General features: G+C 41.4%; 2 protein-coding genes across 4 annotated transcripts in view; one reads left to right on the forward strand and one right to left on the reverse strand.

Annotated features, from left to right (window-relative positions):
* Window positions 1–23,422: 23,422 nt before the first annotated feature.
* Window positions 23,423–44,570, reverse strand: BPNT2 (3'(2'), 5'-bisphosphate nucleotidase 2). The gene is made up of 5 exons (XM_080580598.1): window positions 44,059–44,570; window positions 31,351–31,510; window positions 30,311–30,406; window positions 28,499–28,660; window positions 23,423–27,160 (listed from the first exon to the last, which is right to left on the reverse strand). Exons 1-5 carry the CDS (start codon window positions 44,437–44,439, stop codon window positions 26,883–26,885), a joined length of 1,077 nt encoding a protein of 358 aa, XP_080436724.1. The 5' UTR covers window positions 44,440–44,570; the 3' UTR covers window positions 23,423–26,882.
* Window positions 44,571–60,906: 16,336 nt separating this feature from the next.
* Window positions 60,907–72,089, forward strand: part of LOC308188687 (uncharacterized protein) — a 16,484-nt gene continuing 5,301 nt past the window's right edge. The window contains exons 1-3 of one of the 3 annotated variants that reach the window (XM_080578032.1): window positions 60,907–60,962; window positions 70,064–70,246; window positions 70,522–70,596. In XM_080578032.1, the coding sequence (XP_080434158.1) occupies window positions 70,145–70,246; window positions 70,522–70,596 (177 nt within the window). In that variant the 5' untranslated portion in view covers window positions 60,907–60,962; window positions 70,064–70,144. The other 2 variants (XR_013945696.1, XR_013945697.1) reach the window with 2 other exon arrangements.

Below are 72,089 nucleotides of genomic sequence, written 5' to 3' on the forward strand. Positions count from 1 at the left end.
AGAACTCATTTTGAACTCTGCTATGAGAGTACCCTTTTCAAACTACTGACTATAATACAATATTGTAATGGTTTAGAAGTAATATAATGGAATCAATACTGTGTTCTGCTTCTCTTAAGATACACCATCCGCTTGACTCAAATGAAAACACAGACCAAGAACAGCCAAAGACATTTCTCTTTTACTCTCATCCCTAGACTGGTACTTTTAAAATTAAAACAACTTAACATCTTACCATATTTTGTATTACATTTTTGTTTCATATTTCTGCAACAGAACAATGAAGAGGAGTAAAATCTGCAAGTGGCTTTGAATGTCAAGGTTGAGCTCAAAAGCTTTATTCACTGCCATCCCTCAGGTCATCTCCTGCTCATTTCTAGAAAATGTACCCCCATGTTAGCCCAGAAATAAGTGCAATTTGCAGTGTAATACAGAGTATTTGTATCACTTGGATTCATTTAAGAGCTGCAAACATGGAAGACAAAAACTGTCAACCTCCATACACAGAACACAGGTAAATCTACTCTGAACCGAAACAATATAATAAGTCTACTTAAACTTTAAAATAATGATCGTAAACACTGCGTTGTATCTTGACAGCTCTTTCTAAAAAAAGAAGGCATAAAGCTTGTATCTAAAATTCTCCCACAATTTTAAGAAAAATTGACAGTTCCTGCCAGGTATCCCACTGCACAGACAGGAATTAAAGTGGTCATTTTTCCAGTTTTCAGTGCACAAAGTCCACTCCTAAGAAGAGCAGGTTTATTGTTAAATTCATGGGTGGAGAGAGGAGGAAAGCAGGGAAAGGAAAACTATTATCTTGGTGTTGGTACTGGTCAGGGTGACCTTCAGCATAATTTGGGGAAACCTAGTGCAACGTCTGAATCTTCCCTTATGCTTGATCACCAACAGTCTTGCAAGTATTTCCTTCCAACAGGACTTATATTGGAGATCAAAATGGGCCTAAAATCCATCCAATTTAACCAGTTTCAGTGGAACTCCATCTCAGCATTATCTCACTACAGAACCACTGTATCAGTAACAGGCCTGATATAAAACGGTTTGTGTTGTCGTCCCCAAGCCTCCCAGATTTTTCCAATTGCTATGCTTTTTCACATTATAAAGGTGCTTTAAATGCAGGACAGCATGTGAACCACTTTCCCAGGCTGTTTTAGTCAGAGGGCTTGCTACTGCTAATGCATCTCCACAAAGACTTAATAAAATCAGTGACAAGAAATGGAAACACATAATGTCATTAAAAGAGACTAACAAGCCTGTTGTTCTTAACTAATCATATTTTAGGATTGTTTATGCAAGGATACATACACAGAGGGCTAAATAAGACAAGCCATTAAAACATGACAGGATTATTAATTGTTAGAGCAGGCTGAAATCTCTTTAATTTTCCAAGTGACTTTTAGAGCATAGGAGAAGCGAAATGAAAGAGAACAAAAGCAGTTTACAGGAACTGTGTAACATGTGAATGAGTGTGGAAACTTTCCAAGAGTTTGAGAAGTTAGTCCTAGCAAAATCACTATTCGGTAGGTATCATAATTATTATTGCTCTTGGACAAAATTTTGCCTCCGCTTTATTCTTTGTTCATAAAAGGAGCTACTGTTGCGTTGGTGTTTATTTGCTCCTGCTCATGATTTTCTCTACTGGAGGCTTTTATATGAAATATAATCTTCAGTATTCCAAGAAAATTAATCCATTCTGGTCTCTAAATGATATTCATTCACTTAGTGCAAAATAAGACGAGAGAAGGAGCAAAATTTTATATTCTAGTTTTGCTTCTTTATAATTGCAGACATTCGAAATCTTCTGTATTCAATAATCGCAGAGAGCCATGTTTTGTTTTGCTGTTCCCAAATAATGAGGACAATGTTTCTTCTTCTAATAAACTTATGGAAGATGTGTGTCCATTTGAACAACCCCAGCCTCCAAGGGCCCTATAGACTACACCGGAGCAGTTACTTTGGAAGTAACTTCCAGGAAGCTTAGTGCAGCAAAAGATATGACATCCAAAGTAGTAGGATGCAAAATAGCTCTAGCCATGCCCAACATGGGTGTTGCGAATCCACTGGAGGACATCCTGACATGCCAGAAATGTGTCAGGTGGTCTGGAGAGACCTTTCTGTGCCATGCTGCACGATGATGGTAGCAAAAAGTGCCCTAGTAGTAGGGTCACCGTGTGAGTGATCTTTCCTTGGGTAAGGTCCCCATTTTTGATCTGGAAATTTGGTCTGGATAGAATCAGAACTTTAACCATTTGTTTGGTTACATCCTGCACATCCTGCAGTTTCACTGGAGCAGAGTGCCTGACTAAGCTGATGGATATGAAGAAGTCCCAGGACAATGTCCCAGTGTATGCCCTCTAGGTCCAGCACATTTTGGGTATGTCAGCTGTGTTTATTTAAATAAGTTGTTTTGCACATGCATGGTTAGTCAAATACATCTACATGACCTGAACTCACTGCATACAAGTCACAAACCATATACTCTGCATATCTGCCACAAGGCGTATACTCATGTATTTCTGTCAGATGGACTCTGGACAGAAATAGGAGAGTCCTACATTTAAGTTTCTAATTTGTGCATCTTCATCTTCAGCATTATATATATATATATGTATACATATGCATACAGTTATGTGCACATATATGCAAATATATACATCTATTCATACATATGGGCCTTTTTGATACCAATTCTTATGTTTTGCTAGAACTTGAGATTCTTTACACATGACCATTATTCTTTAGCAAGTGCCAATGCCCCCAGGCACTTCGATCCTCTAAAAATCTCAAAGATTTCACCCAGGAAAAGCAAGGCAGGCTCCTGAAGAAGAATTGTAATAAAGCTAAATGTAAAATGGGAAAAGTACTATTGGTACTATCTTAACCTTCACTTCCAAGCAATTCTTTGGATTATGCATCTGTGCAAGCTAGCTGGGAATAATTGGATTCAGAACAGACTCAATTCCATAGAATAGTCTGTGCAAAGGAATAAATGAGCAGGAAGACTAGATAGTTGCTGTAATATTTAAATTATAAAAAACACAGACCTAAGACATTACTAGAGAAATAGAATGTGTACTCCTTTTTTTTTTTTTTTTTTTTTTCCTTCACTGTTTTGAGTTTTACAACCTTTTACACTTCTGAGCTGTTCTTTCATCTGGGACTGACTAAACTGATGATTAGTTCCTTCTAGCCCAAAGGCTATGTATTCAGCACCCATTCAGAGTGAAGAAAATTTTAATCAACCAGGACTTTCCAAAATCAACCAAAGAGCATAAAAGATAATTTGTAAGTGGTACTGAGACTGAATCAGTGAGATCTCTGAATGCTCATTTTGACATTGCAATTTGCACTTGTTAAAATTAATATTATATAGTGACCATTTTTTTTTTTTTTTCTTAAACAGTGTTTTTTAAAGACAATGCAATGACTTTCTTTCTCCTAGTGAAGTTTTCACTTTGCCAGAACAGTTTAAAATAAGCTGCACACATTTCACAGTAAGGACATTTACAAATTAAGGATGAAATTCTGCCCTTCCCCTTTTTTCACCATGTTTTCTTTCGAAATTTCTATAGAAAATAGGAGAGATGATTCAATGACTAAGGTTAAATAATTCATTAAACCTCCTTCTAGCTATTAAATATATATATATATTATGCATCTTGCATCAGGCATGTTTTGTCTTCAGACTGAGTTTTTTCTGCTTTCTGTTTTAACGTATTCTTGCTAAATTAGGCCACAAGCATTTAATGCATTAAACGTTATCCATATAACACATATTTAAAGTACTGTAGACTTAAACAGAAACTTTCTTTAAAGCTCAAAATACCAAAAAAAAAAAAACAAACCAAAACGAACAAACAAAAAAAACAGAAGAAATGAAAAGATTCAGAATGCTCTCTCAACATTAGCTGTGAGTAGCAATAATTAATCAAGGTGAAGAATGATTGCAGTGGATCAGTTAGGGAACAAAAGCAGGTTTGTTCTAGGGGATTTGTATTTTTTTCTTCAAATGGCTCCTTAATCAGAGTCATGTGGCTACATGATTATTTTTAGCAGAAGAGGGTGGTGCTCTTAGTGACACTTGAAGGTAAAGCTTACTAATATCACTCAACCATACTTTTTCCCCCAGTGTGTATTCCCCCCGCCCACCATGTCTTGTCCCATCCCTCCCCACACCCCCTGAGTTGAAAGCCATTAGTAAAAGCATAATTGCCAGAGTTCAGGACTCTGGTTCAATCTTCCACCCCTGGGATTACAGAGGTTGAAGGCATGACAGAACCACAAACTGTTCCCATGGTAACTTTTTTGGCATTGAGGCTTCAGGCAAATGACAATACTGGTGAATGTTTAAAGAGCAGGACTTGAAATATCTGTTTGAAATAGTTCTTAATTCCTAGTGTTGCTTGAAGGAGAAAGAGAACAATAATAAAATATTGATATTAATAATAATAATGTTCTGACTCATACATGTTGTTAACTCAATTTTTAAGTGACTCGACATTGGTGTAATTGCATGTCAGGATTCATTTTGGACTGGCCACTGTAATTGAGTCTGATTTGGTAAAGCTAGAGGGGTTCTTTTTCAGGGGTAGTTTTGTTTTGTCTTGTTTTCCTTTTGTTACTTATTTTACAGTCACTGAGCTGATGCTTTATATCTGGGGACTGAAGTTTCCATAGGATATTTTGCCAGCCTTCATCAGCCTGATACAGAGGAAGAGGGTGTTATTTTGCCCATAGGTGCGCGTCCCAAAACGTGGTGCTAGACATTGTCACTTGTGTCCAACCTCCAGTCCAGTCCTGCTGGCTACAGTTTATGCAGCAGAGGCTCCCCAGCAAGGCTGGGATCTGATTCTGGGCACCAAGGCTGGAGGAGTGAGCAGGACTTTCTCCAGCCTCTGTTCTCCAGGTGACAGGGGAAGTCCCGTTAAAGAGTATCCTCAGCTAAACCACAGCAATAGGTCTTTGAGGGAGAGGTGGGCAGAAGGGTTTCTTCCCTATTTTCTTAGAAGTCCTCCACAGTTGGACACGGGCCCTATGCCTTTAGAGGTCAGAAAGAAAAACTTGCCCCATCCTGCTGCTCTCGGGCAGTCCTGCTGGGCAGCCTGGGGCGAGCACCCAGCGCAGAGCCCTTTCCGCTGGTCACAGGCACAAGGGCAGTACGTGGGCAGCTTTTTCCTTGGCTTGTTCTTTACAAAATTAATCCGTTTGAACTTTGCGCTACTTATTGCTTAGCCTTATTAGAGAAACTTCACTGGCATGTTACCTGTCCTCTGTGAGTACTGATAATTACTTCTTGGTTCATAAAGTACCTTACTCCAGACGTATAAAAGAACACTTTTCCCCAATAATGCTAAGTGCTGTTCATAAAAAAAGTAAAATAATAAAAGTAAAAACTGGCTTTCCCTCTCTTAATAATGCCCCAAATACAGAAAGATGAGCAAATTAAAACTAGCAATACTTCAGAAATGAAAATGTTCATTAAAAAAAAAGAGCACAGAATGGAGAAAAGGTAAGCTAAATTGCCGGGAACAGGGAGTTGCACGACTCCCGTGCTCCTAACAAAAGTTTCATCACAACTGAGCAAAAGGTGACCAAGTCTGAAATCTAAACAGCACCAGTCCTCTCTGAAAATTTAGTACAGCAGAGAAAATAATGATAATTCTGTACAGTTCTTCGAAAAAAGGAAAATACTTAGTATTTTATTGAACATACATTTTTCTTTCTCCCAACACTGGTCTCCACTGGTGGCAGAGAAGCGATCATGACCAGCTGAAATGCTATTTGTGAGACAGGCTCTCTGGCACAGTGGGCAGATACGAGTGTGTGTTGTCAGACACTGGGGCTGCTGGTAGCACTGCTTAAGGAAGGGCTGTGGGGAGCTGACAGTCTGTTAAAACAGTGCTTTCAGGAGTGCCCTCAGGTACGTGTCCTAAACAGTTCTCTTATCCTAACCTGTTCTGTCCTTCTGAGTTTGAGAGCTTTCCTCAGTAAATGTGGAAAAAAAGGTGATTCTTACAGAGAAACAGCATGCTGGCCTCTCTGGGAAATAGTGCTATTACTAGACTGGTTTTGCTTAACATTAAACAAAACCTGTACTAACAAAGGAGCAGAAACTTAATTACTGCTTAACCTCCTGAAATTGTTTCATAAATAAAAAGTGAGTGCTGAAATGCTGAAGGTTTGCAGTGCTGCGAGGTGCAACACAAGCAGGTACAGCGGTGCAACACTGCTGGAACGTAAGAGCAGGCTTCCAAACACATTGACATCTTGACCAGCATATACACAGATCTGTCCATCTAAAATCACTGCATTCACCCAGCCAATGGGTAGAGATCACAAATAATGGATCAAACAACTATACTAATTAGTAATACTTTTATGCAGTAAACAAATTTATACAAAACATTTTTATTCTAGCACTAGAGCCATATATTTATTTATTTATTTGTTTGCTTGTTTATTTATTTATTTATTTTCCTCATAATAGTGGTGAAGTCACCATTCTGATGTGTCTAACCTGAAGAGGCCTGACAACATTATTTATGGCAGGTACATGAGATGTCAAGGATTTTGTTTTCCAGCTCACAACCCACAATTTCACATGGCATGGGATATCTGCATTGCTATGTTGTAAGGCACAATTGTCACCCTTAACTAGGAACAAACCCACCTGAGATCTGGATGCTCTGTCACTGACTGTTAGAAATGGATGATGAGAAAGAGAAACAGTAACTCAATAACTATGACACACAGAAATAAAGTTTTCCCCACCTTGAATTAGAATCATAAGAAATCCAAGCAGAGTCAAAACAAATATTATCATCTGTACTGAACATTTTCAGGAAATCCTTAATGCACACCGATTTATGCTATTTGTTGGGATCACAGTTATTTAAAACTCCTGTCTTTGTAGCAATTGCACTTTAGGAAGTGCACAGGATTTCCAGTATTGTACAATGAGCTGATTTTATGTTCTGTTTTGACACAGATATTCTACATACAGCTTGCCTAAGCAAAAGTAGTTAAGAAAAATTAAAGCAATCTAAATAAAGTAGCGAAGTTAAAGTGTTTGGAAACTTTTATAACAAAAGCTCTCCTTTTATAACAAAATATAACAAACAAACAAAACACCCAAAAAAAAACCCATGAAGCAAAATCTTTACCACACTCTTACTTAATTCTTCTCTTAAAACAATCTTCACTATAATTGTTTTCTGGGTACAAATCAAAACTAAGTTTGTCTTTCTGAAGGTCTGTGGGACTTTGTAATCACTTTTCAAATTCTTGTACAATGTTCTGCATTAGAGCTTGGGAAGGAAGCAATCAAGGAGAGCCGAAGTGATGTGAGATTGCCTTCACTCCAGCTGAGTGGACAATTGCATCAGCAGAGCAATCTTGGCTAATTGAAGAAAAAGATGAGAGGTTGGTCAAGCAGCAAGAAAGAAGACATCGCAAACCCAAAATGTTAATCCCCAAAGCACTGCCCTATGCCTGACTCCACAGAAAGTGGGAAGATGGAAAAAACATGCAGGGGAGCATTCATGGCACCTTGAAAATTATGACAGAAAGGGAGCAAAAGTAAAAAGGAGGCTACTTTTCCTGCTTATGCCATGAAACCCCCCACCCTCACACACACAGAAGTGGGTAGCTGTTGGTATAAAGCTGAATGAAAGCATGATGAAAGAGGAGATTGCCAGGATTGTGGATACCTGTAGCTCTGTTTTGCCCCAGGTGAGCACTTTCTGCACCTTGCAGGACATCAATGCTACAATGCAGCCTGCCAGAGAAATACACATCATCTGGGAAATGCCCTGGAAAAAGGTGTGAACGTGGGCTAAATGTACTCATTACAGCTGTTGAAAGAGAGACAGTTAATGGTAACAAAAAGGCTAACTTTTGCTGAATGATGATGCAGTGAGGAATCACTCTTAAACTACTGTGGGGATTACAGGAACAGATCCTGTTTCTTGTGTTTAGGATGGAAGTCCTCAGTCCTTCTCAGATCTCCTGCTCAGGTCTACCCCCTGACCCTGCCCCGCGCCATGGCTAGGAGGAGAATCCAGCTCCAAAGCAATACATGGGCAGGGGGCTCCAGGGCTGGAGTATAGTCCATCTGCTGGCTCATTATTGCAGATGATATGTTCTAAGTCTTCTCTTTCTTTAAAGATGAAATTCTTGCTCCTAAAGGCTCTCCTCAATTTGGTGTGAGCCAGGGAGAAGCAAAAAATTAACGCCCTACCCAGACCAACAATCCTGATTTCCACGTTAGCCTTCACCGGGAAGCAAATTATTAAACAAAAGTCTCAAGGGAGGCTTTTGCTGCCTATTGGCAAACCCCTAAGTAGTGTGCCTGAATCACAGGACAGCGTGCATCAGAGGACACGTTAGCATCCGTGCAAAAAAAAATCGCTCCCACTCCCTTCAGTGGGGACAGTTTTCCACATGAGATTTTCCTTGGGCTGCAACACTGACTGTGTTGTGTTTATCAGAGAGCACATTATGGTCCCCACAGAGGCAGCAGGGCTATTCTTAGCTTTCTGTGTTGGTACACTTGTAACTCTAAAAGAATAAGAATGTTAATCTGATGGCGTCAGTAAATCTGATGGCGTTAGTAGGACCTAGTTTCCAAATTAAGCTTTTTCGTAGCAGAGACTGCTTGAAATAACTTCTGCACTTTTTATTTCTACTATTCTCCCGTCTTGATTTATATGTGTTTCTATTCACTTTTCCTTTGCTTAAGGCAAAACAGCTCCTTGCAAACACTTTGCAGCCCTTCAGACTGTTAACATCTCAGGTGGTTCTCAGTATCTCTGAAGCATGCACTCAGAGTCACTAGAAAGCAAAAGAAAGAAGCCTGTGCATATTTTCTACACAACACTGTTACATCCTCCTTTGCACATGACCTAAACCACAATAACTTGCAGGCTCTCCTAATAACTGAAAGGTTTTTTTAATAAGATGTTCTGTACGGAGAGAGCTCGTGCTCGGTCACGCTCACCTCTGTAGATGTCTGTTCCAGAAGATATAAGTCTGATTATAGAAAACATCATGCAATGTGTAAGTCTGTTCATACAAATACTTACATGAAGAAATGCTCCTTAAATATTAATGGTGCTTTTGTTCCACTGACATTAAACTTCTGCATTCTTCCTCATCAGCCATTTCAGTGAAAAAGCACCTGCTTAACAGATAATTTCTGTCTTCTGAAATAGCATTCTTAATTTCAAGTTGTAATCCTGATATCCCAGCAGAAGGCTAAGGAAACTCTCCCAAAGTCGAGCAGTACATTACAAACCAAAAGCAGAACCAGTCTAGGAGCAGCCTGTTTCCAGGTAGGGTGTCCTCATTTATAGTGAATATTAAGGAAAGAGAAATACGGAAAGCTTAATGTTTAGAATAGAGGTAAGTAAGCTTTCTATTTTCTTTCTCTAAATTGAAAAATTTATGCAGGAAATTTTTCAGAATTTCGGCTTTTACTGACAATGTTTTAACTCCATCAGTGAGCCAGGGCTGTTGCTTTGCCGACATGGATTTACAGTGATACTCTACTTCCCCTCTGTGGCAAAGTTTGATAGCTCGCTAGCCATGCAGCAATAAAGCAAGGAATGAAGAGGGAGGTTTGCATTTCTGTTTATTAAACAATTTCAATGAGAAAAAGAAAATAAAATAGTAACTGTTATTATAAACATTTTCAATGGTATTCATCATTTCTTTACAGACATTGGTTTTTATTCCCAGCTTCCACCTGTTTCAGAACTCTTTCAGTCATCATATGTTGCGCTCTCATGTCATGTTTTTGAAAGGCTTCCTGTTACTGTACTTCCAGGCTGCAGCCCAGCAGCTGTGTGGAAGAGGAAGAACCATGTGGAGGAGGGTTCGTGCTGTGGGTGGGGGCCTTCAGCATCCCCCACCGTGTAGCCATGTGTGCACAACCAGAAGACAGAAAAAAAAAAAACTGATAACTAAAAATACTTCAGTTAAACACAACTCCAAACATATGCACTGACAATCAGTCTGCTTATTTTATGTTGTTGCGAGAAGAATTAAAATTTAAGTAACTGATGCATTTGTATAATCCCTACTTCTTTCAAATCTCAAAGATGATATTTTAATTTTGTTGCTCTTTTCTGACTCTGAATTGTAAAAATACTTGCAATTCTTTTCAGGGGGGCAATTCTAAGTAATGCATTAGATCAAATTACTCTTATTAATCTGAAAGTATGTCCCCAGCAAATGCATATGACCATAGCCTGAAAATTAATTATTATTGTATCTAAGGAAACATAATATATTTGTACTTCTAATAATACAAGTAAGTACATAACTAAAAATGGAGAAACATCAGTTTTAAATATATAGACCAGTGACTAGCTGAAATTTTGCTACCTTCATTACAGTGATCTACAGAAAGATTTTGTCACTGTGCAGACCTTCTCTTAATGTCTTACTCTTCTACATCTTCCGTTTTCACTTTTTTTTTTTTTAATCTTATTTGCACTAAACACGGTATTTACAAAAGAAGATGTGCTGTTCCAGCTGTTGTTGCTCACAGTTTTCATTTCTTGCTCTTGTAGGCACAGATGTAAAGCAGATGGAAAAAAACACGATGCAGTTACAGCATCTGGGTGGATGGAGGTGGAACAAAATCCTGAAAACTGGCCTAGGAGTGGCCAGTCAGAAATGTGCTTTGCAATTGCAACACATGGGGCAGTTCAGTTATACCTCGTTAAAGAAATGCTTCTGAAATCACTACCTGGCATGAAAGGGGAGAAAAGGCACAATTTTTGACACTGCATGGTGGCAAATGGGATTGAGACAGTATGGTGGACATCTCTGTATGCTTTAATCAGAAATGAGCAAAGCTGGAAATTAGAAATAATCTTTTTTAGTGATGTCTGAACTGAAAGCCAGTCATTTGTTGTGTTTCCTGGTAGTTGTACAGAAAGAAAGTACCTTCTCAGACTGATGTGTATATAACGAGTTTGTTGAATCTCTCTCATTGCAACCCATTTTGTTTATGGTCTGACTTCTCTGTGAAAGTCAGAACCCAACATTTCATCAGTACCCAGCTTCATATCATATCTTAAAGCCGAAGATGAGAGACAGGCAGCCAAAGCTCCTTTCTCTGGTCCTGCCAGACTCATGCTGCCAGATCACAATCCAAAATGTCAATCAGTATAATGACATCTTCAGGGAACAGCCTGGGATTTTTCAAGAGCAGCGCTGTGTGAGGGTTGCAGAAACCTCCTTACCCAAGCATCTTCCTTAAGTCTTTTTATAAGGCTAGTCATGAAGCTATAAAGATGATCTATGGATGTTTCCTAACTGTTAGTATATTGAACTCTTCTGGCAAGAAAGATGAAGCTGAAACATTTTCCAAGATTGATATAACATAGGGGTCAGAAGAGCAATACCTTTCTTCTTCACTTCAATAGAAATAGAGAAAGAATATGATCTTATAATTGGATTTCAGGAGCCATGAGCACAAAGCAGCAGCGGGTCAGAGCCGAGCAGGCAGTGTGGCAGCAGGCAAGAGCAATTCAGCTGCTGCCTTCTTGCATCTTCCTTCCGAGTGATTGCCTGGCCCTGACCTGAACCATTTCACTATTTTTTGTCAGGTGAGTTGTTGCATTGCCTTAGGGAGCCTAAACAGCTCTGCACAGGGTCAGGGGAGTGCCTGAGGCAGCAAGAAGGCAGTGAAAGGTTGGGGCTGGTGGGGCACCGAGCCCAATCCACTGCAGAGCAGCTCCTGGTGCCAAGGCTAGGGTAAGGGATGGAGGGAAGGTGATGTGAAGAGGAGAGGTCTGAAGCCATCCTTTCCTCTAAGTGGCTAGGAGAAGACATGAGGCCATTTGGGGGTATTTCTGAGGGCTGAAAAACCTGAAGGTTTTCTCCATTACATCTGCCTCACAGAAACAGAGAAAAAAAATAAAAATGCCCCAGTGGAAATTAGCCTTGCAGCCTCTCCACTGCAGGGACAAATATCACTTTCCTTCTTAGGGCTGTGCCTGAACAACTGGAGGTGTTCTGCTGAGGACATATGGTCCACATAGCGCAGAAAGATCTATTAGATTCCATCTTTTTCTGCTAAGAAACAGATGAATCTAGAAATAGTGTCAGTTTCGCTGTTTTGCCTGTTTTCTCACTTTTTTTTTTTTTTTTCTTTTCTGGCTTGTCTTAACTTTGTTAATCTGTGGAATTAACTCAATTATATAGAGAATAAAAAGGGCCTATTTTTGTAAAAGGCTGAAATTTATGTGTACTGCTCCTATTTATTTTCATTTTAGCTACAAGGTACTGTTATAACAAGTGACAAGAAATTTGCTTTTAAAAGATAACAAAAAACTACAAGGTGAATAGTAATACAGTGAGAAATCCCTTTAAAAATCCTGGATTTCAGGTATGCTATGAAGATTTCATTCAGACCTCCTTTGGGCGTGCATTAAACTACAAGTGTCTAGATTTGGCCACGTCTAACCACATCTTGAAAACCTCAAAACCTGGAGACTCCACAACCTCTATCAGCACATACTATCCTCAGAGTGAATAAGTTTTTGCAAACACCCAGTTTAAAACTCCTCCCAAGCTGCAATTTATTCCCACTGCCCGTTGTTAAACCACCTGCCGCTGCCAAGAGTGTGACCCTGGTATCTCTGTAGCTACTCTCCAAGCTGCTGTTGTATTAGGCCCCTTAGCCTCCTCTTCTTCATGCTAAATAAGCCTGACTTCCTCAGGTTTCATGGGTACACCATACACTCCAGGACCCTGACCTTCTTAGCTGCCTCCTCCTGGAGACTCTCCAGTTTCTCCACAGCTCTCTTGCAGGAAGGTGGGGGGCAACCATGGGCATGGTCTTTGGGTATGGTCTCACTGTCATCTGCTTGTCCTTGATCTGCTAGCCATAATCCATAATACACCTACACGTGTTTTACCTTTTATTTTTATTTTATTTTATTTTTTTGCAATGAGAGAGTGTCATTGGCTTTTGTTATGGTGTCCACGATAAACATGCTTTTCTGTGAAAAGGATCGTTAATTCAACTCAAAAAAAAAAAAAAGGAATATCATTTTTTGACATGTCTATTTAGCATTTATTCAAGGACCACGTGATACATTAGCACACTCAAAAACCGTGATTTGCAACAGTAAAAATGTAAGTGAAGTTGAACTTCATTGCAAGGGTACAGCAATGAGCATATTAAGATCAACAGAGGTATAAATTCATGTTCAATTTTCAAGTTGCCATTACGCTGGACTCTGAAATTATTTTTCTTAATGTAATTCACAATTTTCTAAATCCAAATGCAGGCAGGGGAGGATCAACTACTCTCTGAACCCCTAAGCCAGGTCAGTCCCAGTCTCCAGGCATACATCCGCAAAGAGCTGCTAATTCCCTGCAATTTAGTCCCTTCTGTGCAAAGTGGAGGACACACAGTACTCCTGGATAAATGCACTCCTGCCTCTGCTTCTACTGTCTATGGCACATGAAGAAAGACCTGAGGCTGTTCAAGTTCACCTAACCTCTCCCTGATAATCCTCTCCCTGCTTTCTACTTTCTGCTTACTAAGATGCAGATTTCTTTCTGCTTCACGAGAAGAAAAAAGAAAGTGGCAATTTGGAAAAGTTTTGATTTTTAGATCAGCTACAAGTCATTTAAGGCCTCGCAAAAAGAGAAATTGGAAACAGATTTATTTTTTTTTTCTTCACATTTCCTTTCACTGTCACATGAATTGTTTCATAGTCTTGCTTCCTTTCCTTTTTGTGTGCACAGTACTTGGAATCCTCAAGGGCTCTATGACAAAACAGAAAAGCAGCATTGTCTCTGAAGTTTCAGATGGCTAAGAGCTTTATTGATAAAAATGCTCAGAAATGTACCTATTGCCCACACAAAGAAGTGAAGCTCCTTAATTACTGTTGCCAAAAACACAGTCCAGACAAAATCTGGAACATCATGATTTATTTTTTCTTTAAATTCCCAGACTGAGTTTTCTTTTAAGGTACTTCTGAGGAAATCCACCCTGGAAGTGTCTTCAAAGGGCTCAAGTATTTGCAGTTTTCATTAAACACTTCCACTGGAGCAATCACCTGAGCATCAGTCTAGATTTAAAGCAGTCCCTGTTACGAAATTCTTTGGAAAGTCTTCAAGACATGAGAAAAACCTTAGACAAAACTAACGTCACTTGCTTGAACAGCAAGGGTTTCCACCAAGGGGTGTGAAGAGGAAACATGCTCTGAGCCCATCTTGTGTCTTGCTTACACTGAGGATGACTTTATTTTCTACCTATTTAATTACTTAATTAATTCAATTTCTATGTAATACAGCTACAGCCTGTGTCTACTACTCATTTATTTATTTATTTATTTATTTTAGAAAAAAAATGGCCGTATTGAGTCAGTGGGAAACGGGTGTAGTCCATCATTCCAAGTGCTTCAGACTTGAGATGCTCCATCCGCTATCCTGAGGGCACCATAATGGTGACACAGGAGAAGCTTGAGCCTCTCTGTCCATACTGTCTGGGCAGAAAATTTCCAACACCATGACACTGAGTCTGTATATTTCAGGTAATTTATTGGAAAGGTGCTTGTTTTAAAGGATTACCAGAATGAAACACTTAAAACAAGAAGCTTATGATCACATTGATCTCAGATAGGTAGTTCTTCGTCCATTTTCATTCTGTACTTGTTGAAGGCAGAAGTGTTAGCAAAAGGAACAGAATATGATATTGTAATATTGTTCAGACCCTTACCTTTGAGAAGGTGAAAAAAAAAAATCTCAATGGCTGAAAAAGAGAAGTCTACTATTGTCAAGATTTTTAATACCTAATATAGAGAAATTTAGGATTTTTCCAAGAAGAGAAAAACATTTCTAGAGATGCTGCAAAGACTGCACTGCCGATCCTCAAAATCTTTAGTTTATATTATTTTTCCCATTCTTTCCCTACAAAGGCAGCACAAACTAAGACAGTGCAGACAAATAAAGATGAACTCCCTTAAAAAAGATAACACTGTTAAAGATAACATTGAAATAAACTTTCAGTTTTGAAAGTTAACATTGAAATGTTAATTGTTTGTTATCATGTAAGCAAACCCTTTGTGCTTTGTCTATTATATATTAACCAAATGACAGTGAAATGTTGGTGTGTACAGAAGTGAACTTTGCATTTTGAAATAATTCCTGTGTTACTGAATGTTAGTTCAAGTGAAAAGAAAACTAGACCAAATGAAAATATAAGTGGCTTGGTTAAGCCATGCTAATTTTTCTGTTTTGGCTTAAAAATCAAAGCTTTATGAAATGCCAGTGACAGAATTTTCTTCTTGGTTATCAATATGTCATCATCGTAAATGTCATCACATTTTGATAAGGAATTTGCAATCTAAATATTTGACCTGAGTCTATATAATCTGAATTTTATTTCCCATAACATCCTCTTTCCTCCCTCTCCTCTTCCCAGTGTCCTGGACATGTGACTTGAGATGGACTCAAGCCACAGAAATTCAAACCACATTCCCACAAGGAATAGGAGCGAAAGAATATAGGAATTATTCATGCACTTTTTCTCCCTCAACTGCAATTTTCATAACAACGCTGAATCTCAGATGTGGAGTTTCAGAAATGGGCAGTTACTGTTCTCATTTTCCTTTTTCATGTGATTCAGCAGATACGGCCTCAGGAAAATTGCCTCTCTCTTAACTACAGAAATCATGCCAAACTGAAGGCAGCAACAGGCATGGTCATAACAGACTCCTCATCGGGGAGATTATTTTCCATTTGTTTGTCCTAATGCAGTTTTCATAGGTGGAAGTATTAGACGTGGAAACAGAAATCCAGAGAGTGTTACTCAGCAAGGACTTCTCTCTGATGATCCCAATCAGTGCCTAGAACGAAAAAATTCTGTTGCACACACACACATCCCAGCCCAGTCATAAGACAAACGCACAAGAAAGCTGTGCGTAGTCCTGATTCAGGCAGTCAGTGTTGCAAAAGCTGCCTGTGACTAACATGATTCAACAAAAACTCAGTGCTTGCTGTCAGTGATTCAAAGCATCACAATTTCTACTGAAGAGAGCTGGCCAAACAAAAAGTGACTCTTTTTTTTAAAACATTTTTTTTAAACATTGCACAAGCTTTCTTGTTTTAATTGTTTCATCTCCTACAATGGCTAAGCTAAGAAACTTAACTTTTATATTATTTTTAAGTATCATACTTAAATATAGAGCTATATATAAATAACAGAAGGAATTACTTGCACACACACGCACAGAAATGACAATTTCCACATTAGCATTATATTTAGGTGCAAATGTAGACCCATAAATCTATTTCTCTCACTGTCTGTGATTTCTTCCTTTAAAATTAGGATTTATTTATTTATTTTATTTTTTATTATTTTTTCCCCTCTGGCTCTATATTGCTTTTAGATGTTCTGGAATCTGCATCATACCTGTGGTAGGCAAGGACCTATTTATTTTAGCTTTCACCACAGGTGCAAAATCCCTTCAGCTGACAACTGAAGTTTAGGTTATAGCTCTTTCTTCTTGAGTCAAGTTTGACTGAATGAGTCTGCAGAGCTGGAGAGCAGCACAAAGTTATTTTATGTTTATGTGCATGAGAGTGTAAGACACTGACTTTTTCTCAGTTCCACCAGCAGAATGGTGACAGTCACTAGAAGTCCGTGTTGTACAAAGAAAAGGTAATGTGAAGGAAGCAATAATACTGCATTTTTTATGTTGTTAGGATAGTACTGGTAAACAGTAGCAGAGAAAAGCACTGTAAGCTTCTTGTAAAAGGAAGGAAGAGAAAAGGACTTTGTTTCTCCATGTGCAAAATGAACAAAAGGACAACAAATGCCAATGACAAAAATAAAAATATCCAAATAATTTCAGTAGCAAACAGCTGAGAAAATAGTGAGCAAATTGTTGTTGCTGGTACAGAGGCAAGAAAGAGCCTAGATAAGTATGATGGAGGTGATTCAAGAGGCCTCAGCATGCTGCTGAGAGGCATAACATTTCCAGATAAAGAAGTGTACAATAGTTCTCATGTGCAAGGAAGGCCAAAACAGAAGCCTGCTGTTAGCTAGCTGGAAGGAAGTCCAAATGCTTTCAAAACGTATAAGGCAATTTATATTAGTTGGAGAACCAAGTCTTGGTATTTTAATGATTGTAAGATGGGGTGTTGCAATTGCTTAAGCAACAGAGCAGGCTTTTGTTTGTTAACATAAATAAGTAAAAATGTGCATGCGGTGAGGGAACGTCTCAATTTTAAGAAACAAGCCAACAAAAAGTGTGTGGGGAGGTACAGAGTTAGGGAAGGTCAAGTCGTGCTGATGATGGATGGGAATAAAGAGATTATTTGCATGACACTGAAATGTAGGAGAAGTTGAGCTTAAGGAAGCGCAGGAGCTGCCCCTCTAACAGTATCAGACAATTACCATTAAGTTGAAGTGGCAAGTGGAGTGGCTGTGTACTTAAAATCACACAAAGCTTAGATATACCCTTGTCACAATTGAACTTATTGTTATGATTTGCAGGAGCAAAACTGGTAGGAAATAAGCAAGCACAGAGACATCCTCCCTCACGTGAAGTTCACACCGTGACTTTCAAGCTCTAGTTACAGACATCCGTGAATTTGGGGGATAAATTTATGGAGTTTGGAAGGAAGAAAGGATATTGCCAGTAGCTTAAACCCACTGTACAAAAATTTGCACTTTCACTACAATATCAAATAAGTCATCAAAATCAAATAAAACATACAAGAAAAAGCATGCATTAGAAATAACAACAAGCTGTCAAACTGAACGGTAATAACTCATCGCCGCCCTCTGGATCTGACCCCAGAACTCTGCGGGTGTCCTCTTAACTGAAAACATATGCCCCGACTGAGCAAAGCCAGTGAAAGACCTTCCCTGGTTTAAACAACAGGAACAAACAAGGGGTGTGTAAATTCAGAGTTCCCAGTATCTTTCTGGTACTTCAGGGCATTCATGAAAAGATTGAGCCCTCTACTGGCCGCTGCATTTCTTTCCCCAAGTCAAGTATTAGAGATCCTATTTCTAGCAGTCTTCTAATGAGTGAATAAATGCTTTGGCAAATTTACCAGACCAATTATGCTGCAAATGTCAGTGCTTTATGGCATATCTTTTATTATGGCATACCTTTTTTGGTCAAAATCTATTAAAATGAGATTTAATATGGGTTCCAAAAGTCATCATTACACCTGCATAAAATTATTGTTGTAAGAAAAGGACTTATAAGAAGAGTAAGCAAACTTGTGAAAATTCAGTCCTGTAGGAAATATCACATACAGGAGAGATTTAACCTTCCTCCTACCATTAAAAAAAAAAAAAAGTCGCTTCAAATACCTGTAACATGCACTAAGGTTTTAGAAAATTATGGAAAGCAGGTTAAAACATTGGCTTTTCCCTTAGTACAGAATTTACAAATATTTAATCTCTTAATATAAAAAAATAATAAATTTTATTTTATAAAATAAAATTTTATAAATTAAAAATATTTATTTTATAAAATTATAATTTTATGATTATTTATTTTATAAAATAAAAAATATTTATTTTAGTTGCACCATGTCCCCATGCAGAAATAGTTTACACTGAGCTATTTTTCCTCAGTATGTCCAAGGACACCAAACCCCACTCACTGTTATCCTGTAAGACATTAAGTTTAATTATTGTAGGACTACAACTGAATTAATGTTTGGAGCTTGAGAGTGTGACTGAAAAGCCTTCAGACACTAGATGAGTGTGCGGGATGTCTGTGTACCGACTAAGAGAAGACTACGTGGACGGTCTCACTATCACACAAAGAAAGAAAGGAGCAACTGGCTTTTAGGTACACGTACAACATGACAGCGCTCAGGGCCTCGCAGAAGCACTGCTGGGAACCCAGCCCCGTACCATACCACGGCGGTAACTTGGGGGGAGAAACCCCAGCCTGAGAGCCCCCTGCAAACACCAACTGTTAACACCGTGGCTCAGCTTTTGCAACTTCCTTCCTTCTGTGCTTTTGCCCTTCATGCGGCTTAACAGAACCCACAGCAAAGAACAATTTTTATTTCCCCCCCATCAGTCAATCTACTTGAAAAAATGGTATTTTTGGCGCAGCAAAACTCCCAGACTAGACATGGGAATCAGCTAGTCCAGCAGTCAGTCACACAAAACAGCAACTAGAAACACGCCTTGTCTTCCTTAGACAAGCCTGCTGCTTGGGCTGTGCAGGCTGCTGCTGAGACTGCACATGGGAGAATGCACTGACAGATCACAGAATCACAGAATCGCCTAGGTTGGAAGAGACCGCCAAGATCATCTAGTCCAACCTCTGCCCTAACACTAACAAGTCCTCCACTAAACCATATCACTAAGGGCTACATCTAAACATCTTTTAAAGACCTCCAGGGATGGTGACTCAACCACCTCCCTGGGCAGCCCATGCCAATGCCTAACAACCCTTTCAGTAAAGAAGTTCTTCCTAACATCCAACCTAAACCTCCCCTGGCGCAACTTTAGCCCATTCCCCCTCGTCCTGTCACCAAGCACGTGGGAGAATAGACCAACCCCCACCTCGCTACAGCCTCCTTTAAGGTACCTACAGAGAGCGATGAGGTCGCCCCTGAGCCTCCTCTTCTCCAGGCTGAACAATCCCAGCTCCCTCAGCCGCTCCTCATAAGACTTGTTCTCCAGACCCCTCACCAGCTTCGTTGCCCTTCTCTGGACTCTCTCGAGCACCTCCATGTCCTTCTTGTAGTGAGGGGCCCAAAACTGAACACAGTACTCGAGGTGCGGCCTCACCAGAGCCGAGTACAGGGGGACAATCACTTCCCTAGACCTGCTGGCCACGCTGCTTCTTATACAAGCCAGGATGCTGTTGGCCTTCTTGGCCACCTGAGCACACTGCTGGCTCATATTCAGCCGACTATCAACCAGTACTCCCAGGTCCTTCTCTGCCAGGCAGCTTTCCAGCCACTCATCTCCCAGCCTGTAGCGCTGCTTGGGGTTGTTGCGCCCCAGGTGCAGGACCCGGCACTTGGCCTTGTTGAACTTCATACAGTTGACCTCAGCCCATCGCTCCAGCCTATCCAGATCCTCCTGCAGAGCCTTCCTGCCCTCAAGCAGATTGACACACGCACCTAACTTGGTGTCATCTGCAAACTGACTGAGGGTGCACTCGATCCCCTCATCCAGGTCATCGATAAAGATATTAAAGAGGACCGGCCCCAGCACTGAGCCCTGGGGGACTCCACTAACTAAGCCTCCAACTGGATTTGGCTCCATTCACCACAACTCTTTGGGCCCGGACATCCAGCCAGTTTTTAACCCAACAAAGGGTACGCCAGTCCAAGCCACGAGCAGCCAGTTTGTTGAGGAGAATGTTGTGGTAAACGGTGTCAAAAGCCTTACTGAAGTCAAGATAGACCACATCCACAGCCTTCCCCTCATCCACCAAGCGCGTCACTTGGTCATAGAAGGAGATCAGGTTCGTCAAGCAGGACCTGTCTTTCATAAACCCATGCTGACTGGGCCTGATCGCCTGGTTGCCCTGCAAGTGCCGTGTGATGACACTCAAGATAATCTACTCCATGAGCTTCCCTGGCACTGAGGTCAAACTAACAGGCCTATAGTTCCCCGGGTCTACCCTCTGGCCCTTCTTGTATATGGGCGTCACGTTGCTAGCCGCCAGTCGACTGGGACCTCCCCCGATAGCCAGGACTGCCGATAAATAATGGAAAGCGGCTTGGCCAGCTCCTCCGCCAGTTCGCTCAGTACCCTCGGGTGGATCCCATCCGGCCCCATCGACTTGCATACATCCAAGTGTCGTAGCAGGTCGCCAACCATTTCCTCATGGATGAAAGTCTCCAACCCCCTCCACCCATGCCCACCTCCCAGTTTGCAGGATGGGAAGTTCTGGGTTGTTCTTTCCCCAAACTGCTTGAGAGCCCCACAGCAGACACATTTCTCAAAACTACTGCGAGATATTCCACTAATCACTTGGTTAGATCACATACAATCAACAAGGACTTCCAAAACACCCACGTACAGCTCCTGTGCCACTCTTAAGTCTACATCCATACAAGTCAATTGCAGTCGAGAAATGATCCTGGACTCCAGAGCTCAGCAGTCTGAACTATTACATGATCCTCAGCGTGTTTTTGGCCTAAGCAAACCAGCTCCATCCCTCAAAATTTCCCATGCACGGTTCAGTAGTCTGTGTGATCCCAGGACACTTCTCAGCCAGCAGTCCACATGTAGCACCTCTGCCTTGGAGTCTGAAACCATTTAGTAGTATGTGTAACTGGTGTTAGTGCCAGGGCATAATTTTTGGAATGCTAAAGCATAGCTTTTGTGAGTGCTAACAGGATCGTGCTGGTACAGGTTCTGCCTGGCAGTTTTGTTTCTGAAAAAGATGAAAATCAGCAAAGAGAATCAGGACCAGTGTCGCCAGGATGATACCTGCCATCATTCTCCATCCATTCTTGTACATACTGGTAGGGGTGGCAACCACCTTCTCTGAAGCTGCACTCAACTACAGCCCAAAATGTCACACTGATGTGATTAGAACATCTTCCAACTTATTCCACAGTTTCATTTACAAAGAATGGTGCATGATCAGAAAAAGGGCTACTAATGGTAGTAGAGTCTGGCAGAAAAACAGAAAGTCATGGAAACAAAAGACAGGCAGAATGAATTAAGATGGTTCGGAAGACTTTCAGATGAAGTTGGAAGGAAATCTTCAGATCCAAGGAACACGGAGAATTTCCATGAACTTTTCCATCATATAAATCCACCAACTTTCAGAATAAAACACATGAAAACACAAGCCGTGGAGATCTCTAATCACACTCACCATAACGTGGCTGAACCTGTCAACAAGGATAATCCCTCAGGCAGAAAGCCATGCACACAGGATGGACATAGCACAGCTGAAGCTGTCCGACATATTACCAGGAAAAGAATCTGGTGCACAGAGAAACAAGAAACAACCAACAGAAAGAAAATATATAGGAAAACAACCTCACAGTCCAATATTTTCAGAGAGTTTTATTTATAGAATTGTCATTTTGATTTGGCACACAATTGGAAAACGGTAACACAACTTGGTGGGGTAACAGGAAAAATGCCAGTGTTGCTCATCCTTTGGGTGGGGGAACACAACAACAACTGATGGTTGAAAACAGTGTTATCTGAAAGGGGGCTCCATCAGCTGCAGACCATTAAAAAAAGAAGGAAAAAAAAAAAAGAAAGAAAAAAGATAGCTGTGGTAAGGCCTTGGCCAAGGCTTAGGTCTTGGTCCCAAACATTACCAGCTTCAGGATGAAATATGCTGGATAGATTGTTGCTGTGGTCCTCTCTTTCAGGGAGTTTCCACCTCTGATCTCTCATCTTTCTTGTCTGCATGGACTAAGAAAGGAGCAAGGATCAAGAAGGCACAGACAAACGAGGAACAGCAAAGAGGGGAAAAGTGGCTGCCCCTTGACGTCTGAAAACCACGAAGTAGAAGGCCTCATGCCCCTGGGTATGGCCTGTGAAAGGCATTGGCGGCTTGTGGGGTGAGAAGACTGGCAGCAGGTGCTAGCACTTGGTTATTAAGCTATTATACTATGAGCATTTTGGCAATGTTGAATTCATAATTTTGTCAGTGGACCTGTCTGTACAACAGAGCCCTGAAATAAGGCTTGGTCTGACCGGCTTGAAAGGAAGCCGTTCAGTCTTCCCCTGTGTTAGAGGCACCTTCCCCCTCATCCTGCCAGAGCCTACAATCACAGGCATTTATCTGTGGGTAAATTTCAACTGTATGATTATCTAACCTCTGAAAGGGAAATGAAACCAGCAAGGCAATTTAAAGCCAGAAACGGAAAATAAGTCTTCTCTGTTACAATTTCTCCAGCACAGCCACATCTAGGGAAACATAACCCAGACGGGGCCCAGCGCAGGTCAGTCCCTCTTCACTGCACTGCTCTGGGGATGCAGGGCGCTTGTTTTATATGGTTAAACCAGGTTACAACAGCATTGCACCGCTGCTGTGCGACTCCAACAGATAAGAAGATGCTACAAAGATGTCAGGATACATTTGTTTATAAACAACAAAAGCAGATATGAACTCCAGTGCTGACTCCTCTTCATATCTGATCTCCAATAACTGGCCATTTCCAAAAAACATACATCTCTTCCCACAGCTGAAGCCCATTAGTCTATTCTTAATGACTGTAAGGTAAAAGCAAATATATGAAACAACATCACTAGGTGATTTCTTAGCTCCATCTACATGGTTCATTCATCATCTCTGCTCGTATTTTCATTACTATTATGTGCTTTATAGTTCAGAACAAACAGTGCTTCCATAAATCTACCTGTAAAAGTCTGGCAAATAGGTTAAACTCAATACCAGTTGAGTACAATATTCAACCCTTTTATTTCTGTGTCCATGTATTTATAAAACATTCAATGAATGCAAGTCAGGACTTTTGGTACAGTACTAGGTATCATCTATGTTACCATCCACTCTTTTTAGCAGAATGACGAAGAGAAAATACACACCGCTTTAGAGTGATTTCAGTGACAGTTACCATAATCATAATATCCACCCAAAGAAAAAAAAGCCACCATCTGAAAACCAATGCTAACACAATATATTCTCTTACTTCCCTTGATTGGGCCTCAAATGTTACCACTAAGTTTTTTAATTAAAATTTTTTAAAAAAAGACACTTTTGTAGGACCCACCTATGCTGTGCAATTGTTTTAAGTAGCATCCCTAAAAATGCTACATCAGTTTTATGTGGAAAATGCTAGCAGGTGCAGAACAATGCCCTCGCCAGGCAGCGAGACATTGTTACAGCCTGACCTCCTACCGCTCGGAGAATAAGCTTCTCTCGCATCCACAGCGGTGAAACCAAACAAGCATTCGAGCCAGAGCGGCAAAATGTTTTAGAATGGAGTGTAGACATGGTCAAAGAAATAAGATGCATGGGTTGTCAATACTGTGCACAGAAATATCAAAGTGCACTGGCACACGTGCACTAAGCAAGCACTTCTGAACACCTGCTGGTCTGTGCAAGAGTTGCATTTATATTAGAAATCGATACTGACCGGGGCCTGACCGCACTCCCTGCAGCAGCACCTGTCAGCCAGGCTGGGAGCTGCAAGCAGCACCGCAGGGCCCGGCTGGGGGGCAGCTGCCAGAGCTCAGGCTGCGCCAGAAGCGCCTCCCCCTCACCTTCCCTTCATTGCCACAAAACATGAGATTGGGTCAAAAAGGGGCCCGAAGCAGAAAGGTATCAAACACTGTGATCCAATGCAGCAAAGCGATTTAGGATATAAACAGGTCGGAATAAGCATATGTCGTCCTAATGAAAAACTAGTATTTTAGCCAGCATATGGTAACAAGAAAAGGAAACCTAGGGCTCTTCTTTGTACCTTTCTTTATCTTCCAAACATCTTTACCTTCATAATTTAGGCAAACATTTTTGTTTACTGCCGTGTACCTTCAATGAAAATCCCAGTAAGCCCTTTTGGTGTACGTAACATTATCTCATTTTTCATTTCTCATGCAGAATCTAAGTCTGATCACAGCTTATGCAGGAAGTGATTGAACTGCAACCAAAATAAAAGCAGTCACATTTTCACAAGGTAAGTTTAAACATGCTTTCAACTTGAATTGAAACCAGCCACCTCCCAGAGACTTTAACCGTCTATTTAAATATTGTGCAGCCAAGCTCTGTGACGCACAAGTTTTAATAGCCAGCTATGGCTATTTCTCATGCTTATATTTTAATCCATGTTCTTTAACTACTAAACAGCAGAGATGCTTTTTTATTAGGCTTTAAGCCACTTGTATCAGACTGAAGGGAAAATAATTATAAGAAAAAAAAAAGCTGCAGTCTTCTTGCAAAATATTAGTAAAGCCTTGATAAATATCTGGTTTTTTGTTATTTGCTGAGGTTTGGAAGCTCAACAAATTTTTAAAAATAGGTCAGCCCCTCTTTTAAAGGCTACATTCACTTATTTGTCATACCATATAGCAGGTCATTAAACTTAAAAAGGGAAGTTAAGTTGTTTTGTATATTATCTACATGTGTAGAAGGTATTCTCAAATAGCAGCAATTGTATCAATGTTGGGAAAAAAAAATGGAAAAAAAAAGCTTACCCGTACCAAAGGCTAGTAGGACTAAGCTTCAGTCTACTTTGCCAGTAAGTTTACGAAATTAAAATCTGTATCAGTAATTATGCAACATCTGAGGAGGTCTTTTGGAAATGTGAGCATGAGATAGAAGAGCATTAAAAGAGGTATTTTGACATTCTCCACTATTAACATTTAACATAAGGAAGAAAACCTCTTTTTAATGAGAACAGTATGATGAAAGAAGTTAAAATGAAAAAAATAATTTATTTTAAATAGCCTATGTTCCTACTGAATAAATTTCAAACAAATATTTGAAGAATCAAGAAGAAGTGGGAAGCTTATCTACTGATAATTAAAATAACAGGTATGTTTTAACTTTCTGAAATCCCTTCAGAGGGGCACAAAGAACAACAACACAGGTGGTTATGCTTCTGCAGATAGAAGTCTAACTATTTTAGAGGTACAACAATTTGTCATTTGGTATCAAAGGGCCCATGTTCTGTTCTATGTAAAGTGGACTGACAAAGAGCATTTTTCAGTAAGGTTTTGTGGACTCTGGTGTACTTGAAGGGCCACTTGTTCTTCAAACTTGCTTTAACAGATTCAATTTAAGAGAAATGCTCTATGTATGTGTAAATTTCCATGAATCGAGTAACCACAAGCTATTTGGGATAACTCAAGAGCTTTCTGCAGAAAAGAACGCCCCTTAACCTAAGAAAACAGAAAGTTAGTTCTGGGGTTTTAGAAAAAAATGCTAGTTTATATTTCAGGTTGTAAATGGAAACAACCAATCAACTTACTATTTCCGTCAAACTCCTTTCATATGACTCTATCCGATGAGGAAAACCAAAACAAACAGGTACTGAAGAGGTTGCTTCTATAAGTACAAATGCCAAATGATGAACAAGTCCTACATTAGAGGAAGATCTAGCATGCATCTTCAACACTGTACGGAGAAATCATCAAGGACAAGAATTAACTGTTAAAAACTATACAAGGAAACATTGCCTTCTTTTAAAAAGGTATATGGAAATAATTACACTGATTAATAAAACACTGATATTCACAACTCATCTGAATTAAACTGGTTTACATCTTCAGGAAAAAAAAAGTCAAAATAGTACAGAACATTTTTGTTTCCTCTTAAAAAGCAGAAAGAGTGCCACTCTGTCCAAGATAAACTGTTGCCGTATATAAATGTGTGTCAACCTTCTTGTGAATTCTGTTGAGGGGATACAGAACACAGGGCCGTCTTTCCTCCTGATTTTTTTAGTTATCAAATGCCTATATAAACCAATCTTTGTTTCTACCTAATTCATTACAGAATTGCTAAAACTACAGTAAGATGTAAAAGATTTCAAGAAATTCCTCTGAGAACTACTGAGGTTATTTTATGAAACAATTTGGATCTTTCTTTAATTCACCTATGTTCACAAATATATATTGTATATGCACCTTGAATATAAGAACTGAATGAAAACAGTCAAAAAAAAGACATGGAAACTGAGGTGTGAGGCAGTCAGTGCCCTTCCTACTTCTGATTATTATTACTGTGTTGTTGTTTTTATTTTTATTTTTTTTTAAATACCACCACTGAAGAAACCCAATGCAAATGCAGTCCCCAAACCCACACCAAACTGCTTTGCTGCGCATCTTTCCCAGCAGGTATTCACACTTGCTTCTTCAGTCAGAGCATCTGGAGGCTTACAAAAGCATGACTTGGATTTCTCCATCAGTCAAGTTTGTGTGACGTTTCTTCCAGATCTGGAAGTTTTTCAATCAGTGCTCTATGGTTCATGTTGATACTGGCTATAAGTCCCCCCTCATTGCCATCTGAGCCAGTGTAACTGATTTCTTCACCAGTCAGGGTAGTCATGTGGCCACCCAATGCTCTCAACACCGCATTTCCAGCACAGATGTCCCACTTCTTAATATAGGTGACATGGATATACACATCAGCTTCTTCTTGATTCTTTTCAGCTACGTCAAGGAGGGCCAGCACTTTATAACCTACAAGAATTGGTTGGAATAAGAAAGTTAAACCAAGTTTCCCAATTCCATCACAAAGGATAAATCTACACATGCAAGCTACAGGAAAGTGATGTCATGAACTGTATCATGCCAGTCCAGTATAATGGTGGAAGCACCAATAACCTGCCTGCCATCTGACCCATAAAACAAAACAAAAACAGACCCCCAAGATTCTTTTTAGACGGCCATTACCGATGTCTTACAAAGTCTTGTTCTTTTAACGAGTCTCTAGATGAGTCTATAAACTTGAACATAGTTTTGCTGTTACGTTCACTTACTTATTTCTCAATCTCTACATTATGCTGAAGCCTACCATCTTTCTGTCTTTTTATTACAATAGAAGATGCATACACCAGTCTATTACAACAACTTAGCTCAGGGCCATTTTCTTCCATCATACATTATGCAGTACAAAGTCACTGCTCCAAACAGCATTCTTTATTTTATGGATTTTTTCTTCTATTTTTCAACTGTTCAACCAATATTCTTGTTTTGTTAAGCTATATCTTTTTCTTCTCATAGAGTCAAGACCAGGAAAAGATCTAATATAATCAGTTACATTTTCATCTCCTCTACCAAAAGAAAATTCATTTAGATTCATTATCAAGAACCTGTGCAAGATAACCTTCTCTAGCTTTTCACATTAAAGACAAAGAAAGATACATTTCTGTAAAATCTGAGTACTGCATGGCTTTTGTGAGACTTACAAACAGCTATTGCTTCACACTGGTGTCTCACATATTTGCATTCTGCCAGTAAAATACAAGAGAATATTGCATAATCAAACAAAACATAACTAAAACCTCTTTGGACTGAATATGGGACAGGTAACAGTGGACTTCAGTGACAATATTTTTGTATTTTGACATAGATGCAAGAAATAGTACCAATCTTCAATGGCTTTTTCTTAAAATATTATTTAATTAATGTACTACTAGTTAATTAAGAACAAACTGTTTATCTTCCGTGATTCTTTTTTTGGTCACACACATCCCTCTTCCTTACACACAGGAATCAGTATCTTCATTGAACGCACATCAGTGTGTTCAATGGGACCAAAGTAACATTGCTCATCCAGGATTAGATTCACATATTAACTTGTGAATAGCCTAAAACTTGAATGAGGTTTGCATTTACATGTCTACATTCAGGAGAAACTGTGTCCCTATTGCCTAGTGCTTGCTTTTGGGAACATGAAGAACAGAAGGTAAGAGGAGAAAGAGGGGATGTCACAGTTGTACCACTCCATCTAGTAACAGCTATCCCATTAGATCATTTGAAAGCACTAAAATGGATAGGATGTTTAAAGAACCAAACCTGCTCCACCAGCGGGGATTATCACAGTCTTATTTCCAAAAGTCTGTCGTGCAACCTGCTCCACTTTTCCTGCGTGGGAGCGGGATACAATAATCCTTGGGGTTTTCTCATTGTAGGAGGAACGAGCTTTTACATTTGACCCACCATCCACCATTGCCCAGGCTAGAAAAGAAAAACAAATTCTGCTAAGCTTTACACTTAACAGAGACTGCCTTTTGTAGAGATAAAAGGATACCTACCTGAAAAAATGAAAGTGATCCCTCCCTCTAACTGCATTTCCCTCCATAACAGTGAAAGTTAGGGCTGACCCAAGGAACAGGCACGTGTCCATGTGTGCACAGGAGCACAGGGGAAAAAGAAACAGCTCCTCCCCACACATGCACAAATCTAAGTGTGTATGACATTACTTCATGCCTGAAAATGCCTGTGACATAATTCCAAAGTCAGAATAAGAATGAAAAATCCCAAGTAATATTTAAAACTCGCAATTGGAAAGCCACTAAAGTTAAGAAAATGACTCTGCATCAGACCAATCCAATATTTCTTCAAACAACACTTTCATAAAAACAAAAAGTCCCCCTGCCCTTCAAAGGAGAAAATGGAGGAGCATAAGTGTTACCTTAAGTCTTTTTGCTCAGAAGAATAATAATGAAGAAGGAAGTGAAAATATCTGATAGTGTGTTTTGGAGCACTGGATTTAGAATACGCAGCCTCCCACTTGCTTCATCGTGAGGTTCAAAGCCAAGGTTGGAAGTTGGCATCCCCTAACCACTAATTTGACATTTACTTAGCAGGCTAACCAGCAATTTTATCTCAGTAGAGGGCCAGATTGTATGGCAACAGACTGAGCTATGTGTATTAACAATAGTAACTGCCTTTTATTGCTGTATATTGGTGTGGTACTACTAGGAACAACCCTAATCACAACATATTGGTACTTCCAGCTTGGAAAATGAATACTCTTCACATGGAATGACAGAATTAATTGCATTTCATCTAATGCCATGTCTGAACATGTCACATTTTACTGCTGTTAAAGGAGTTAAGTTCTCAAAATTATGGTGCTGAAAAACGGCACTGAAATATAGTCTTAGTTTCTGTGCCAGAATTACTGCATAATTTTACAACTCTAGAGGTCAGTATTGCCTAAGGGAAAAACAAGAAGAGAAATTCTTGTTTTAAATGTATAGTATAGAAGATGTGAACACTAAAACTACCTTGAAACATTCAGAAGTACACACACCGAGTGCCAAACTTTTAGCCATTCTCACTGATACATCATTAGTACTAAAAATTTAATTAGGCCAGGGTTGTGCGTTAAAAGCATGTCAGATATTCAGTAAGGCTATGTTAGTCTTGTCTGATACATACAAATAGTTGCCATTTGCCATATCCCCATTGAATAAACACCAGTTCCTAGCTGTAATTTTATGGATCCAAGTTCTGATGCTGCATGAACCAAGTAGACTAAAGACTAACAGCACACGTAAGAGCAATCAGTATACATAGGCTTCACTTTCTTTGGTTTGCTCTAAGTGCTCCTAATGAATGGAGCTTAATTGTTAAGCATATTTTCAGTTACTTTGTTTGTTTTAAAGGCATTAGTTTTTATGTTAAACACAGGCAGCATTTTCCTTTGTGGTTTTACAGCACAGAACACATTGACGGCTCTAATTCTGAGGTCTGCAGCAGTGTTCTTTTGCACCCTGGTACTATTTTCCTCGTTTGTATCTACAGACATTCTCTCAAACATTACATTTTAATTAACACTATGATTGAAGAAGTCAGATATACATGAAGGCATAAAGGTACCTGTATATGCTGAGAACGGCTTATGTATCACTCCTATTACTGGTTTACCATTTACAGCCACACAAACCATCGTTGTGACATACTGCCGAAGATCCTCTGTGGGCAAAATGAGAGAGGAAGCAGGTTCACAGAAAGATGTTAAGGACAAAAAAAGAAAGCAGACCTAACATTACAGAAACATTGCTCTTTGAAGACTAGCCTACTTTCTAACTCTTACAATTATGTAACTTTGTTGTATCTTCAAATAACCTTGCAGTTATCAAAAGATTTTGAAGGCTTTCGAGCTTTCCAGAAACTTTTCTTGTTCAGCAGATGTACCCATACTCCTACCAGAGTTAATGCTAACAATTGTTTCTCCTACAAGATGTACATTCATGGAAATCTGTGTCCTTAAATTCTCCCTTTCATGCCCTTTACCCTATCGTCTATTGGTTCAAAGCTGAAAAATTCAAACACTGAAGAACATTCACCTGAAAAGGTGATGGTATCAATGAAATATTCACAAAAAAATCCCTATCTAGTTGTGTTTGTTCTGCAGTATTTATCAGCTAGAATTTTAGTTGCGTTGCCCTAAGCTGCTTATTCAACATCTTAAAACACACGAAGAAGAGGGAGACTCAATTATGTATTTTTTAAAACTGTAACAGAAATCTTTTTATCCCAAGTTAAGATTAATATTTTAATTTATCCTTCCCTTTACAGAAAGAAACAAGAAAAAAAGAGATATTTAGTGTTGCCACAGTAATAATTGAAATAAAGAAATGTGCAATTCCAACAGAATCCATATACAACAGTTACCATTTATTTTAGCAATTAGTTAGAAGGAATACCAAAGCTATCAGAGTTGGCACACATAAAAGTAAATGCTACAGTCTGACAGCTATTGATATTTCATTATACAATTTGTTCAATTATACCCACTAGCTGTAATATAGCACACTTGAACAAGAGATGCCACTTTAAATACTTACTATTTTGTCTCCAGTATAAAAGGCAGACATCAGAATTACACACATGATTTGTCAACAAGAATCAGCTACCTGTGTATTCTTGTGTAGCATCTAATGGATCGATCCAGACAGTAACACTTTCTGCTGGAACCTCTTTCGGTTGTATTTTTTGTTTTATCTCTTCAGGTATACTGCGATCCCAAGAGACTGTCTCCTGATCAGCTGTATCAACACGTTCTTCAGAGTTTATCTATGATAAGACAACAAAGGTAGGCACATTAGTTTATCATATGCAGCAGCTGTGGAACTGGGAAAATTACAGGTGTGTTCATGCATTTTCTTTCTCCCTTGACCTCAAGCTAAACCAGCATGAACTGTTTTAGGAACGAACATTTTTTAGGAAGTGAAAAGCTACCAACAGCATACACCAAACAATGAAAAAACAGAATTCAAAGTTTTGCTGTGAACTACACCACAGCTGGACACCATTTCTCTGTCTGCAACTCTTTCTACGGAACAATCTCATTGTAGGAATTGCATTTTTTAACCAGAATTTCAATGCAGTTGCTTCAAAGACTACAAACAGAACGTTCAATTCTGGACACTTGTACAGTGTGGAGCTATAGTTGGGATCAAATATCACACCTAGATCAGTAAATGCAGATTCAAATGCACAGACACTTTAGCAATAAATATTTTGCAGACTGTGGTATGACTTCAGGGAGTAAGAATTCTAGGTTGCATTCCTGCTTCCGAAATTGAGTTATGACTAGCAATTTAAGCAACTCACCTGGATGTAACCTTTACACAACTGTCAGATGTATGTTATTTTTTAAACAAGTTAATAATGTTTCTTATCTGTCTTTAGGTGTCCCACAAGGAACATTTAAAAACAGCAGTCAAATGTCATATTTAACCTCACTGTCACTTGTTGCCTAGCTTCATGATTTTTCTTATTGATCAGAGTATTTCATAGAATCACAGAATGAAAGCGCTCATGGGCAGGGACATCTTTCACCAGATCAGGCTGCTGAAAGCCCTGTCCAACCAAGCTCTGAACACTGCCAGGGACAGGACATCCACAGCTTTAACTTGGAAACCTGTGCCAGTACCTAAACACTCTAATCGCAGAAGTTTTATTCCTTCTATCTGATCTAAATCTACACTCTTTTAGTTTAAAACCATTACCCCTTGTCTTACTACTACATGCCCTAGTAAAAAGTCTTCCTTTGTCTTTCTTATAAGCACCCTTTATATGTTGAAAGGCTGCTACAAGGTCTCCCCAAAGCCTTCTCTTCTCCAGGCTGAGCATCCCCAATCAGCCTGTCTTCATAGGAGAGGTGCTCCAGCCCTCTGATCATCTTTGTGGCCCTCCTCTGGACCTGCTCTAACAGCCCCACAACCTTCTTGTGCTGGGGCCCCAGAGCTGAACGCAACTCTCCAGGTGGGGTCTCACGAGAGCAGAGCAGAGGGCACAATCACCTCCCTCACCCTGCTGGCCATCCTTCTTTTGATGTAGCCCAGGATACAGCTGGCTTTTTAGGCTGCAAGCACACTGAACTTTTAGGACATTTTGGAAATTATAAAGATTTTTTTTTTTTTTACTCTTGCTAACTTTAAAGGTGGGTTTAATCTAGCATAACTCTAAAGGGATCCTGTATTGACTAGTTCTGATGTCCAGTCAAGGCAAAATGACAGGCATGTATGGGATGCAAAGTGTCTACGCACCTACAACCAACCTATTTCCCCTTACTTACTGCAGACAGAGTCTAGACTATTAGCTTAGATACAGATATCTGACTGCTAGAGCAGATAAATATGCTATGACTAAAATAACTTATTATAGATGTTGTAGGCAAGTGACATTGAAAAGTAAGAAAAATAAAGAAACAATCAGATTATGTTTGAATGTAACGGACTTTGTATCAGCAGGATTTTTACTTAATTCACATCATGACAAGAAAAGACATCACACCTCAACTATAACAGATTATTAGCAAAGGGTTAAGGGCCACCTTGTCCAAGAGAATTAAAAAAGAGAAGCAAGAAGAACTGCAGCAACTCCAGCCATACACCATAGCTGTCTTTTCATGTAAAACCAGTATTTGAAGCACTGCATGCCAAACAGAGCCCTTGAAGTTGCCATGACATTTACAAATTAAACATCCGTCATTGTACAATCAACCTGATAATTGTTTTCTCCCCTGGGGGTAATGGTCCTTCAAAATCAAGATGAGTGGTTCCACAGACTTGGCAAGCTCAACACAAGCTCCTGGCAGTTCAAGTTCCACCATGGCAAATCAAGTACCACCATAAGAAGTCACATTAAAAAAATAAAAAATCCTCAACAGAATTAAGGTTGTCTCCAAGAAATTAAGAGGGTTGTAATCAATCCTAAGAAGGAAAAAAAATATCTCTTGTTAAACCTGTTGTAACATTACAGTAAAATGAAAAGGCTCAAAGTATCTGAAAGGCATTGTTTTCAAAGACTTTCTACCCGTTCAAATTTTGTAATTGTGGCCATGACGTTGCAGCATTTATACTGCTAGTTAGCGGTCTCTCTCAACAGCCATAAATAATCTACCAGGAAAAAAAAAAAAGAGGAGGAAAAAAAGATAGCAATGTGGTTGCAGAGATCCCATGATACTAGCTCCATTTGCTGGTCTCTTCCTCTGTGGGCCACTAGTTCTCCCATTCATATTACAATTTACTCTGTAGCCTTAGCTGAGTATCAGTCATAGGTTAAGTAGAAATTCACAGCCATTCCACCACGTGGTTACTAGATTTTTTTAATATATTGTTAGGAACCTACATTACAGGCTTTGTACGACATGGTTGCCTTATAGAGGATCACCAGCCCTTAAAGCTGGGAACTTCACTTAATTTATTTCTAATGAATTAGAATATAACAATAAAACAAATCTTTGTGTCAAGATGATGGCATACCTTACTGCTTGATTTTCAGTTCCTCCATATCATTCTCATTTGTTGGAAGCCTCCAAAGGCCGTGACCTTACGTTTCAGTATTTTCTGAAGTGATACAGACATGTTGACTATATTGTCAAGTCTTCACTCAGAAATCAAGAGTAGCTATGGTAAATAGACCACCACAATGCCAAATGTTTTTTTCAAAGTCTTTCCAGCAACATACTCTCAGTCAAACTGCTGTGGTACTGTACATAATTATAAGGCTGCAAGTCTGTACACTTGCCATCACACAGATAACTTTGCCGACGGTGGTGGCTTTACCCAGCTGGGCAGCCAAGCTCCACCACAATCTCTCTCACTTCCCCTCCTCTAATGGAAAGGAGCAGAAAATACGATGGAAAGGGCTCAAGGGTTGAGATAACGACAGGGAGATCACTCAACAGTCATTGTCGCGGCCAAAATAAATTCAGCATAGAGTGATTAATAAAATTTATTACCTATTACTAACAAGCTACAGCAGTGAGAAAAACAAACAAACAAAAACCCTAAGGACACCTTCTGTCCACTCCCATCCATCATCTTCTTCTACCTCCTCCCCCTGAGCAGCTCAGGAGAATGAGGAATGGGGGCTGCAGTCAGTCCCTGTCGCTTCATCTCCGCCGCTCCCTCACGGCCCCTCTCTGCCCCTGCTCCCCGTGGGGTCCCTCCCACGGGATGCCGTCCTTCCCGAACTGAGCCTGCGGGGGCTGCCCACAGGCAGCAGCTCTTCAACAACTGCTCCCACACGGCTCCGTACCACGGGGTCCATCCATCCCCCAGGAGCAAACTGCTCCAGCACGGGTCCCCCACGGGCGGCAGCTCCCCCCAGACCCCCTGCTCCTGCGTGGGCTCCTCTCCACGGGCTGCAGCTCCGGCCCGGGGCCTGCTCCTGCGGGGGCTCTCCATGGGCCGCAGCCTCCTCCAGGCCACATCCCCCTGCTCCACCGGGGGCTCCTCCACGGGCTGCAGCGTGGAGATCTGCTCCGTGTGGGACCCGTGGGCTGCAGGGGGACAGCAGGGCCCCACCAGGGGCCTCTCCACAGGCCGCAGGGGAACTGCTGCTGCCTGCCTGGAGCACCTCCTGCCCTCCTGCTGCACTGATCTTTATGCCCGCAGGGCTGGTTCTCACTCCTTGCTCTCCCAGCTGCCATGGCACAGCAGGTTTTTTCCCTTCCTTAACTCTGCTCTCACAGAGGCGCAAACAACCTCGCTTATTGGCTCAGGTCTAGCCAGCAGCGGGTCCCTTTGGAACCAGCTGAAACTGGCCCTTATCAAACATGGAGCAGCTTCTGGACTTTTCTCACGGAGGCCACCCCTGCAACCCCCCCACTACCAAAACTTTGCCATACAAACCCAATACCCCTACTCCTAAGAGTCAGATTTAAATAGAACCCATCACGCAAGAATTTGAGGCAGCAAGTAGAAGACAAAAATAAAGAGCTATCGGGAGTCAGCCACCTAATTGCTGCAAGCAGTAAGAGCCAGTCTTGGGAAGTTCTGCATGCTGCCCGCTGACACAGAGCTTAACAGTTTCAATAATCTTCCCCAATTATGTTTGAAGAGAAAGCCCTCCTCCCAAAGAAGAGCCACATCAGACACAGAGATTTAAAACAACATATGTAGATCAGCAAACAGACTACTGCTGAAATGTCAACAAAAAAGTTACTTCATGAATTAGGTAATCTGGCTGGTTTTTGCCAGCGCAGAATCTCCTAAAAATGGGTCAGAAACGTTTAGGCATCCTGTTACGAGTGAGGTGTGCTGGTCTCAGGAGCCAGAAGTTTAACAGCAATGCCTGGATCAGACCGAGGTGTGCCTTCCAAAATACAGAAGCATTCCAAAGCCTGAGGAAGCTAATCTACTGCACAGAAGGCACTATCTTCCTGCATGCTGGAGAGGGAAACCTGGGTCTGCTTGCTCAGGAGGAAGGCAGACAACTCCACAGCATGCTACAGAGCAGTGTGGATGAATTCAACGCTCTGGGCAAGCAGCCAGCAGTCCCATCTACATACAGACTAGGGCAGCTCACAGGGGTTCACTGCCCTGTGTGGGGCTACTCCCCACCAGCTCTTCACAGGGGCTCCGTGGCCACACACCACCCAGGAAACCTCAATACCAGCTGCGTGCCTGGGGCGAGGTGACCAACCTCAGGCTGCACGGTCTGAAAGGGCAGGGCACGGAAGTAGTTCTGCCTCTGAACTCGCCCGTCAAAGAGAAATTAAACTGAAAATCTACACTGAAGAAGTTAAATAGAAGTTTCTATTCAAATACATTGAAGATTTTTAAGATACACAGCTCTTTTCTTTTTAAAAGTAAATACCTGAAAACGCAATGCTTCTCTTAGAAAGCATTTGGGATTTTATTTCAATTACTCTTCCTCCTTCCCTGCATCCTTATCCATCCTAATACGACATACTTGTTATCTACAAAAATAATCCAATCTCTTGATAAAGAGATGAGGTAGCATATATGTTTACTCCTGAAAGTGTTAGTATCCCCATCTGTTAATTGAATCCTCTCAAATCCAAATCTCGCTGCTTTTTTATTAGAATAGAAAACAAAACCAGAACACAAGTACTATCCCACCTGTATTATAAAAGGGAAAGTAGCTACTTGAGCTACTCAAGGTAAACAAAACAGTTCAGGTAACAACAAAAGACAATACTCACTAATCAGAATATGAATACAAGGGTAGGTACTACATTTCGAGGACAGAGATCAACTCAATGGGTAAGTCCATTGATTTGAATGGGACCATGAAAATGAAAAGCCTAGACACCCAGGCAAAACAGCACATGGGAACATCAGTAAAAATACTAATAGACATTTTAATAACTGTGTAACAGACACAGCCACTTCATCAGTCGTTACACAACATATGCGTTGTACACACCCAGGCTTCAAACTTTGCTATTTGTATTCAAGTGATAGGAGATAGAGGAACGGAGCAGAGAGATGAAAGTAAATCAGTAAACAAAAATATTTGCTAGCAATAACCCCGCAACAGTCATTCTGACACCTTCTTCCTGGCTAACTCCAGATGTCTACTGTGGACACCTGGAGGTATGCCCTCCAGGAACCAGCCAGCAAGAGGACACCCATAACCATACACCTCGCAAGGCTCACTGACCTGCTGCTGTGTGGCTGCATGGGATTGAACACGATTTGCTGTTACCTGTCCATGCTTCAGAGAAGCTGCCACCCAGGGGAAAGCAGTTCCACCAGCAGCCTTCGGGATTGCCCCTGCACACCAAGCAAACCCCTGCACAGCCTCACGCCTCTTCTCTCTCAGCACCGCTATCGCTTTGCTCCAAAGAACGACGGGTGCTCACACCCGCTGCGCTGATGGCCAGTCCATTTCACCCTCATTTGCTCAGCTTCTGACTTTTCCCTCAAAATATACTGGAGGGAAAACTGCCTCATCTCCTTGCAGCACCTGTATATATGCTATATACGTATATATGTATATATGCAAACTGCATGAACTGATCAGATGCCGAAACCTCTGAAAGTGGCCACCCACTCAACAAGGCGGGATACCCAAAGGTACCTTCTGCAGCAGCACGATAGGAGAGCGCTCTCCAGGAGCGCAGGAAGCAGACAAAGCACCATATTCCTAGTAAGGGAGTAAAGTACCGATGTCTACTTAGACTGGTTAAGAAACAGGGCTCCAGAATCTGCTGTAGAAGGTAGCAATCACATTCACACCAAGACTTAGCTCATGGGCAGCAATGACCACTTGCAATCCTTCCCTTCAATCTTTTGAATTTGGAGGTGGTGAGTAGCAATTTCCACCATAAATGAAGACTGCTTCCTGAAAGCTTCTGTTACTACTTGACACTGAAAAGAAAGCAAACTTGGATATCAAAATACCACTTTCTTCTTCACCTTTCCAGGCTGCTAGCTAGTGTTCAGCCAGGTTTGTTAGGTCATGAGTGAAATCAAAAGCTCACATACTTAAGATACTTTTAAGCTTCAAACAGTTAGAATATTAGCCTTGCCAGCACAGTCAAAAAATCCCGTTTTATTCAATAAAATTGACACTCTAAAATCAGGCTGCTTCCTATTGAAAGGGTTCCTTCTCTCCTTTAATTTACCACAATATACCAGAAAGGAAAAATAGCTTTTACATGTGAACTTCTTCATGCCTTTCAGAAAGATTACGCTTGAGTTTATAAGGGTACATTTCACCACAAAAGGAGACAGAGAACTTTGCTGAATGACATGGTTCTCCAAATAGATTGCTTGTTAAAAGGTAACAAAAAAATATAAATTTTTATAAAAATATATTTTTATATAAATGTGTAACGTACACAAATATGTAAAACAGTAAAAGGCATAAAGTGCCAGCCACATGTTGGCTCTCATTTGAAAGGAAGACAACAAATACCTCTATAATAATGCCATGACACAGACAAAGGAGGCAGGCATTTTTAAAGACTCAGAAGTCTAGACAGGAAAAAGTTTTGAACTTTCCTCTACTGTCAACTACACCTTCAATAATTTTAACGAAAAAAGTGGTTTGACTCACGAATAAGATGACAAGGTGCACAAGAACAAATATGGACTAGCCTAAGTGTCAAAAAGCTCGGTTAATGCTTATGGGAACTCATTACATGGCTGTGGTCATTAAGCCAGCAGGAAGCAGAGTGCAACTAACAGATAAAGACATATCGGATGACAGATCTGCTTCTTCCGACTTATGATGAATAGAAGTTGGTAAAGTTGGTAAAAATAACAGAAAGGCAACAGAGGAAACTGCATGGATCACAGAAGCCACACAATTTCCAACAGTAATTTTTTTGAACAACTAAAACGTAAAACCAGAAGTAATAAAGCCACTCGCTCATTAGTTCACAGATTGTTTCGATAGATGGCAAGATTTGCAGTTACAGTTCTGTACGGATGCAAGCTGGAAAAAAAAAAAAAAGGAACGTCTGGCTTGTGGCAAGGGTCACCCTGCCACTTCTCAGCTTCAGATACCAGCCAGGTAAGAGAGGAGGAGAAGCATGTCAACACAACGGGGCTGCGAAGTTCTCACTGCCTGCGAGCGGCTGCAGCAGCACAGAATTCGGGTCTCCCGACACTACTGGTAGCTACATCTGGAAAGATAATCGCAGAAACCATTGCCATAAAGTTACGGCCTTTCATTTCAGTTTAGGTACAGAGCCTGCAAAAGTCAACTACCATCAATAAAAAGCCATGTTTGAAGGTGTATGCCCAGACAACACCTATTGATGGATTTCAGATTAACATTCACAGTTCTTGCTTTACTTATGAACCTGTTGGCAGTTGCTAAGATCACGAGGGTCAAAAGAATGTTAATTTTGTTAAAAGCCCCAAGAACTAAGTACGCCTTTCTTCCAACATGAAGAGACAAATGACTGTGTTTATTTTGCAGAGCACTGAAATCCTTCTGAAGTTTAAGCAGCATGCGTTTTGTTTTTGAAACCTAGTTCTTTAACATATCTATCTCCTCCCACTGAATCGGTATCAGATGCGGCTTGCAATCTCAGATGAAATTCCAGTTTTGTAACTACGACAGTTGACACTGCGGCCAAAAATCTGCAAACAGCAGGTTTAAACCTGGAAAATATTTCTGGTAGCTGGAAAAAAAAAAAAAAAAAGAATGCTTAGAGACATTCACCTTCAAGAAATTGAATTAATTTAGGGGAACAACTCATTAAAAGTAAAAATGACATATTCTTAAATTTCCATTTCAAACGCTGATGCCCAATTTCAGCATTATCATGCACAAACTTGAAATGAGTTATTTATCATCTGTCTTAACTGGGAAAGAGATAGAAGAACCAGCCAGGTTCCAGGCAGTGCCAAGACTGCTTGAAGATGCTTGAAGAAAAAGGCTGGGACAGAGAAAACTTGATTTCCATCGCAGTCATAATAAACCAGAAAGAAAGGAAGAATGTTTCTCTGCTTAGTATTTACACTAGAAAACAAGACATATAGCTGGCACAACTACAGAACGTGCATCAACGTGCTGGTCAAAAATGAGCACAAACTGTTGGAAAAGTGAGAGAATGTGGTAAATTCATTTGAGTCAATAAAACTGAATCTATGAAAATCGGGATAGTATAGTGCAGAAGCAAAACAGCACAACTGTTTGTGCCACTTTAAAACCGGCTCTTCCACAGTCTGAGCACAGAGGGACTTTGACCAAAGGTCGTTTTTAAGGAGTATGCACCTCCCTCGCCAGTCACTCCTGCAGATGTACTGACGCAGGTATTGCTGCAGCATGAAGTGAACCAGGGTATTCCTAAATCTTTTTTTGTTTTACATTTCCTACCTTAGATGCGTTCAGATACCAAGCCCAGGGCAAGGAACATTGTCAGAAAGGAAGACCCCGATGCGTGGCACTCAGAGAAGCTCTTTTAGCAGGCAACGCAACTCAAGTTCCTGCACCATGAGACCAATTCTTCAAACCCAGAGCTCTTCTGGACAGAACTTAATCACGTTTCTGGCCAGTCTAACCGGATTTGGAAACACAGCCTTCCCACCCCACTCTGTCCACCCAGCAGCAGGGCTGCCTTGAGCATCACCTCAATCCCTTCACCGGATTCCTGCTCCAGCCCTTCTCATTGCACCACCACTATGCTAGAGCAAGGAGTAGATGGGCCTGCATGGAGAAACAAACAAGAAAGCAGTGAAGTAACCCAAAATAGATACTTTTTAAAAAAAAAAAAAAAAAAGAAAAAGCAGAAGAGGTAATTTTAGCTGGATCAGACCACCAACTTGTTCTCAGCACAATAGCAGAGGACAACATTGTAGTGCAGGAGCAGGAAACACCTCAAGCCTGTAACTGTAACTGCAGTGGATGACTTTATCAAAAGAAACCACTGCATATATTTCAAGTGTATTTTAAAATCAACTGCACAAACCTGTTTCATAGGAGATGCATGCAAATATCCACTGCTGGATCTTGACTGTCCTGAGACAACACTGGGTAATACCTGAGTTAGAAAGAACTGATTTGCCCCTTCCTCACACTTGTTTCTGATGGGTATAATGACAGTCCTCGGTACCATTCAATTTACTATGCAGTCATAAAACCAAATCGATCTGCCACTCTTCTATATCATCTAACCTTGCTGTAGAAAGCCTTGCTTATAAACTGATGCAAACACATCCATTTATACGAAACATAACAGGTAACATATGCTGCAGAGTTTCTGTTCCTCCATAGAGACAACAGCTCTGCAAAATGTTTTGCTTTTGTCTTTTTCAATATTTTTTCCTCTTCTTCCCCTCAAAATTTGAACGCTTTTTTATAAACCACAACTGTAAGGATTGTGAGAATCCTCCCAGATTTATTTCAGCTTCTAGAAGAAAAAGAAGCCAAACCCTTCCTATCTCCTCTTAATAATCAAGCCTTTGGAGAGGATCTGCTTCTGACAGACTGCATGTGTTTTTTGCTATGCCAAGCAGCACAATGCAAGATATCCAAGACTGCTCACTGAATTCAGTTTATTTCAGTCAAATGACTTCTCCCCCTAGTTATTTTTAAACACTGGAAAGCCAGAATTTGGCACCAGCTTAAATGCTGAGATACCCGTTAGGCTCAAGGCTTCCATGGTGCGAGTAAATAAAAATTTTGCTTAAGTTTACCCTCAGAATTCTTTGCATTCTTTCAGTTTTTGTTTATCAGTTCTTTTGTGAGCAGTAGCATCTCTAGCAAGAAGAGAAGAGAGCTTTTATTTGACTTCAGCAATGTTTTTTTTTTATGCTGGAGTGTCCCTCTGTACTCGGAGATAAGGCTGCAGTTATAAAGTATGACATCTACCGCAGTCTTTTATTGCTTCAACATGAAAGGTGCCTTGGGAAATCCCATACAATCCTCATATTCATACCAACTCAAACTGTAGGTCTGCTGTGTGAAATAGCAGCAGTTTTAGGCAGGTCATGCTAAAGGTTCATATGATGGATTTACACATTGAGATGACCTTGTCTTCACACCTGAAAGTGTATACTACAACATGTATAGAGTAAAACACAAAGGGTTTTTTTGGTCGTTTGGACAAATACCTTTGAACACACCTTCAGCATGCTACAGGCTACAAGACAGTGTGGGTTATCAGCACATACAGTTTGGTGGATGTTTCGTACTTGCCTCATGAGATAAGGTGCTATTACTCAGATCATGTGCTGCTAAACATCCCACAGCTGACCTGTCAGATTTAGCAACTTTAAATCAGCTGAAAGGTTTCTCAGACAGACTCTTCCTCGTTCTCCTCAATGTTCACACTCCTTCAGTCTAATGGGGCAGGGCACGGGGGTGGGAAGAAAGGCATATGCCTGAATTTTATCAGGCTCTATGCATGCACACACTCGCATTTCTGATTTCATATTGTGTTTCTGAACACATCCGTGCTTTACAAACAGATAACACTTTCTAAAGACTAGCAGCACAAGCCAGCTCCTTGGAAAATCAAAAGGAGTCCAAAGTTTTTAAAAAGATAGTCAAACTTAATGCCCCTGAGAGGAACAGACCCACATCAGATCCTCACCCGAGCAGGGCTCGTGCAGGCAACCACAGACATGGAGCAGGCAGTTCAGTTCAGTATTGCCAAACAAATCCCCAACCTTCTCAAGTAACACAGAGAACCCTTATACCTAAAGGAATGAAGCCCCTCCTTCTGCAGAAGGGTGAAAACGTGTAATTTCAAGCAGCCATACAGCTATACCATAACGCCAAGCTCCACGAGGGCACTGAATAGCAAAATAGAAACAGAAACAATACTTTTTCGTCCTTTAACGTAGAGCTTCTGAAGGTGGCTTGCCATTGACAGAAAAGCCAGCAATCTTTGAAATATAACCTTTATAATCTTTTCGCAGAAAAAGGCTAAGTACTTATAAAGTTTATTTCCAATACCGATCAATCTGGTGTTTGTTTTAGATTACATACTCAATGAGGTCTCTACGATACTTTAAAAAACACAACCACACCCTAATGAACTTCCAAAAAGTCACTGAAAACCGATTAAATAGTGACTCTGCTTAAGTAAACTTAACTATTTTCCTTTTTCTCTCAACCTGTCTAGGAAAGGCATGCAATCAGCACCCTTCAAACTCGAAGTTTGCCATCAATTTCAAATGTCAATAAAAAGTTAAGGGATTTAACATTAAAAGACTGAAGAAAAATTCCCATTTACTAAAAGAAAAGTAGAAACAAAGCAGAAAAAAAAATAAAAAAGCCCCTAAGTCTGCTTCTGGTTTGGGGGCAATTTGAAATATTAGACCCAAGTTTTGGAGGTGAACAAGGGCAGAGAGGGCCATACCTCTCTGCAGGGAAAGCGAATCCGTTTTGCCCACGTGGGCAGCGATCTGTGTCGTGGCACAGCTGTTGGCTTACCTGCTCACCCAAAGAGCCAAAAAGAGCTGCAGGTATCGCAGCACTACGCTCCTCAACTTCTCTATGTGCTCTCCCCACTTCTGGCTCTATAACATAGTGGGAAGGACGCCTGGTGGGAAGGGTAATTAGGAAGATAAGTTAACAGCACATGCACACCTGGGCGTCCCAAACACATGCTGAGGTGGCACTACTATATTATACTGGAGCAGAAAGAGGAGTGGTTTTTTGCCCCCCGAGACTTGGGCACCACCTGAGCCCCCCCGAGCTGCCCCACCACCCCTCTGCAACCCACCACCCGCAGCGGGGCGAGCGCTGAGGTGGCACCGCCACAAAACCAACAGGAAGGAAGGAAGGGGGGGAAAAAAAAAAAAAAGGGTATCACGGTAACATTCCCCATCCCCAGCCAGGCACCCGAAACACGACCGTGCCCGCACCGGGGCAGGGGCGGGCGGCGGGTCGCCCACCTGCACGCCGGGGAAGGCGGCCTGCAGCAGGTGGTACATCCTGCGGTTGGACAGGAGGTCTCCGCTCGTCAGCTTCTCCTCGGCTCCCTCCCGCGTCTTCCCCTTCGCCTTCTCGTTGAGGACGTTGCCCTCGCGGACCCGCTTCACCTCCTCGCCGCCCCGCACGGCGGCCAGCACGGACACGGCCAGCAGCTCCCGCAGGTCCACGGCGGCGGCGGAGCCGCGGGGGGGCTCGGCCCCGCCGGCCGCCGGCTCGCTCAGCATGAAGAAGGCGAAGCGGCCGGCCAGGAAGCCGGAGTAGAGGTGGTAGAGGACGCCGAGCCCCAGCAGGCAGAACACGGCCATGCCGAGCGGCGACAGGCGGATCCCCATGGGCGCCATGGCCGGGGCTGAGGGCGGGCGGGCGGCGGGCGCTCAGCGCGGCCCCATGGCTCCGCTCCCTGCGCTCGGCGGGGCCGGCCGGCTCCGCACCGCGGCGGGCAGGCGGCGCCCGTCTGTATCCGGGTCAGGCGGAGGCGGGGCGCCGCCGAGCGCACTGAGCATGGCCCGAAGGGACGGGGGGGACCGGGGGGGAGCGGGCAGAGCCGGGATGGGACCCGCAGGTGGGCCCCGGTGGGCGCTCCCCGCCCGGAGGCGTGATCCCGCTGGCAGGCAGGGGGCCTGCGGCGAGCCTGTGAGGGGAGCGCACTATGGCTTTCCTCTGCCGCCCCGTGTGCTTTTTGTATTTATTTATTTGTTAAGCGTCCGTGCCCAAGAATGTGAAAGCTCAGACCCCAGTAAAGGTTGTCTTTGGAAAGTGAAGTTGTCATTATCGTCGCCGTCTCTGCGCTTCCATTTTGCTGGCATCTCTGTCACACGGTGTCTGTCATACAGCCTCCCCGAGGTGCAGGGGCTAGCAACGAAGGAAAGGAGCAATACAGCTTTGCATTTGAAACAGGGTTCCATGGAGCTGGGTTTTACTCAGCTATGCTGGGATTTAACTTTCTATGCCACTAGAACATCCTCATTTTCCACCTTTCCATGCGCTTTAAGATTTTCTTTCATGCATTCTCTTTTTTCTTTTTGGCAGAGGAGGGTCTTTAAGCATATACCGCTCATTTTCCTTTCATTGACTCCATGCTTCAGCATTTTGTGTAGTAATAACGAACGACAATAAACGATGCAGAAACACTGGGGGTGTTTGATAAAGAGTAAGCTTGCGTCTGCGATGAGCAGAGAACGTGAGGCTAACAAAGCAGGCGTGCTTGTAATTTGTCGCCTTTTTAAAAATGCTGGGCAAAGCCGCCAGCAGCTCTGCTGTACGGTGCGGTCAGTAACAGTTCGCATGGTCAGTGAACAGGAATTTTCAACTGTGGACGGAGGAAACAGGAGAAGGAGACAACCTGTCACTGTTTTAAATTGGAACTTTCTGAGCTGGTTTCGTACTTAATGGAAAGAAAGTAAAATACACAGCCTTTTAACCCGCTGAATTGGCAAAGACCTTCCAGAGGTATAGAAAAGTAAAGGATTTATTATTTGCTGCAAAGATTTCTATGCCTGCAATAAATATAGCTTGTAAATATTGGCGGTAATGTAAACTGTGAAGTGGACAATGCACAGAGGGCTCTTTATTTCCACGGCAGTATATGTACTGCTGGCCTCTGCTGGCCTTCCGAATTCACCATGTCTATTGCTGAGCGCAGTCGTGTAACCAACAAACAATCTGCTGGCATCCTTTTTCTCCGTAACAATCTTACCCTGCAATTACAGACATAATTTTTCAAAGGTGTTAATCTGGCACATCCCATGTTACCTTCTGAAGATCCCTGGCTTGGGTTCCTCATGTTTCTCCAGGGTGCTGTTCGCACCAGCTGGGCTCCAGAACACAGCAGAGATCTCTGCAAAATACTCCTGGCCTGGCAGCGTAAACAGAGTTTAAGCAAGCTTGTCTTAACATTTGCAACCTGTAAGATGGGTTTCTAGAGACCATGATGAAGGCAGGAACTGTTGATAAACTTGAAAAATGATGTTTTGGTTTATTTGTAGCAAAATGAGATTTATCCTTTTATATGAAGGGTAAAGAAAAAAAAATATGGAAATGTTCCTTTTGAAACTACAAAAAGATTATTTGGGACACTAATTCTGGGCCAAATAATTTGATACATTTAAAAAAAAAAAAGTTTTTGCCTAAATCAAACCAAGTTTTTAAACAAACACATTTGTGTTTTTGATAGGAAAATTGCATCCACTGGAAGGAAGTGTTCCATCACCGAGTGAAAAAAAGATGCTCTAACTGGAGAGGAGCTGAGGATGCAAGTCTGAAGATATATACACTTATGGGAACTGTGTCAGCTGCAATCTTAGGAGTCAGCTTCATGTGGAGGCAGCCCTGACCTTAATGACCCAAACAACACGCTGATGAGCTAAAAGCAGTGGGCCCCTTTAGCCTCCCACAGACACGGTTGCTGTAGAAGGGCTCAGCAGAGCTTCTCGAACGGGTTGCAGCGTGCTGGGAGTGAAATGCGCGGCTTTCTGTTTAGTTCATCTAGCAGAGGCTGTGCGTGACACAGAGGCAGTGAGGATATAATGCAGCCTGACTCCCAGAACTTTTGGAGGGCGATGTTTGTGCTGTTCACCACCACAGTGACGAGGCGAGTGGTGGTGAATTTGGTCATGCTTGGAGCGAGGGAGGTTGACAAACGAAAGGGCCATGTGCTGGTAGAGAAAAGGCATTGACAGAAGCGTCCTGAACACCCTGTGGGGAGCCCTGAGGAGCACAATGAAGAGGGCTGTGTAGATACTGTGAACCCCTGACCATTGCCAGGGGGAGAAGGAGAGTGTCATGACCATAATACAAAGCTCCATGTTTATGTGACAGCTGTGTGGAGAGCATTGCAGAGCACAGGGAGTTTTGTGTCTCCAAATTATAGTCAGTGGTAAGAATGTATACACCTAGAGAGCTCCTATCCTTGTCCAGACTGGCAGTTTTTTGTCAACAGCACTGTAAGCTGTAGTATATTGCCACAGCTGCGTTGCCAGCATCAGTGCTGACTCATGTGGAAAAGCAGGTGATGCCCGCATCTTCCACAGCTCCAGCCATGCGAGCAGGTTAACAGGGTCCGCTGACAGCCACAGAAGTGCTGTGTTGCTGGTCATTTCTCCGTGACTCCTGCCTAACCCCAATGGTTTACAAAGTCACTCATGGGCAACCCCGCTGAGTGTTTGTTTTTTGTGCCTGCAGCTGCAGCGTGCCAGCGGAGTATCTGTTCAGCCATCTGAAGAAAAGATGGGTTGTCCCTCAGGGTCAGAGCTGAGATTGATCTGCAGCACATGAAAAAGATCTGCTGTGCCTGTGCTTCTGAGAGGCCATGAAAGAGCAGATGGCTGTTGGATGGGACCGAAGGACCCGAGGGGAACCTGCTATGCAAGCACGAGCACAGCTGCAGCCACTTCACTTGCCTCTGAGAGCTGGAAGGTAGTCCATGAGGGAAGCCCATAGTCACTATTTAGTGTCAAGTCTTGTGTAGTGTGGGGAAATTTTCTCTTGCATAGAACATTTGATTGGCACAGAGCACGTATGGGGAGCTCTGACTAGTCATTGTTGGGTTTATATAATTGGCTTCTTCCTTCTTTTCCTCTCCTTTCTTTTGCCCTCGTATTTCCTGTTCTTGCCAAGTAATTTTGCTTGTAACGCTATCTCACCCAATCTTGTTTGCAGTAGCAGCCCCAGGTATAGTTAGCTCTTTCTTATATCCTGGCTGTCTCTGAGGGATGAGAACCTCAGGAGGGTTGTGCAGAGATGTACTAAACTCAAGGATATTTTTAAGGTCTTTATTTAAAGTAGCATGTAAAATAAAATCAGAATGCTTCAAGGTTTTTGAAGTGTGAAGGTGGAGAAAACAGGGCAAAGAGGATAGATATATGTTTCTGTTTTACAGGGTATCCCAAATAGAGATGGGCTAATACTTCTGCTGTGCCTTTTACTACCCACTCTTCCTCAACCAAACCACCAAGTGCTTAGAGGTTTGCATAGGAGAGACATGGAAAACTCCAGCCATAGGGCCTGCATATGTAGGGTAGCAGACAACAGTGAAATAGTAAGAGAAGTACAGAAGGGCTCCATGGTTGTTGCAGGGACTTGAATAGACGTCCTTTATTATCTGTGCGCTCTCACACACCACCTTTATGTTTGTTAGTAAGAAATGAAATTACTGTGACTGCCCATGGCCACCACAGAACAATCCAGCACTGTTAAGATCATGAAAACCCATTTCGTCATTTCCTATCGGCAGAACAGCAGTCTCTTCCCTGTCCTCACAGTGCCATGGATTAGCTATGTGAAGTAACAAGCATCCTTGGAGCTATTTAGGGACAGATCTCCACAGCCTTGGTAATAAAGCAATACTTTTTTATATATTTTTATCTGTTCCTGGTCTTATAGGCTACTATTCAAGCCTGCTGCATGAAGTGGGGAATGGTGCCCACAGAGGTGCAGACTGCTGCCGTTTCTGTAGGCTCTGGGCTTAATGGATCCTGGCATAGGTTATCCATCGGGCACACTGTTTACTGCTGGTGGGAGGGATCTGTAAATGGTGGGTGTGTAGGTGAGAAGAGTGCAATGGAAACAGAACATCCATTTGCAGACAAAACCAATATTACCAGATATGGCACCAATGTTGGAGTCAGCTCAGGACAATGAGTGTCTGCATGCATGGCCAGGACCACCGTTTGTGTCCTGAAGCTGTTACAGCTAATGGCTTTCCAGGACAAATAGAGTGACTGCCTTGGCAGAAGGAGTTTCCCACAGAGGCTCTGCAAGGAATTCCACTGTATCAGGAAACATCCTAAGGGTGTTTAATACTAACCAAGCTACAGTGCAGTTTTGTAGGTCATAATGTTAGGTGAAATCAGATGTGCAACTGTAGTCCCTGAGAAAGATACGCTGTGTGACATCTTGCTCAATTTTATCCAGCATGTTCTTCTGGGATGGATAGACTATTCCTTTATCTCTGTGGACACAGGAGCTCAGTTTTTCATCGTTCTCAACAAAATGTCAGCTAATAGGACCCATGCCAAAGTGTTTATGGTGCAGGACTATGGGACAGTTGTTAAATGCATGGGACCAGCTGCAGGATGAGTCTGGAGTGTGATGAAAACAACATGGCTAGGCACTGCTGGAGGTGAAGCATACTGGTTGTTGTGTTAGATCATTGCATCGGTTAAATGGCTAAGGCCTGGCTGCATACCCAGAAATCAAGAAGAGAAAATTACTATGTTAGGAAAGGTCTCATGGAGTGAATTTCTTATCTGGTCTTGATCTGGGATCCAACTTGAGGTGCTGTGGGAGCTGACAAATTCCTAGGTTACTGTAGCCCAACCTTTCTCAAAGATTTTCTCCCCATAGCAGTGTGGTCCGTGGCCATGGATGCTTCCTTTTCCTTAGTGGAGAAGAAATGCATCCAAATCCAAATAAAGGAAAGGATCATAATCTCTGCTGCATGTGGGAATTACATCTCAGTTCCTCACCAGGAGAGGATCCAGCTCCTGGAGCTTGCAGCAGGTCACACTGCCAGAACTAGAGCTGTTATGGACATTCATGGTCCCCTGGCCTGTCTCCTTGCATTGCTCCAGGTCCAGTTAACACTGATACTGAGATGCTCAGCCAGCAGCAGTGCAGTAAAGCTTCTCACTGTCTGATGGGCAGGAGAGATTGCTCTGCCCTCCTGCCTGCTCGCTCCTGTGCATCTCTGTGTGCTGAGCTGCGCCCAGGGCGTGCTGCCTACGGCAATGCTGGCTCTGCGCTATGGCTTGGTTCTGGCTTGGTGGTAATGCTGAGAGTATTAAATACAATACCTGTGGCTCAGGAGAGCACCTGAGGAAAAGCAAAAGAGCCCAGTCCAAGAGAAGGTGTCCAAGGTGAAAGACAGATGCAAAGTTGTATTGGGTTTATGTGGCAAGGTTTGGGTAGTGGGGGGCTGCAGAGGTGGCCTCTGTGAGGAGTTCAGCAGCTGCCCCGTGTTAGATAAGGGCCAGTTCCAACCTGCTCTAAAGGGACCCACCGCTGACCAGAGCTGAGCCAATAAGTGAGGTTGTTTGCACCTCTGTGAGAGCAGAGTTAAGGAAGGGAAAAAAAAATCTGCTGTGCAACAGCAGCTGGGAGAGAGAGGGCTGAGAAGCAGCCCTGCAGCCCCCCAGGTCAGTGCAGCAGGAGGGCAGGAGGTGCTCCAGGCAGGCAGCAGCAGTTCCCCTGCGGCCTGTGGAGAGGCCCCTGGTGGAGCAGGCTGTCCCCCTGCAGCCCACGGGTCCCACACGGAGCAGATCTCCACGCTGCAGCCCGTGGAGGAGCCCCCGGTGGAGCAGGTGGATGTGGCCTGGAGGAGGCTGCGGCCCATGGAGAGCCCCCGCAGGAGCAGGCCCCGGGCCGGAGCTGCAGCCCGTGGAGAGGAGCCCACGCAGGAGCAGGGGTCTGGGGGGAGCTGCCGCCTGTGGGGGACCCGTGCTGGAGCAGTTTGCTCCTGGGGGATGGATGGACCCCGTGGTACGGAGCCATGTGGGAGCAGTTGTTGAAGAGCTGCTGCCTGTGGGCAGCCCCCGCAGGCTCAGTTCGGGCAGGACGGCATCCCGTGGGAGGGACCCCACGGGGAGCAGGGGCAGAGAGGGGCCGTGAGGGAGCAGCAGAGACGAAGCGACAGGGACTGACCGCAGCCCCCATTCCCCATTCCCCTGCGCTGCTCGCGGGGAGGAGGTAGAAGAGGGTGGTTCGGTGGAAGGTTTTTTAGTTTTTTTGATTGTTTGTGTCTTTCTTTCTCACTGCTCTAGCTTGTTAGTAATAGGTAATAAATTTTATTAATCCCTCTGTGCTGAGTCTGTTTTGCCCGTGGTGATAATTTTTGAGTGATCTGCCTGTCCTTATCTCAACTCTTGAGCCCTTTCCATTTTATTTTCTGCCCCTTTCTGTTTTGAGGACGAGGAGTGAGAAAGCAGTTGTGGTGATCAGTTGCCCAACTAAGTAAAACCGCCGCAAAAATGGCATGCAAAGTGTGACACAAAGAGAGCTGACAGTGCTGGTAAGGCTCCAGGAAGGGAGAAGATGCTCCAAGCCTGCATTTACAGGAGAGAGCAGCCAGAGCCGGGTGTCGTGACCTCAGGAGCCGAGGAGTGGGAAGGGAATGGGAAGGGGCCTGCAAGGACCTGTGGGTGGTCTGGGGAATTCCGATACAGACAGCTACTGCTTGATCTGATACAAAGCTGCTTTGCCAAAATGTTTGGAACAGTTTTTAATGGTCTTGGTGCTTATAAATCAGATCAGCAGTTTGCCTCATCTAACTGCAAAGGTTTGATGTGAGGCTGTAAGACCTTATGCTGTCTTTAGGGTATGGTCAAACTTAGTTTAGGATAATGGGAAGGGGTGGAATTTTACTATTTTATTGAGTCACAGATTTGTTAATAGGCCAGTGATGTACAAAGCTGAGAAGATAGTCTGAAAAAAAAAAGATGTTTATATCTCCAAGGAAATTAAAAAGTCTTTAAGGAGTCAAGTTTAGAAATATCTGAATAAGTATGAAATTAAGAAGTTTAGAAGGGGAAAGACTGAATTTGTGTGGAATCTCTAGAGGATTAGGAGAGAAAGCTTATCTGTAAAAGCTTATGTGATACATAGAAAGAGGCTCTGTAGATACCACATGCATATGGTATGCAGAAGACTGCAGTCACAGGAAATATGAGGAGGGGCCTCTTTTTATATTTGATCATGGTGCAAAAAGCTTTAGCATTTGTGATTGTCAATTTTAGATGACGTACAGAGAAATCCTTTTGTTTGGATTCTAAATAGTGTGGAAGTTAGTTGCAATTTCGTTGGTAACTGAACTCCAAAGCTGTAGAGAACCTAAACCACAGTGCACTGGCATTTCATCCTAGGAAAGAGCCAGGAGGAAGGGGAAGCCAGGGGAAGACACTGAACTGCAGGAATATTAAGGGAGTTTGTGGCAGCTGTCAAACAGAAGCTACACTTTGATCAAATAAATTTCTTGGTTCAAGGTGGTGTAAAATTTAGGGGTCCAAGAAAAAGAGATGATGTTAAATGACCTGATAGTCAGTTCTGGTCTTTAATGCAAAATCTTCAAGTCTATAAAGTGACTATAAATGCTATCAAATTAGAATAGCATTTACATATGAATTGGAATTATCCATTAAAATGAAACATCCATTTAGTTTACAAAGGAAAAAGATGACTGTGTAAGTGCAAGGCAATGAAATACCAAATTTCACAGCTTTATGGAGAGACTCCCTTAAAACTCTATTGTATTTCTATATTATGAGAGAGGTTTAATAGCCAGTGGATTCTAGCAGACTCTCCCAGAACTGGTTGTGGTGGTAAAATCCCCTCAGCCAGTCAGAGCTTCATTTTAACACCACACTGCTTGACAGAGGCACCTTTCAGAGCTGTGAAGTTTCTTCACATACTTCTATCCACCCAAAACAAGAATGCATATTCGCTGCTTCCAGCACTGCAGAAAGTTTCAGAAATGACACTGAACACTATCAATTGCTTAGTAGCTGAGTGGCAATCACAGCTGAAGTGTTTATTCCCTTCAGTTCCTGCCCACGACTGCTCATTTCTGGCCCCACAGTCATCATCTTCTCTCAGTTGTGCCAACATAGTTATTCACGGAGGTACAGTGCAAACTGGGACAGTGAACTGACCCAGGGTTAAAGCAGTTTTATGTCCCTGTGTGGCACTGCCCATTTGAGCTTTTTAGCTTGGTGCAAGTCTAAGACCACCCACCCTCCCTGCAACATGCTGTCCCCAAGTATATTTCCACCACCTCCGCACAGGCTCATGTAAGTGAAGCCACATGGGGAACTGGGCCAGAGAACTCATTCATCTGCAAGCTAGCCTGACAAAAAGAAAAAAAAATATATTTGGCATGGCACAGAGATTAAGTGTTACACTGCTCTTTTGGATGGCAAAATGGATTTGCTGTGTCCTGAGACACTGCATATCATGCCATGGACTTGGCGTGAGGCTCCCAAGTATGGACTCCAAAGTCCCGTGTTGTGAAACTGCCTCCTGTGCTTCCTATTGCAGCTTCAAAATAGCTTCACAAGAGAGTGCTCATACCCTTAACAAAAGTGCCTGTGCTCCTCTTTGAGCATCTGAGGATGGTGACCTCAAAGGGACCTCAAATCTAGGGCTTTCCACGGTTAATCTATTTGAAGAAGACAAGTCTTGAAGCCTAGGATAGTTCAGAACTCCTGGCCTCAGCCTTCAAAATTAACATCTGGTTTCAAGACACTCATGCTTTATGCTTGATGAGAAACACCTGAGTGGCTAGTGCCTCCTCACTGTGGATACCCTTCTGCAGAGACGGGGAGAGGATTCTGCCCTAAAGCCTCGCAGCATACTTTGCCTATGAACTTTTTATGAAGGGTTAATAGATCAGAATTTAGGGAAAGCTCTGCTTTGAAAGTTCTGGAGCTTGAACAAGCTCCATTATCCCTTAAACTTCTCTCTAGTTTGTGGCAATGAGCAATTATTTGGGTCCTCTAGTCTATTCTTTTAAACTTGTTTAACACCTGCATGAGGGAAGTTTACTATGGTGTATTGAAGTGATGTGTTTATTTTGATGAATGTTGATGCAGGTTGAAATAAAATGATTATTTTTATCTTTGATCATGAAGAACACTGTTGAAAAGTTTATGATTTTATGGTAGTTTTTTCAAAATTATTCTCAGCCTATAACTTATAATACTCAATACTTTAATACTTTTTAATACTTAATGCTTATAAACTTTTATAACTGGTATTCTTAAACTGGCCAGCAGTCTAGTTTTGAGGTTTAGAGGAAACTGAAATGGGAGACCTTACTAGATTATTTTGAGGGAATCCAGATGTTACTGATAATTACTCGGTTTTACTCATCTCAATAACCATTAATCATCCCATCTGTGATATCAGTGATTTATTTGTGAACATTAGAGAGCAATATCAAGCAGAAAGCGTTAAGTAGAAAATGCTTATTTTTATACATATTCTTAATCAAAAGCTAGAGACAAGTGTCTATCCTGTATACATCAGTTAAACTTAAAATCGATTCTTAAGTAATTTACAGTCCAGAGTTTCTACTGGTAGAAAGTCTGGTGACATTGCATGAGACTATAGACAGAGATAATATTATAATGTTCTACATCCCATCTACTACTTTTAAATCTTTTTTTTATTATTATTCTGTAGACTCATCTTAAGTGAGTAATAGACTTTGTAGTCTTGGCTTTAACAGAAAGGTCATTAAGAATATGAATATTAAATTAGCCTGCATAAAATTGCTTCCCTTGGCTGCTGTAGGCCAGTTAGTTCTCACCTTGAATTTCTGTGTGCCTAAGGCCAATAGACAACCAGCCGGCACTGAAGTTCCCTGGAAACTACAAGCTGTATTTTCTTGGGTTTCTTTGAAAATCTCATAGCTGCTACCTTTATCCTGCTACCACTGCTGCTATTCTGCCAACTGGAAAGTAGCATCAGGGTGGCTGGAAACACAATTCTATGTGAGAGGATCGTGTTTTTAAGCGGAGATTGATTTCCCATTGGAAAAGTGGATGAACCAATATTACTTAATTTAATTCTTGTGCTCTGTGAGAAGTTAATGAAACAAGTCCTTGTTAGATTATTTTTGGGGAGGTGATATTTCTACAGGTACTAGTTGGCCAGCTATTTGAGCAAATTTCACTTTCCTGTAAGCAATGATGATTTAAACATAACTATTACATTAAACTGATGTGCAGTTTGTGTACAGCAGTTTCTATTACATTGATATTCTCTATGAGCAAGCCAGCCCCCATTATACAAAAGTTTTATTCTGAGGAGCAGTAGGCAGCTTTTCAAACCAAGTCTTTAAAGAGAAAGGAGTCAGCACGATGACTTTGCTGACTCTAGTTTACTCTTCCTTAATACGACTGCTGAGATAGGCTGGAGGTCTAGATCACATAAGCACTTAACGTGCTGGCTAATGCCAGGAGAAACACAAAGGGAGGCTTGTTGGCAGGCAGAAGCTGGTGCCTGTGCACCACATAATTATCAAAGGTGAATTACCTATGTTTCATTCTTATCTTGGTAAGGACAATGTGTCTTACCTCTGCTGGTCTACTGGTCTCTTCGCTCATTATGAAGACTTCAGAGCATGCTGTTTTTACTTGCTCACTTCCTAGTAACACACGAAAGACAGCTTTTATAAGAATTATACAATGGCTGGAGTGGTTTCTCTCTGCCTGCAGGAGAAAAGGTCTCTGTTCTGGTTCCACATAGTTTGGAGGACTCCTCCATTAGAGGTAGCCCCCAGATCTTCTCTTATAGTAATGAGGATTGTCAGTGCAAATGGCCTGTGGGACTTGGAGCAGTTACGAACTGGAAGAGCTGCTGTAGATCTAGCTGTCCAGCAGCTCAGTATCCAGAGCTGGGCCTGGGTTTGGATTTGTCTGTCTTTTCATGGATGTGTAAGGGGGCTGTCTTTGACTCTGTTTGCAGTGCCATATCAGAACTACTTGTCCGCGCTCCCCACACAAGGCTCTGTTATGCAGCTTGACATTTCTCATTGGTTTTGATGTGAATTGAAGATGGTCAGCATGACAGAGATCCAGTTAATGGTTAAAGACGAGGCTCCCGTTAAAGTTTCCATTCTCGTCTTCTGTAAATTCCATGATGGTTTTCCTACTCATTGTAAGGTTTGGGGAGGGTATATTCACAAATGAAGAAGTGAGATTAAATGGTCACCAGCTTAATCACATTCTAAGTCTCTTCTTGAAACCCATGGTAATTAGTTGCTTTTGGCATTACCCTTCAGCCACACCTGTATCATTTTCCTTATCTTCTAAATCCTTAATCAAGTCCTCACTGGTTTACCTTGTTATTAATGGTAATATTAATAATGGTAGTTTTGGTCCTAGCTGTATGAAATATTTATGCTCCACTATTTCCTAGTAAGATCCTGATTGAAGTACTTAATTTCCAATACATGTTTTTAAATTGTAAATTCTTATGACTTTAATTAGGAAAATGAGAAAATTACAGGTGAGATTTAGACTACCCGGGAACACATAACTGAAACGGTAATTGTTGTTTTGTCCTTTTAATACTTTTTTTAGTTGTAAGACCAGACAGATAAAAAGGAGTAGTAGGGGAGCGGAGAGAGTAAAATAGCATCACCAGCTGTTCTCAAATATTTATTTGTGGGAAACTTTTTATCTCTGTAGATATCACTGGGAATTCTGAAAAACATTTTGCTGAAACATTCCTAAGTAACAGACTGTTAAAAATGTGATCCTTTTGCTTGTGATAATATTGTTATTGTTATGTAAGGCTAATTGTGGGCATCTGATAGGGCATCTGTCCTTTTATTTTACTGGTAATATGTAGGCAGTGTCTCTCTCTCCACTTCTTAAAGAACACTGTGCACTACTGTGGTATCTGCACATCAACAAAATGTCTGTAAATAAAGGGTTTCATGTTTGCCTATCTTTTGTGTCAAAAAGCCTTTTGCTTCAAAAAATCCTTTTGCTTCAAAAGATTCAAAGTTTTGGCTGCCTGCCTTTAATGTATCTTGAATGTGAGTAAGTTGCTCCCTGAAGATTTTTCTGGAAATAATGGGCTGAGGATATAAGCAGCAGAAATTCAGGTTCTCATTCCCCACAGCTGCAAAAAATGTGCTATCAGACATGAGGCAATGTTCTCAGGTCCATGAAAAAGCATATTCATGTATTCAAATAAAATATTCTGGTAAACAGAGTAGCACTACATGCAGGCATTGCATCAGTCATTAACATTTTTTAAAAGTAGTTTTACAAAATTTGATATTTTTTCCCAAACAACTGCATTTTGTTGGAATATTGCAGTCTGACATTTTGTCTTTCTATGTGGTTATGATTCTGGAATAGAAATATGGGGTTTTATTATAAATATTCTTGTGAGCACTAAGAGTAAGAATATTTCTTAGATATACTAAACTTTGAAGGCTCAAACATTTTTTCCTGGTCAGGCAAAGGAAATGCTGTTGACTGTTAAATACTTTTTAACATTAAAGAGCTTCAAAAGTATTAAAAAAGATTTTTTTTCCTCATAAAAATATTATTTTTTCTTAATCTTAATAAAAATATCATTTACAAAAAGAAATGTTAATTATTTGTAAACAGAAAAGAATGCTGTTATCTCATTTATTTTTCTCCAATCACAATTTGACTTCTGGTTCTAAGAAATAACTCTCTCCAAACAAAATTTGGGGAATTTCCTGCCAATTACAATGTTTCTCTGAAATAAACTTAAAAAAATCCAAGGCACTTACAGAGCCAAGGCCTCAGGCACATTGAATCTAACACAATAAGGATTTCCCCCTTAAAACCCCCCTTTTTTTTTTTTTAATCTCCTTTTTTCTTGAAAGTAAATGTTTCCTGAAGAACAAGTTAGCTCTCTGAACGTCAGAATCTATATACAGCCACCCCGATAAAACACATTGCATCTCATGCTAATCCTTTCTTCAGTGTGTGGTCTCCTGATCAAGAAGACATTTAAGTCTTCAGAGTTCCGTAGCAATTTTAAAACATTGCCAATAAGGCCTCTTGTAATTTCTCTTCAATCGCAGTGTGTAAATGTTGAGTTTTGCAGAAAATTAACAGCCAAGGAGCCATCAAATGCGTATCAGTTTCAGAAGAAGAGAGAGTGATGCTGACCAGGTTCCTGTGCAAGTCTGCTGTGGTCAGTTAGCACATACTCTGCAGGTCTCTGACCAGTGAGATTCTTGCATTAACATCACAGACGTGTAGTGTTGTTGAAACTTGCACAAAAATATTGGGGTGTGAATACAACTGAATGCATGGCTCCAGACTACAGATCTGGAAAATCTGAACAACAGGAGACTGGCAGTGCTGTTCAGATATTAAGCATACTTTATGCACCGTATGCTTGTTTGAACAAGAACCTATCACCCTGGAATCAATACTTTCCCTCCTTCCCTCCTTCCCTCCTTCCTTCCCTCCTTCCCTCCTTCCCTCCTTCCTTCTGTCTGGTGTTCATGAGAGGAGCAACCTTCACAGGTGCTTTTCAGGTTTCTTCCTTGGGGCTGCTCCTGTGAGTAAAGGCTGCAGAACTGGGCTTTCAGAGCATATCCTGCAGTGTAATGTTGAACTTTTAGATATTGAAGAGAAAGTAGGGAGAAGCCTGTTTTTTAAAGTAGGACCCTAAAGACAATATTATCTAGCTATAGCACTCAACACTTTCTTTCTTTCTTTGTTGTTTTTTTTTCTTTTTTCCTTTTTTTAATGCTAAACATTTAGATTGATATCTAGAAATGTGCAGTCATGTTATACTTCCATTTTACATTAGAGCAGTGCCTTCCAACACAGTAAGAGATATCCTTAAACAGAAGAGCCAACAGTGTCATAGGAAATGGAGCCTTATACTTGGCTTCTAACCTTTGTTTAAGCAAAAAATACATGGATATATATCTGAATACTGTCTTCCAAACAATTCAAATAGTATTGTGCCAAATGTATTTGCAGTCATATTGCTGTACAGGTATAATTTCCAAAAGAGCTTATTTCTATTCCACTGTACCCTGAGTAATATATGATCTCCTGAACTTTTAATTTTTTGCAGGTGCATTTTAAACTATTGGCCTATATTTCATCAAGTTGCAGGTTACCTTGTTTATTATTGTTCCCTGATTTTAAGTCATTAAAACCCCTAGGTTACGAACTTACCAGCCTACCAAAGAGCTATGTGTTAACTGGCACTGTATTTCTAGTGCACCGGTTGCTTTCCCTATCACAGCAACATTATTCAAATCCTTTGTGGGCTGGTTGCTCCAGAAGCGGATGCTTTGTAGAGTACAGCACTAAATAAATTGATCTTCTATACCTCAAAATGCAGTGAAATAGAGGATTAAACTGGAATGTCACCATTGTATTAATTTCCCAGGGAGGAAACAGTGAACTTCACTGATCAGGCTGTCTGCTGTTGCTAAGATACTGGCATATGAACAAAACCTCATGGTCAAAAAAAACGCTAACACGTATGAAAGAATCAGCCCTAGGCACTCGATCTCTTCCCACAGCAGAAAGCTATCATCCATCAACGCAGTCACCAGAGGGCTACATGCAATCCTAACAAACACTTTAACATGCTGATGATGGAGCTGAACAGAGGTGGATTTGTCCAGAAAGAAAATTAAAAGGAAATATTATAAGCCATATCCATGTTTAAATTTGTCACACTACCCTGCCTAAGCTCAAACTGGTTTAGCCGGAGCTTTGGGATCTCTCTCTCTCTCTCTGTAAGTCTATATGTATTACACAGAGAATAGTTGATGCTTTTGTTCATTGTGCTATGAGACTTGCTCCACAGGGCAGGCAAGAGATGCTGGATCTAGTCAGAGTCCCTTTATCATGTATCATTCAAAATTCTTCAGGATTCGTAATAATTTAAATCTCAGTCCATCAACAAACAGCACCGTTCATCAAAAAGATTCAGTAATCCGTGAGGTAAGAAAATTTACTAGTCTCGCTCTTTGCAGTACAAGCAAAGGTAATAATGGATTTTGTTCAAGCACACACCCGATTAGATCTGACAGTGCACATAAAGCATTTGGTGTGGTAAACAGTCAATACTAATGGAGTCTGTTAGTGGCATCTGAAACATCCACCGCTGAGAGGGATTAAAAGCAGAGAAAAGATGGGAACATTAACAATCCAGGGCTGTGGTGCATGCTACAACCCTTCGCAAGCAGCAGAAGGATTAGCAAAAATAAATGAATCACAGGCTGTAAATTAATGGGACTTTTGTAAAGACAGATGTTAAACTGACCAAAGAGGTAAACTGAATGTTTTTGTTAGTGTAGTACAATAAATGTTCTTCTTTCCTAATGCAACGTAACTAACCCTCTGTTCTTAATGGTGTGTATGAGAGCTCTATTTGATGGGAAATTGAATTGCTAAAGAAATCCAATAACAGAAATAAAAATTAGTTGAGTAACTGGAGATCAGGCCAGAAAACAAACCTAAAGAAAAGGGGAAAATGCTAACTATTTCTTAAATTAATTATAGGATCAGTATTATTAAAACTTTTTCAAATAGTGTTGTGCAGTGAAGACGGTATGATTTGCTGGACAAAATGTAATGTTACATCCAAGAATGGGCTGAGCTTTAAATATTGATACAATACTTTTGGAAACTGCCTGTCAGAGAATGTAGAACAACAGAAGAGCTCATGCACTGGAGTCATTCCATGTTAGCCATTGCTGGGACACCCTGGCCATTTGCACTTGGGGGCAGACTCAGGCATGAACTTGTCCCTTAAAGTCTAATCCTTGCCAGTTCTCTACTTTGCAAGCCTCAAGTATATTATGGCATAGCTTCTTACTTCAGGAATCTCTCTCATTAACTGCTCTGAATCAAAGAAAATCTTTCTATGTATGTATATATAGAAAGATATATAATGTATTGAAGTATAACATGGCAGCACAACCTTTCAGGTATTACAAATCCAGAATGTCATGTGTCTATTAACCAATGCACTGAAAAATCATAGAGCTGTAAACTCCCAATATAGACACCATGAGCTTAGAAATTATGTTATATGCTTTACTGGGCAAGAACAAGTGCACCTGGATGTTTCTGGGTCTTTGAGAAAACTTCCTTGTGCGCTCGAGCCTTGGTTCTCACCGTGTTCTTGTCTGTCACGTGTGTTTCACAGGTTTGAAATAAGTCACTGGAGCTTTGTGGTCACAGTTGAGCACTTTGTATTTCCCATGTGACCAATCGTGCTTCATTTCCTGAGCTTCTAAAGGAGGACATCATTAATTTGTGAGGGCAATGTTCTGAATGCCTCCAGAATATTCACGAAGTGAAGACTGAATGGCAATATCTTACCAGTCAGAGATGTGGTAAGCAATATCCACGAAGGAGCATTATTTTTCCTGTATAGTTATTGCTGATAATTTTAACTAGTGCTGAAGTATCACTGAAACACAGATGTCTCTCTACATATCTGTGGGCACCTGGCAAATTTAGCATCACTCTTGAATGTTACTTAGGTAACATTGCCATCTGGACATCTTGGAGTGACTGAGAGACTTAGTCACACCTGAGAAAAGGGTTATTCACTCATTCACTCCAGAGAAAACAAGTCTCACTCATGGAGGCTCCGCTCAGCATCTTTGCTGAGGCTCAGTAGGGCTGGTAGGTCTCATTGTAAATGCAAGATGCAGAACCAAAAGCACTGAGTTGTGGTTTGTCTGTTTATGATGATGATGATGATGATTTAACCTTTTAATTTTTATGATTCTAATGAAATTATGTGATTGCAGGGTTAAAGGTAAAAGCCTTAAACCAGTCTCCCAGAAGCCTCCTTTGAACTCACTTGTCCTGTTGGCTTCTCTTGGGCTGGTTATTTAACAGTTTACCCAATAAAAGAGAAAATGAATCACATGAAAGTCACCTGTTTAGATCTATATTTTAGTAGTGCTTAAATCATGCTCTGCATGCTGTTCAGCTCAGTGGAGTTGCTATGTTTTTCCTGTTTTCAGAATAAATGAAAGGAGGTGTGAATAACAGTTGTATCATGCACAATTTAATGATATTTAAAATTATACAGAGCCTATTTCTTTTCCAAGTTTTCCTTATAAAAATCTGGAGTTATTTCTTTGAAGCTAATGAAATTAAAGTAGTAGAAAACAAAATGCAAGTGAAATCAGAATCTAATACATCAAGCTTAAGAAATACTGGAATAATTAATCACAATAAAGTTTAATCAAGTATTAAATTTCTTTCAAAGCTATTAAAATGGTATTTAAATTAACATTAGCTAAAAATTTTTAAAAAGCCTATTCTGGATGAGCAATTGCATTGCTTGCAAGCTGCTTCACAGGGAGACATTATATATTCATCCGTTTGAAAGTGACTTGTCTCCACACTATTTCCATCTTCCTCTTCAGATTGCATTAGTTAACATTCTCTGTAAAATTAAAATGTGTTGTTAAAGTAAGGGCTAGCAGTGCTTACTGGAATATATTTTATTCCCTGTTACATTGACTTGAACCTAGGGTAATGAAAACAATGAAATTACTTCAGATTTATGCCACCTTCGATCTGAACAGAATCTGGCTTTGGAAGCTGTGGTTTTAATGTCATATAACTTCCTCATTCATATTAAGTGATGCTGATGTTTCTCAGGCAGAGAAGACCAATTCAGGCAAGACTGTCAGAGCTGTTATGTTATGGAAGGCCATTAGCGTTTAATATGCTTTTGAGACTTAGCACAGTTTATTGATATGTTGTCTACTTGGAGCCCCCCAAACTGCTGGCATTCTCAGCGTGTGGTTCAGCCAAGCCTCTAATTTTTGCAGTTTCAAAGCAGCTGGGAAGTGGAGCACCGGCAGGAGGGCCCCCATGCCAAGAGGGAGTTGTTCAGTGCAGGGCTTTTGCCAGCACTGCCACTAAGTAGTAGCAGATGAAAATTGCAGTGAGAGAGCCAGGGGATGAGAAAAGCAAACAGCAGAAGAGCAGGGTAGATAATACTAGTGGGATGGGAAGAGCTGGACTCCAAGCTGCTGTTGGGTCAAGCTGCTTGAAAGCAACGAGTCTGATTGCAGCAGTAAGGAGTGTTTTTCTTTGCTCCCTTTCACACATCCCCTAGATTTTCTAGCACTAATTCCAAGGATCATTGCTTCTTTGTAGGAATGCAAAACTATTTCAGAGACAAATGACGCTAGTTTGCTTTATCCTGAAGCCAAGTGTTTTGTGGATAGCAAGAGACAGTGAGGAGAGCTCCATGTTACAGAGGAAGTTAAGCACGTGCATTTTATAAAGGGCAAAGATCTTGCACTCAGTTATCTAGGAAGCATGACAGTGTATTTTGTAACACAGTAAGACAAGGTAACATGCCTGCATTCACCACCCTGCAGTCTGATTTCAAGGTACCTCATGATGCCAACTTATATTTTGGAGAGCCATATCAAATCCATATACATTTTTCAAATTGAGACAACAATTGTGGGATTCATCTCACCTAACTTTGTAATTCCCATTAATTATGCTCTATCTCTTGTCAGTGGAAGCAGAGTGAAACCTTTGGATTGCATTTGTTTGTTCATAAGATCAAGTGAATGCTTCTCCTAAGCAACTCGTTTTTTTCTCTGTTGAATATGCATGCAACCCAGAGGACAAGCTAGTTCTTAAACAGCTAATGTAAGTTGAAATGAATTCTACTCACATTATACCATGTCCCTAAGGAAAACTTCACCCACCTACCACCTCAGTATCTTTCCTTCGCATATTTATGCAAAAATTGTTCAAACTGTTTGGGAGGGATCCTGCGTCAGCCAGAGCTGTGAGATAGCACCGTGCCATCTCTTGTCTGAAGGCATCAGCCAAATGGTTCCACGTCTCCACACAGGTAGGATTTTAGCACACACAACGTGTAAACCAGAACAAAAACCCCTCCCATCTGCTTGGTGAAGCACACTGAGCCAAATAGATGTAAGAATGAAGTAGCCCTTCCCCAGCAGATTTTTGCAGGCTGGGTGCATTCCCTTCAGTTTTGCTTTCTCTTTTCTACACCTCCACCCCCCAGAGAAAGAGCAAAAGGCACCTTCAAACAAGGAACTGAACTAAACTCAGACCAATTCCTTCAACCTGCCTGGAGACAACACGGTCCCTTTCTCCCCTTGGACCTGTAGAAGCCACTGCCGAAGCCAGAGCCCCTGGCCGTACCCCTGAGAATATTTTCCTATCAATTACACTGACTTTAATACCATCTAGTCATGTTGCTGACTTGGGATTAGTAGCCTGGCGGGTTTGTTAGCCATAGAAAAAAATTACAATTATAACTGGCTTCAGCATAACATCTTTGTTCCTAGGTTCAGCAGATAAACCAAGGCCATGAAGATTTTCATCGGGAAGTCTGTCTAGATAAAAAACAGAACAAACAGTAGGAAGGTTATTTATTTGGCATTTAGGTACTTGGTGTCTGATTGCAGACTGCAGGTAAATCTGTCATATTCTGTAGCCATTGAAATGTTAGTTTGTCTTCTTTCCTTACTTCTCAGATCAATGTTTTGCTCGTTCAAAGTCAGGAACAACCTGCATAGGTAGCATTCATGCAGAGGGAATTAAAGAAACTGAGACTAAGATTGCTATAAATTAACGATGCCCTCTTTATGCCTTGTACGTAGAATTTCTGTCTTGTTGTATGTGAAACTCTTATCTCCCTGCAGAGGAGTTTATAGTGTGAGAACAGCAACCTAATGGTTAGCAATTAAAAATCTAACTGCCTATAAATAGAATTCTGAAAATCATAAACAAGTATTTGATGATTTAATTGGTAGAATAATTCATCTTCTGGATAAACATACAAATCTGTCTGTATTAACTTTTACCTGATGTCATAAGTAACCTCTCATATCATTAAATAACTATTAAATTATAGCATTTAATGCTATGATTTCAGGAGTAGAAACTTCCTAGTATGTATCATGGAGCTGATGAAACATCAATGCTAACTACATCATAAATAACAAAGTTCTTGCAGATAGCTCCCAGGTTCTCCAGGATATCATGATACCATGCACACGTCTGGCTTGAGTTACTTTTCTCCTCTGTATATGGGATTTCCTGAGGCAGTTTTGTGTCATGCAGTTCATTAAATGCAGGCAGGTTAGCCTTTAGGTAGACCCTACACTTCCCTTGTGAACCAGTTTCTGATCTCAATCATTGCATTATCACTGCAACTGAATCCATGCAAACAGTCCTTGACAGAGTCCTGCTGGGTTTGACAGGGGAATACCAGGAGGCCCCGCTGTGTACATCAGGTCAAGCACAAATTGGAGTGAACAGCAGGCCCAATAATGTTAACAGCATATCAACTTGCAAATTAGAGATGGAGAAAAATATATTCTTTGCGAATAAAAATTAATGGGAAAACCCCATACCCTCAACCCACGCAATGCGTAGCTGGATGCAAAAATCATTATCAGCTTCCTCTTAAAAAAAAAAAAAACAAAAAAACTATCAGCAGGTTTAGACATATGTATGTATATCAGCCTAAAAGCTTCTGAAAAACAAAAATCCCCCAAAGCTTGGCTGAAACCTGCCAAAAGCTTTTTTAACCACAAGAAAAAAAAATAAACAAAACCCAGTTTTAAGTGAAGCAGATACTTCAAATGAAAGAGCTAATTGAATCCCAAATCTGATAAACAGATTGATGGAAACTGTTCATATCAGTCTTCTGGTGAGAATAGGCACAGGCAACCCACCAGGGTAGTAGCATCTCCTTGATCTGTACTGGCCCAGGCTGAGCACTAACACATGGCAGAGAACAGAAACACGGCCTGAGGGCTTCTCACAGGGTGAGTTTGAAAACAATAAAACGTGGAGCCAGACATACTCCACATTGGCAGATGATGGGAAAATGAGGAAAGTGTGGAGTCTTATTTCCAGTGTACACCATGCAGCAGATTGGCTTCCTCCCTGGGTAATAGGGATAACACAAGCCTCAGCTCTTTATGAGAAAACTTCAGAGGCCACCGAGAAGCATTTTGCTTCTCAATTTTGGGCAGCTACTTAATCACTGTTTAATCATGTGAAATGGCTGCCAAATTCCTTCTAAGGGACTAAATTAGAGATTATTTAGGGAGGGTTTTTTTTCCCTGGATATAGCTTTTATGAAAGCAACATGCATGACTAATTGTAATGAGTGCAAAGTAATAAAAACTGGAGATTGAAATTTAACTCTATGAAAAAGCTGAAGGAAGTCTTGTATTTTGGTATTATTTTTGACACTGTAAATCCTGGGTAAGCAAATGCAAAATGAGCTTATGTCAGACTGAGTATAAGCATTTACTGCAGTGATGTTGATTACAAAGTGTTCATTTGCACTGAGCTTTCCCATTTGCACTGCATTTTTGCAGAAGTCCCTTGCATGTGTTTGTTAGCTGGGCAATGCTCAAAGCTGACTGAGGGCTTGGGAGCAGTCTGAGATGGAGCTCTTCTCCTCTGCTTGATGGTTTGTCATGAGCATCTGCCTTCTGGTTTGTCTACCCCCAAAATATCAAGGCAAAGTCACACAAGATCTTAGCTTTTGATTCTTAGCTAATGTCAGGGGAGAAACACATGTGAAAGTTAACTAGATTGAACAGGTCAACATTTTTGGTCTTGAGACAAAATGGAAATCTCTGCCATAAAGGGAAATCAGAACTGTTTAGGAGACACAGAGATGAACAGCAATCTTACTGCCATTTCTGCTGCTGTCTAGAGAAGGACGTCTCAGTATCTCTCATGATGACATCCAGGCAGCACTGAGGAAAAAGAAATCTCCAGTTTGTATGCAGAAGAGATGGAAACTGATGTGGTCCATGGAAGAGAAAACAGTTGTGGAGAGGGAGGCTGGGAGTGGTTGGCACTAGCAAAAGGGAGAGGCAGTGCACGGACATCAGTGCCATGTCAGCACTGAATGCTGTGCCAACATGGGGTTCAGCCACAGGTGCCCAATAAGTGTCTACTCAGTGTCTTAAGAGGTTTTCAGTCCTGGTTTCACTCAATGCTACCTGTATTAATTATCATAAAGCTAGCTTGGCTATGCTAGCAGAAGCTGCATCTGCAGAAGCAAATGCAATATAGATTGACCTGGAATGGGTGCGAGGGAGTCTGAGACCTGATAAGGCTGAGCCTGGCTGAGAAAATTGAGAACAAGATGAGAAGACTAAAGGTGGGGCCTGGGACAGATGAGATAAGAAATCTAGTGCAGAGGAGAACAGACAGGAATGGGCAGAGCAGAGATGCTCTTATTCAATGTGATGCAGAAAATATGGGATGCACGCTGAGCAACGCAGGAAGCACAAACACTAAATATCTCCTGTCAGTGATCATGGCTCATCCTAGGCACAAAGCGTACTCGTGTCTCAAGAAAAGGAGTGACCACATAGTTAGACATGTCATTAAAAGTGTACCGAAAGAAGCTTCATTAAATCTGCACAGGGAATCTTAATTAGAGCCTTTCTTACCTTTGGGGTGGAGTTGCCAACCACTCTGTCTGTTATCACAGATTTGTCTGTGTGTAGATAAGTGCCTGTAGATTGTAAAGTAACAATACTCTATATGTTTTTAGATGTAAATGGAAAGTTCTGTATTAGCGAGGAATTCTACATCTTCCATAGCATATCATAGGTAACTATAGGCTATACAACAACTTTTTTGTTTAATTTTTCCTGAAGAAATCCTGTATTGGTACTCGGTAGAAATAGAAAGTCAGACAAAGTGGCTCATTGAATGGGAATGGTATAGGGAAATTTACTAGGCTATTAAAAACCTTATTGCTCTAAAAGTTTAATGTTTTTTTCTCTGATCCTTGCGGGTGGGGCTGGGGTGGGAAAGGGCATTGTCATGGACTATTTAACTTCATAACTCCTAAAACAGGTGTTGTAGTAGTCAAGGTAGAATATGCCTTTCTTGTATACCCTTTTGTTTTTTGAACACGGTGAATTAAATGTGCTGATCAATAGTTCACTGAGTTCAATAGATCAATTTGATTTATGTCCTTTGGCTCAAGGAACAAAAGCAAACTAATTTCACTGATGTTAGCACAAGTAATGCAGATAATCTACTATTTGCTGTCTACTAATCTATGCAATCTACTGTCTAATAATCTATGTGAGAGCAAAACCTGATCCGATGTTACACGTAACGTCAGCATCATGAAGAGATGTGACATTCAAATGAAAAATGAGACTGCTTGAATGCCTTTTAATAGCTTGTAGAAATAAAAAGGGGAAGCACTGTATATGTAACACAAAATATGGATTTTCCCCCTAAATTTCTAAAACATCTGTCAAGCAATGTCATATAAAAGTTCTGGCCTTTATCTCCCAAGTATTGTCGGTGTGAAAATTCAACCAACTCTCTTGACATATGGAATTGAACAAAGCGTTACGTTACAACTCATTGCACTGCATAAACTTTTTCTACGTTTTCAATTTCTCTGACTTACTATTTTTGAAATTCTGATATATGTAATTTTTAAGTAAGGGTTAGCTATGCATCATGAGAGAGCAGGTTTTGGCTTATTAATACATTATTTATATGAAGGTTAATCACTGGTGATTTACAACACCTCTAAAAAAAGAACCTGCTTTCCTGTTAAATGCTATAGTTGTTCTTGCTCACTGTATTTTCTTTTTGACTTATTTAAAAATACTCATCAGGGAGCTTTTATTATCTAAACTGAATTTGTTGATTTGTAATTACATATCACCTATAAAATTAATTAAAATTTTCTCTCTTCCTGTGGTGTAGTTTGGGGTGTCCTGTGGGTTTTACAGAAAATTTGCTGAGTATTTTTCAAACACACCATGCAGTTTGCATAAGCCTACTATAATTTTACATTTGTCAGCATCTGTATGGGCTGATGTATTTTCTGTCAATCATAAAATTGTGTAGGTTTATTTTAAAAGAGTTACAGCACTTATTCATACTCTGGCTCTCTCATGTGACAGAAATATTTAATCAGTGAACATAGCAGGTAGTATGTTTTCCAGGCAAATTTCACTGTAATTGCTTTCCAGGATAGTTTCAGGGCAAAGTAAATGGTGCAACATTGACTTATTGTGCTTCATAAATTCTGAGCTAAAGAGAGAACATAGTTGGCTTGAGCAGGCAGGACTGCTTTGCTCTTTCTGCCAACAGTGTAAGCATCCCAGGAAGAGTGGGAAGCGTGCAGGACATGTCTGCAGCACCCTGTGCTGCACTATTTGCGTCTGCTTTGCTTAGTGTTTCTCTCCTCTGTGGAGAGGACTTTATATTTCTTCTACCTTTTGTTTTCTTCTACCTTCTACCTGGACATTATATGAGGAAGTACAAAATTGGCATTAAAAAGCTGGGGTTAAGAAAATAAATATAAATATAGAGTTCTGCAGACATTCTGTACCTGGACTGGACTCTATTGCCAAGGTTCATCCTCTCTCTACCAGTTCCAAAACAAGACATAGCCTTCCTTTTTTTGACGGTTCCTATGGCTAGAGTAAATATACACTTTAATCCTCATCATAGTGTCACAGGAAGAGATAACAAAATGTTGGGAGTGACTGTGGATGGCAAAGGTACGGTCATGAAGAATCCCGGGAAAGCCACACACGCTCATGACTGAAACACAGTGGCTTAGGGACCTCCTTGCTGACCAGCAAAATGGCCTTCCTGCTGATTTGAAAGCCAGACCACATCTTCCTCACTGAATTGCTGACTGAAAAGTGAACACTTATAATTGTTTAACACTGGAAGACAGGATTGTACACAGGACAGGGTACCTAAAACAGTTTCAATGCCCAACTACCCATTGCCACAAGACCCCATCATATGATCACAATTATGAATTTAGTTTGCTCCATCTTCAAACTCTCTTGGCCTTCATTATGCTCTTCCAGCACTTCAGGCCAATCTCCCTGGGCAATGATGGTCCTAGCAAGACTGGCCTTCAGAAATCCAGGCCATGGAGACCTGGGAGAAAGTCTGGAGCAAAGAAAATGGACCTTCAGTGAAAGAGGATGAGGTTAGACCATTTGGAACAGGATCACATTAGACAATATTTAAGCAAAGCGGACTCTAAAAGACCTCCTCTGGCAGGTTTGAATTGGGGGGTGTGGGTCGTGGTTGCAGGAACGTCTTTAGTTAGAGCACTTCCTAGAGCATTTGAGATTACTCCACAGAAACAATTCATATCAAAAGGGGAGAGACAGGACAGCATTTTTGTGAAGGCAGTCCCTCTGCTGTGGACCAGGCTTGAAGGCTTCCCTTGAGTGGGCTGGGGTGAAATCAGGAGGTGGGAAACAACACCGCCTTCTTGAGACACTGAAGCATTGAATGCTGGCTTCTAAGCACCTTGAAAGATATGCAACACTGCTGCTGGCTTCCATGTGCCTTAGGAAAGCCTTGGTGATGTATCTTGCCAATATCTAATTTATGAATGTTATGTTCCTGTTCCCTCGGGGTGGCTGACAAGTTGCTGAGAGCCAGTCTCATCCTCCTCAAGCAATTGCATTCATTGCTTCACAACACCAGCCAAAACTCCTCAGCCAGCACAATGAGCTCCAGCAACCTCACCATCTGTGTTGCACCAAATCTACTGAGCCCAGCTGAGGACAATCTGCTCCTACAAGAAGCACTGATGGAGTTCCCTGACAAGGTAAGCTGAATTTACCAAGTGGCTATAGCCTTGAGGGCTCATCAGACCTTTCCTTTTCAGAGGTACCTTGCTGAGCAAATCTCCCTTGAACAAATACTTGTGGAGGTGCTTCCTGGAAGAGCAGCCACACTGCTACAACTTTCTGTAGTTGTAGCAAGGCTCATGAATAGGAAAGGATGTTGGATATATTTTCAGCCACATAGCTTGAAAGCAATGGTTTTATGTGTGCAGGTGGACGTGCTAATGGAGTGGGTTTTTTTTGTTGAGAACTGCAGACAAATATTGGGGAGGAGATGGCAACTTTTTCAGACCTTCTGCTGAGAAGTCACCAGTACTCGACAACCCCACAGGTATGAAGATGGACTGAGGACTGTGACAGGCTGGGGCTTCTGGTTGTATTCTTAGTGTGTTACTGCCTGGACACCTTGTGCAAACAGAGCTTATGAGCATTCAAGACAAGACAAACATGTTTTCCTACTGAGAGAAATGGTCAAGAAGAAAACCAGTGTAGGGCTTCAGGTAGGTTTTGTTTTAGCAGTTTTTTACTTCCAAGAAGTCATCTCTCTGCACACACTTTTGCTTTCTAGTTTGTTTGGAAGAGCAAAGCATCTGTGAGGGGGAAACAGGTATGGATTGACAGGCAGACATATTTCTGGAGGCACCATCCCCTCTGCTCGGCCTGTCTCCAGAAGCAGGGGGAGATGCAGTGGTGGAAGCAGAAACACGGGAGAGATGTCAGATCCACAAACAGTGTAACAACATGTCTTTTGTGTAGGGGTAGTTTCTGGTGTAAAGCTGAGGCTGAAATATATGGGGTCTTCTCCTCTCCAGAATGGTAAAATGTGTCTGTTCCAGTGTCTACTGTGGGGATATCAGGAAGGCAGGTGCTTGCTTCTCCATAAGCAGTAGTTTTTGTTTTCTCAGACAGAAATTCCTATGCTGAGAAATATGTCTCTGCACTGTGGACACTGGGTACAGAAGAAGCAGAGTTCAAGTAGCTTCTATGCCTCTTCCTAGCATTAGTATCTTGTGTGTTTGGTTTTCCCAACACCAGATGATACATAATAAGGAAAAATGGAAAGTGCATAGGTTAATCAAACAAAATTCCTGCAAGAATAATACAGGGGAAGACAAGTTTCAAAAGAAAAGCCTCACAGCCCAGAAGGTTAAATAAGACTCACAGCCCAGAAGGTTGCCGGAGGGCTATCTGCTGAAATATTTCTCGTAAGGGCAGAAGAAACCCTGGCAGAAAGAAGTTACTTCTTCGCTTGCTCTTCTTTCCCATCATTTCTCTGAGCTATATCTCACACAGGCCTGCGGTGCCCCAGTCTGAAAAGCTGCCCCCCAGCTCCTTCTGCATCTCATTGTGCCAGGGCTAGAATGGGTGGCTGCGGCAGTGCCTGCGAGCCTAGAGGGGAGCTGCCCACTCCAGGCTGAGGAGCCCCCACTGATGAATGGTGTGTCATGCACCCACGGGAATACTGCACTGTGAAGTGAGGCCCCTTCAAAAAAGTGCAAGATGTCCATTGGGGGTGACCACACCATCTTTTGAATCAGCTCCGAAGGAGGGAGACTCCACAGCCTCCCTGGGCAGCCTGCTCCATTGCTTTGTCAACTGCACAGTAGTGTTCCCTGATGTTCAGACTGGACCTCTTGCATTCCAGAGGTATATGCTGTAGAAAGGGAGACAGAAAATGAGCATGGGAAGGAAAGTGAAGAAGGAGAAACTGAGTGCCCATGCCACTAGAACAGAAACAGAGCAGAACTGTGAAGTAAAATAAATCATTACTTACACAAGGGATGAGCAGTTGGTCCTCCTCAGAGAAGGTCATAAGCATTTGTG

The sequence above is a fragment of the Anser brachyrhynchus genome, assembly GCF_964034855.1.
Source record: "Anser brachyrhynchus genome assembly, chromosome: 2".
Classification (NCBI taxonomy): Eukaryota; Metazoa; Chordata; class Aves; order Anseriformes; family Anatidae; genus Anser; species Anser brachyrhynchus.

Bases quoted from the DNA above. Each gene is read 5' to 3' on its own strand.
- BPNT2 (XM_080580598.1), bottom strand. From the start codon at position 44,439: ATGGCGCCCATGGGGATCCGCCTGTCGCCGCTCGGCATGGCCGTGTTC. The intron at 28,661-30,310 runs GTACCTTTATGC...TTTCTTTTCTAG, and splicing joins GCCGTTCTCAGCATATACAG to CCTGGGCAATGGTGGATGGT. The intron at 27,161-28,498 runs GTTTGGTTCTTT...CAATTCTTGTAG, and splicing joins AATCCCCGCTGGTGGAGCAG to GTTATAAAGTGCTGGCCCTC.